Source organism: Dermochelys coriacea, chromosome 12, assembly GCF_009764565.3.
Source record: "Dermochelys coriacea isolate rDerCor1 chromosome 12, rDerCor1.pri.v4, whole genome shotgun sequence".
NCBI classification, from domain to species: Eukaryota; Metazoa; Chordata; order Testudines; family Dermochelyidae; genus Dermochelys; species Dermochelys coriacea.
The window spans coordinates 41,933-105,718 of NC_050079.1; the positions used below are offsets into that span (position 1 = coordinate 41,933).

At 51.2% G+C, this 63,786-nt stretch overlaps 1 long non-coding RNA gene and 5 other non-coding genes across 8 annotated transcripts; 5 read left to right on the forward strand and 1 right to left on the reverse strand.

Annotated features, from left to right (window-relative positions):
* Positions 1 to 4,176: 4,176 nt before the first annotated feature.
* TRNAL-CAA lies at positions 4,177 to 4,258 on the forward strand. The gene has a single exon. It is a non-coding gene; the product is annotated as a tRNA-Leu (tRNA).
* Positions 4,259 to 5,297: 1,039 nt separating this feature from the next.
* Positions 5,298 to 5,369, reverse strand: TRNAQ-CUG. Its single transcript has one exon. It is a non-coding gene; the product is annotated as a tRNA-Gln (tRNA).
* Positions 5,370 to 16,281: 10,912 nt separating this feature from the next.
* TRNAS-CGA lies at positions 16,282 to 16,363 on the forward strand. The gene has a single exon. It is a non-coding gene; the product is annotated as a tRNA-Ser (tRNA).
* Positions 16,364 to 33,105: 16,742 nt separating this feature from the next.
* On the forward strand, positions 33,106 to 33,178 carry TRNAR-CCU. Its single transcript has one exon. It is a non-coding gene; the product is annotated as a tRNA-Arg (tRNA).
* A 10,402-nt stretch (positions 33,179 to 43,580) lies between these two features.
* On the forward strand, positions 43,581 to 43,653 carry TRNAF-GAA. The gene has a single exon. It is a non-coding gene; the product is annotated as a tRNA-Phe (tRNA).
* A 1,699-nt stretch (positions 43,654 to 45,352) lies between these two features.
* On the forward strand, positions 45,353 to 50,418 carry LOC122456364. 3 transcript variants are annotated; one of them, XR_006275256.1, is made up of 5 exons: positions 45,353 to 45,691; positions 45,763 to 45,822; positions 46,017 to 46,179; positions 46,420 to 46,555; positions 50,303 to 50,418. It is a non-coding gene; the product is annotated as an uncharacterized LOC122456364 (long non-coding RNA). The 3 variants fall into 3 exon arrangements; XR_006275255.1 differs by having other exon boundaries at positions 45,356 to 45,822; XR_006275257.1 differs by lacking the exon at positions 45,763 to 45,822 and having other exon boundaries at positions 45,357 to 45,691.
* Positions 50,419 to 63,786: the final 13,368 nt, after the last annotated feature.

The following is a 63,786-nucleotide window of genomic DNA, read 5'->3' on the forward strand; positions in this document are numbered from 1 at the left end:
GGGGGGAATTTGGGCAGGAGGGGGCTCTGGGCTGAGGCCAAGTGTTGGGATGTAGGGGGGTGAGGAGTGTAGGTTCTCGGGGGGAAAATTGGGTTCAGGAGGGGTTCCAGGATGAGGCTGAGTGTTGGGGTGCGGGAGGGGTTACAGGGTCTGGGAGGGAGCTCTGGGCTGGGGGTTGGGGTGCTGGCTCTGGCTGGGAGGGGTTTACCACAGACGGCTCCCAGTCAGCAGGTGGCTTCTGGCACGTCTGTGCGTGCGGCCCCTGGGAGGGAAGGGGCAGCAGGTCTCCATGCGCTGCCTGCACCTGCAAGCACCACCCCTACAGCTCCCATTGGCCAGTTGCAAGCCAATGGGAGTTGCAGGGACAGTTCTGGGTTCGGGGGCAGCACATGGAGATGCCTTACACCTCCTTTCTCCATGGATCGCAGAGATGTGCCAGCAGCCAGCTGGACTTTTAGTGGCTCAGAGATAGGGATCGACTGGCCGAGGCTCCAGGATCGACCAGTCGATTGCAATTGATGGGTGGTGACCACTGTTATAAGGAGTAAATTGAAATGGCCACGCGATGGTGTCAGAGGCTAAGAAATGAAAAGCCCCAAGATCCCTCACTCCTCATTGACTCTGAACAGGGATTTATTTTAAATTCCTTTAGCTCTGTGGCTGGTAAAATATAAGGACCAAGCGATTTCAAGAGTGGTGACACTGGGGTTGTGGCTGTGTAACCGTATCTCAGACTGAATAATGGTTTTAGATCTGATTCCAGGCAGCTTCCCAGAAGCAAACCCAATTGGTTCTTCCCTACAATTGGTGATCCTGGGCAGCAGGGGATCCCCTTCATCTGCTGGGGAACCTCTAAGTCCCACCGTCAGTTCTCCTTGATTTTCCAGCACTTCAGGTGCTCTGACTCCTTCGGGAGGTTTTCCTTGCAAGGTCTGTGTGTGAATCTTTGTGTGTAGGAAGCAAAGAGTGTGGGGCTGTCACTAAGCTGAAGGATGGAAATGGTTGATTGAGAGAGATGGGGCAGAATAAAATACTCCCAGAAGCAGAAATGCTGGAACAGGCGATGGAGGGAGTGAGGCCTGGCCCCCAACTTTTAAAGGTTGGGGAGTGTGGTGCAGGAGGGAGGGGGAAGTGTTGACCTGGGAATGTGACAGGGGAGTTTCACTGGGGATGGGAGACCTGAGAGCCTGTAACCTGAGCCAGGACGGGGAGGGGGAGGTAACACCTCTGCCCTGGGAAGGTGGACAAAGGCTGCAGGAGGGAGCCTGCTGGGGGGGGGTTAGTTTCAGTTTGGTGCTGGGTGGTTGAAAGCAGGGAACCCCAGGTAGGGTCTAAGCTCCCTGCTCCCCCAAGAAGGACTTGACTGAGGGGTCCTGGTTGTACCCACAATCTCTGTTTTAGACTGTGTTCCTATTGTCCAATATACCTTCCATTTTAGTGGCTGGCTGAAAGTCACAGTGAATCCCAGGAAGAGGGGTGCAGGCCCCGGACTCCCCCACATCCGTGACAGGGAGACTATTCCCTCCAACTCTTTCCCAGCCCTAAGGGCAAGGGACTGCAGGAGAGGGTGGAGAGGAGCAACCGGGGGGCAGGATCTTGGGGAGATGGGGCGATGTGGGGTTGGGAACTTGGGGGGAAGGTGGGGGCTCAGGGAGAAGGGGTGGAGACACAGTTTGGGAGCCTGTGGCACCCACACTTTTAGGGGGCTTCCGCAGCTCCTGCCCACAAGAATGACAAAATATTAGCAGGCTATTGTTTTAACTGCTTGACCACTTTGTGAGTTGGGCTTGTTGTGACTTAACTGTTTCTAAGGTCTCTGCTGTCTGTAACCTTTTCCCTGTTCATTGGCTGACTGAGGATGGTGCGGGGATGGTTTGGCTTTTGAAAAATCTTTCTCTGTGGTATTATAAAGGAGTAAGTGACAGGAAGAACCCCGCCCCCACCCCCACATCATTCTTGGTGCAGGGAGCCGGGTTTTCTGCTCAAATTCTGAATTTCACCAATGTCCAGGTCTGGGAATGTCCAACGCGGGCAATTCTAATGGGAAGATGGATGTAGGCACTTAACCTGTACAGACGTCCTATGGCAGTGGGGTGGGCATTAAGAATATTTTGAGGCTCTTTGGGGAATAGAGACTTTACTGACAAGGTTTGTCTCTGTTCCTATTTCACCTTGTGGTGTTTGGTCAAGAAATTACTGTTTATTTTTCTATTATATTAATTAAACTCTAACCATTATTTAATCAGTCGTAAACATTACTGTCACTTGAATGTCCCCTCTGCTAACAAGAAGGAACTGAAGTTTATGACTTTCTGGGAAGGGCAGAGATAGTAAATTGGGGGATTTCAATGACTGCATTGGTGGGTGGGTGTTTTACGCTCCCATCTCAGTGCACAGAGTGAAATACTCAGGCAATGAATATACTACACTATTATGTCACTGGAACTGACACAGTTATTACATTGCTTGGGTGTGTCAGCAACACGCATCCTCGGTCATCTGCTGCAAGATCCAGCTAGGTCGGGGCTGTCCTGGCCACTGTCGTGGGAGGGCTCAACTGGGAGAAGGGGCAGACTAGGGGAGTTTGTCTCTGATATATAAGGGCTTTGTCAGCAGGAAGCTGTAGGTCACATGCTGGGGTTGACAGTGGGGTTTGAGCTGGGGCAGCAGCTAGAGAGGAGCAATGTGTGTGTGCGTGTGTGTTTGGGCGGGGGGTTCACTTGATAAAAATGAACCTGCCAAGCCTCTCCCGCTGCTGGAGGAAAAGCCTCTCATTTATCTCCTCAATTCCCCTCATGAAAATTTCCACCTCTCCCTCAGTGCTCAGGGACGCCCTCACTCCCATGGAGATTTTTAATTGTTCTAACTTGTCCTTGGCCTTGTCCAAACAGTTTTTCCAGACAAATTATCATGGACATTTCAAATGAGAAAAACAAACCAAACCAAATGCAAACTATAGAAACCCCCACCACACACAGTTTGGGTCTGAATTTTTCGACTGAAATTTGGAGACAATAAAATTCATCCCTCTGTTGGCCAGAACCCAAAGCTAGACCTCCCCCGGTCTCTGTGACTTCTGCTACCAAACCACCAATGCGCTAACGCCTCTTGTGAGACATTTTCCTGCACAATACTGCTGCTATTCCAGTTATTGACTCCAGGAAACATTTTCCTTAGCCTGGTTCTGTGTGTCACTGGTTTCTCTAGCACAGCTCAGTCCCTAAGCACAGACAGCCTCACTCACATCATGCTTCAAGCTGAGAATCATTTCCCATTCCTGCTCTGTGGAGGGGAGACTTTTAAAAGCCCTCCCTGTGCGACTGCACATGGCCAAGCAAAGAGAACAAACCCCAAATCCCCTCTGTGATTTCGGAGCCAGGTTTGCTGTGGGGAAATTCTGTATTTCACTTCAATCTCTTATTACAGACCTAAAAGTGGCAATTCTTCAACAAAAAAACTTCAAAAACAGTCTCCAAAGGGAGACTGCTGAATTGGAGTTAATTTCCTATCTGGATACAACTAACTTAGGCTTGAATATAGACTGGGAGGGGATGTGTCATTAGAAAAAAGTAGGTTTCATAGTAGCAGCCGTGTTAGTCTGTGTTCGCAAAAAGAAAAGGAGTACTTGTGGCACCTTAGAGACTAACAAATTTATTAGAGCATAAGCTTTCATGAGCTACAGCTTCACTCCGATGAAGTGAGCTGTAGCTCACGAAAGCTTATGCTCTAATAAATTTGTTAGTCTCTAAGGTGCCACAAGTACTCCTTTTCTTTTGACAAAAAAGTAAAACTACTTCCCCTTGTTTATTTTCCCTCCTATTGTTCTTGAAAAGTGCTGGAAATGGTCCACCTTGATTATCACTACAAAAGTTTCCCCTCCCCCCGCCACTGCCCCCCGCCCCCGCTCTCCCACTGGTAAAAGCTCATCTTTCCTGATCACTCTCCTTACAGTGTCTATGGTATCACCCATTCTTTCATTTTCTCTGTGTATATAAATCTCCCCATTATAGTTTCCACTTTTTGCATCCGATAAAGTAAGCTGTAGCTCACAAAAGCTTATGTTCTAATAAATTTGTTAGTCTCTAAGGTGCCACAAGTCCTCCTTTTCTTTTTAAGACTGGGCACTGTGATTATTTACCAGTTTCTAAGTGGCATTGAAGCACTAGGGTGCCCACAGCTGTGATGGCCGAGTGGTTAAGGTGCTGGAGTCAAAATCCAATAGGGTTCCCCTGCGCAGGTTTGAATCTTGCTCACAGCGAGGCCTGTGTTTTAGCCAGTCTCTAAGCCGGGCAATACTCTCTACAACCCCTGAGACACTCTCAATTCTCTCTCCACACCAAGTAAATCCTGTTCTGCTCCTTTCATAGAGATCCCTGGGACACCACCTCACTCTGTGCCCCTGAGGTGTCAGGCAAACTCTCAGCACCTGAAGCCTCTGCCACTCACCTAACGCTCCCTGCCCCATAGATCAGCCATAACCCTGGGTCTGTTCCTCCCTCTAGAGTGTGAAAGGAGCCGTCAGTGCAGCCAGAGGTGCCGACTCCATGGGTGCTAGAGGGCTGCAGCACCAACGGAAACAAAACAGTAGCTGCTCAGCACCCACTGGCAGCCAGCTCCCCCCAGCACCTCCCACCTGCTATCAGGCCTGTCCCACAAGCTCCTCCTCTTCAGCACCTCCCGCCTGCCACTGATCCAGTGTGCAGGAGGAAGAAATAGGACAGGGTTGGGTTTGGGGCAGAGGTCAAGCAAGCCCCAGGAAGTCTCAAAGTCAGCACCTCTGAGTACAGAAGCCTTCCCTGAGTCTCAGCTACCAGGATCCCTGCCACAGAGCAGGGTGCACAAGTCTCAGCCTCCCTTTCCCACACATGGCTCTGGACACCACCAGGAATGATTTGGCTCCTGGCACACAAGAGCTGAGTACCTGGGCAGGGGCTTGAACCCTGGTTCAGCACATTAAGAGCCTGATGAACTATGGACTGAGCTGGCCAGGCTTGCTGAGAGCCCCTCCCCGTCCTCCTTTTCTCCACGGCCTCTGCCAATTCCTTCTTCTCTTCCTCCCTCCTGCACCTCACGGTCAATAAATCTCTGCACCTAGAGAGCCGGCCACCCGCTGCACCCCAATCCCCCATGTCTAAGCTGCCCTGCACCTGGCTCCATCCAGTTCTAGAGCCCCAACCACGGCAGCCATCCCATGCAAAACTGGACTCCAGTGGGCAGGAGTCAGCCAGTAGGAGGTAAACAAGTCGCTCTTGTGTAGCCGGAGACAGGAGCACTTTGAGCTCCAAGGATTTACCACAACGTCCCACTGAGATTTGAACTCAGATTGCAGGATTCAGAGTCCTGAGTGCTGACCATTACACCATGGGACCAGCTTCTGCTGCCTTCATTGGCCATCAGTGACCCTCACAGGGCTGGCTTGTGTAAGGGGACTGTTGGTCCTTTACTAAAATTTTGTGGGCCCACACAGGTATAAAGAAAAACCACACACACAGGCAGTGTTTGAGTGTCATAGACAAGAGGGTATTCACAAAGGTGGTTTCAGAAGCAAAGATTGAGGGGGGTCAGGGGGTGAAGAATCACAGAATGTGCCATGCTCTGGGCTCTGCTTGACCCCTCTTGACACAGGTGGCGGGTGGATAGCAGAGGATTGGTGGATTTCGATGTGTGAAATCTGCCCTGCACTCGGTAAAGTGAGGGACCTCGGTGTCTTCTGAGCTGGAATTGTATTTTCCACAGGGCAAAATGATTGTCAGAAGCCATTTGCTTTAAAAATAAGCAGTGCTCCAGGTAAGTTTGAATTCACAACCTCAGCATTATTCCACACAGGACTGCTCTATAAGTACTATGGGCTAACTAACCCATTGCACCAGTGGAACCCCTAGTTAGGGACTTGACTCCTTGTTCCATGGATGTATGTATGGATGAGGGGGTTGCATTAGCTAAAACAAATCCACATTAAATGCTGCAGGACGGCAGCAACAGAGCTGGGGAGCCTCCTTCTACATGATCGAGCTGGTTCCCACCTTCCACTGCTGAGGGGATGGTTGGTGCTTTGAGGCCACAGGGGCTGGAACTTCTCCTGGGTGAGGTTAACGAGACTCTGAAGAAGTGAAGGGAAGTCTTTTCTATTTGTAGGCTCACTGGTCCCCTGTTGGGGCGATGCAGAGGCAAGCCCCCATATGGGTGTCACCGAGAGGTGGGTCCCATGGAGTGTGTGTGGGAGAGGGGTAGGGTAGGGTAGGGTTGGGCTCCAGGGGAAAAGGTTGGGTGTGACAGTGTGTGGGGGAGGGTGTGTTTCTTAGGATATAAATGAAGGCAAACACAGGGGTAGTGACAGTGAAACCCCCAGTCTGAGTCTTATGACCCTGTGTGGTGCTGCCGTCCACCTTCCTCTCCTGTGGTCTCAGCTTTCATTGAATCCAGCATTTCTTCACCTGTCATCATCCCAGAGGTGTTGCACATGCCTCAAATACAGAGTGTCCCTCTTGGAGAGCGGAGGACTGGAGCGGATTTCAGCTGCTGGACAGCTCTGCTGGGTTTTCTACATTCACATAGGGAAATGCTGAGTGTTTACATTCATTTCAAGCATCCCCCATTCAGCAAACTCCTGAACACACTGGAGATGGGTCTGGAAATCGATTTTCATTTGAAAAAGTTTTTAAAGGGAAGCACTTGGATTTGAACTAGAAACCCATTGCCCTGCTAGCAAATAGTCAACCAGTGAGCTACACTCTCAACAAAGGATTCCCAGAGCAGGAACAGTTTTTAACCTGGGGGTTAAGTGAACTTTATCTCTCTACAAATACCACAGCTTACAAAATCCCCACACCCGCTCTGTGTCGCCAGAGCACAACAACTTTCCTTGGAGCACACACTGCTCCCCAGCTCTGTGCCCTTTGATCTCTCCAGCATTGCTCCAATCCCTTAAAGCAGGGTCTCAAACTCAGTTTACCTTAGAGGCAGTGTCAATCCTCAAATTCTCCCAGTGGGCCAATAATGTCCCTCATGCTGCCCAGAACCCGCTCCCCAAAACTCCACCCCCAAAAAACTATGCCCCCCCACCTGCCAAAGGCTCTGGGAGGGAGTTTGGGTGGGAGAAGAGGTCTGGGGTAGGTGAATGGGTGCAGGCTCTGGAAGGGAGTTTGGGTGCAGAAAGGGTGAGAGGTTGGGCTCTGGGAGGGAGTTTGGTTCGGGTAGGGGGTCTGGGATGCAGGCGCTGGGATGGAGTTTGGGTCCTGGGTGGAGGCTCTGGACTGGGGCGGGGGTGGAGATGCAGGAGGAGGGGGAGGGGGTGCAGGCTCTGGGAGGGAATTGGTGGCTGGGTGGTGTGGAGGAAGGCGGTGCAGGATCTGGGAGGGAGTTTGGGGGCTGGGGGGATGTGGTGCAGGCTCTGGGAGATAGTTGGGGTGAGAGGGGGGTATGTGGGGTGGGAATGCAGATTTGGGGGGTGGTCAGAGGTGTGGTGCTTACCTGGGGCTCCAAGGCAGGGGGGGCCTCCGCCCCCTGTTGCCCCCAGGCACCACCCCCACAGCATTCCATTGGCCACAGGGGCACTCAGGGAGGGCCGCAAATGGCCTGGAGGCTGGGAGTTTGAGACCCTGGATATAAATGCTTCAGCGTCGTAGTTCACCAAGTCCAAAAGTAAGCATCTCTTCAAATCCAAGGGAGTGGAGTTCAGTCAAAAAATGATCCCGGTCAAAAAATGATCTCCCGCCTTCAGTTCAGAGACAGCCTGAATTGTTCCTTACCCCGCCAGCGCTGGTTTGAGTAAATAAAGTTTAGGAGATGGTTATTAAGCTTGCAAAAATATGCCAAAGATCCCTCTGCATAACACTGGAAGGTGAAATAGGAACAGAGACAAACCTTGTCAGCAAAGGCTAATTTCACAAACGATCCTCAAAAATGTTTCTAATTCCCATCTGTCCTCCACAAGAGCTCTGTGCAGTTTAACTGTTCTGCAGCCAGCTGCCCATTAGAAATGCTTCTGTGGGACATTCCCAGACCTGGACATTAATGAAGGACAGAATTTGAACAGCAAACCTGGCTCCCCGCACCAGGTGGGATTGGAGTGTTTTGTACCTGATACTTGGTTTTTTTCAGTAGTACAGACCCTCCCGTGCCCAGCCAGCCAATGAACTTGCGGAAAAGGTTGCAGAAAACAGAGAGCGTAAAAACAAGGAAATAAGAGGCCATTCATCAGGCAAGGTGGCCTAGTAGTTAAAGCAATAGTCTACTCAACTGTTGCCATTCTTGAGCTGTCTGATATAAAATACTGGTTCTCCCCTTCAGTTCCAATGGATCTGCTAGAAACCCCCCCAGGTCCCTGCTCACCCCAGTAGGAGCAAGATGAGAAACCCCCAGTGGGCGCTGAGCTTAGCCCCAGGCTGCTGTCTCAGAGGTGGGGGATTGATGGTTTGCTGCTGAGGAGGGAGACAGGACAGCCCTCTGGGCTCTGCTACAAGCATCTGCCCAGCCCAGGCTGTCCGCTGGCCTCAGCTGCTGCCCCTCTGTGCTCTGGAGCAGGGTTTCCATCACCATTTTTTTGGTGGCCTCAGAGTGCAGCCACCAACTTTTGCTGGTGGCAACTGTGGAAATTTTTCCAAGCCGGAGCCCCACTGCCCCGGGGTCGAAGCCTGAAGCCATAACCCATGGGCTGAAGACCAGAGCCCTCTGCTGAAGCCCTGTGGTTGGAGCTGGGGAGGGCTGGAGGTGGGTAGGTTAAAGCCCAGAGCCCTGGGGCTGATACGAGGGAGAGATGGAGGGGCCCTGAAACCCCAAGCCCACTTCTGGAGCCCTGGCAAGCTGGAGCCCAAAGTCTTCCCCCAGAGCCTCTCAGCCCCCTGGTAGGTGAGTTGGGAACTCACCAGCTGCCTGCAGAATTGAAGCTTCCTACCCCATCAAGAACACCCCCAGCCCCACATGCCTGCAGATGCACTGCCCGGAGCCCCAAGGGGCTGGGCAGTACATGACGCTGATCCCCTGCTGGTAACGCCAGCAAACACCAAGGCAGTGCATCCAGGAGCAACAGCTGGACGCTGCAGGGAGGGGCTGCTGCTTTCCCCGCACCTACATCTCTACCCAGGAGGCTGTCCTGGATGTAGAAAAATCCACAAATTTGAGCTATGCTGCTCTAGATTCAAAATGCCACGGCCTCAGTGGAGCAGAGGCTGGGGCAGGGCAGAGGCCTCGGTTGGGCTGGGAAGATGCTGGAAGTTCTGGTGTCCAGAGAACTGGCCTGACTCACTTCTCAGCAGCAAACAAGTCAATTCCACGTCCCCTCCCCAGAAAAATCAGCCTGGAGCTAAGGGCAGTACTGGCGGGGGTGGGCTGGGGGGTTCCCTTTAGTTCCCAGTGAGGGATGAGGGAACCCAGGGCGTCTCTAGAAGAACTTTTGGAGCTGACCTTGGGAAAACGCCTTTAAGAACAGCCAGCTCAAGTTGAAACTGACTTTTTTAAAAACTTTTTTATAACACTAACTAACCCTTGAACCCTAGTGTTACCCCCCATAAAATGGCTTCAGCCTTGTATTTTACCCAGGGTAAAACTAAACATCCCTTCAAACACAAAGGAGAGGAGATCAATCCCTTTTCAGAGTTAATGCACATGAAAGAACCATGTTATGTTTCATCCCTTATGCCCTGGTCCCATCGCCTTTCCCTCCTCTCCATTACAAGTTGTGGTATTTTGCACAGAAACTTTATTTCCTCAGTTAGACCTGGGAACAAGGGCTGCCTGCTCCACGGTACCAGATAAACACCTTTAATAGGAGACAGCGTCCCTGACACAAATCATCTCCCACCTTCAGTTCAGTGACACCTGAATGTTCCTTATCCCGGCAGAGCCCATGGATTGAAAGCAGCAAAATCAAACTCCTCTGTACGGAGCAGGAACGCTCGGCTCTTTCTTCCTGCAGCTGCTGTTAGTCCGTGAAACAATAATGCTGGAACGCAAGGCTGAGTTCACGCACCAGCCCCCTGAGACATTTCAGTGCCCCAGAGAAAACTTGACCCCTCTTATTGGGTCTGAGTGGCTGGAGATTTGAATGGGAAAGGGACTGTGTGAATTGTCAAAGTTGGAAATGAACAGTCTACAGCAATGTCATTAACACAAACACACTCTCATCGTGCTCTAGCCAGACGGGAAATGGGCAGGAATTCTCGCTGTTCAGACTTGACACAGGTGCACAACGACAAAGCAGTGAGTGTGCTGGGGGAGCCGGTCTGGGCAAAAAACGGGACGTGAGAACTCACAGAGCACAGAACTATAACGTCGTGAGAAAACCTGAAAAGTCAGTTAAGGCGATGGACTGGAAATCCATTGGGGACCCCCTGTGCAGGTTCGAATCCTGCCGACTACGGAAGCGTTAGCGTGATCTCATTGTTGCAGTGTCAGTGTCTGAGCACCCACAGGGCCAACAGGAGCCAGATCTGGTCTCACTCTTAGGGCTTGTCTCTACATAACGGTGGGTCGATTCAGTAGGTCTAGTGAAGACCTTTTAAATCAACCCCCGATTGCTCTCCCATCGACCTCGGTACTCCACCGGAACGAGAAGCATAGGGTAAGTCATAAGAGAAACTCTCCCGTCCACCCAGCACAGAACAGACACCACAATAAGCCGATCTAAGCTACATCAACTCCAGCTATGTTATTCATGTAGCTGGAGTTGCGTAACTTAGGTTGACTGAGCCCCGTAGTGTCGTCCTGCCCGTAGGCTGTCTGCACCTTAAACACGGCTGGAGCACGTTGGAGTAGACAGTTACTACAGTGATCGGAGGCATTTTCCCATTGCTGTAGTAGCCAGGTTGAGAGAAGAATTCTTCCCTCCACCTAGCGCTATCCACGCCAGGACTCGGTCAGCTGAACTACATCTCCCCTTCCCTTCCTGTCACCCGCTTGTCTCCTCCGTTGCCCCTTCCCCTCCCTTTGCCTGCCTGTCTCCTGGGATGCCCCTTCCTCTGCCATCACCTGCCTGTCTCCTGCAGCCTCTGCACAGCCACGTAGTGGGGGAACCTCGCGACAAGTGCAGACTGGGCAGCCTCTTCCATTGCAACACCATGGGCGTGGCATGAACCGCCATCTGGGGGAGACTAACCTCCAGCCCCGCCTCTGCCATCCGAGGCCCCGTCCCTTCCGCAAACCCTGCTAGAGTCCAGAGACCCCCCGCCCAGTGCAGCAGCCAGCTCCCACCAGAGGTTTGTGCCCCCAGGCTTCCTCCCAGCCCCAGAGTGGGCTGTGCGGCCCCAGCCTCCCCAGCCCCAGAACATAGGAAAGGAATGTCAAGGGGAGCAGGGAAAGAGGAAGCAGGTCAGGCTTGCAGTGGGAGAATAGTCCCAGCTGGTTGGGGAGCATGTCCAAAGTAGAAAGGAAACAAGCATGGGGAGAGGTGGTGGTGACCAGGCAGTAGACTAGCCCGTAGATGGGAGCAGAGGGAGAAAGGCTGATGTTTCAGATTCCCAAGGGCTAAGTCCTCACTTTGGGGAAATGGTGTTTGCAAGGGGCTTGCTCCAATGGCAGGATGGGCGCTGGGGAGGGGATTTGTCAGAACTGACCAGACATCTGCTGGCTTTGGATCGTGGAGCTGAGAGGGGGACCACACACAGTGACTGGTGACATGGGGTGGCACTGGAGACGTGGCTATAGAAGGTCTGAATGAGGAAGGAGATAAATCTGTGAGGGGCTTCCCTGATCACTAGGAAAGTTCTGCTCACTGTGGACATTGATAAACCCACATGGTTAGAGCTCAATGAGAAGAAGTGGGGGCTGAGGGAGCTGTGTATGGCAATACAGATAATCATGTAGAGGTGTGTGATCAAAATGAAAAATATCTCTGAGATTCTGTACCGGGTACACTAAGGCACCAATGGCCCTGCCACACCAGGCCCATGCTCGGAGCCCACAATGACGACATGGGGGCCCATAAATATGCTTGGTGCTGGAGCCCACAAAAGGTTAATCTGTCCTGAAATTCAGATGCTGGGGGCTGGGGGCCCTGGTTGAAGACCCAGCAGAGTGGCGCAGCGGCAGTGTGCTGGGCCCATAACCCAGAGGTCGATGGATCGAAACCATCCTCTGCTAGGGATGTGTTTGTTTCCTTTTGCTCTGGGCCTTCAAGTGAGGCGGTGACCAGCAGACCCCCAAGAGCCTCGGCCATGAGGCCAGAGGTGGCTGAGGCGGGGGCCTGCCAGGTCCCCGGCCCCTCTGGCTGCCTGGGCTGAAGGCAAGACTGCGTGTGGGCTCCTGTCCCGGCTTGAGGCAGCCGTGCTTCCTCGTCCCCTTCTCCCACCCGCACCGGCAGGCGGCTGCTGCAGGAGAACACGATTGTGGCTCTCGGGATGCTGGGCAGCTCTGGGCAGCCCTGTGTGGCTGTCGGGGGAAAGAGCCAAAGCTCCCAACTCGACCTGCCATTGACTTGCAGGGTCTGCACTCTGTAGGCCGGGGCAGGCCAGGCTGCGGCCGGGACTCAGGCGGGGGCAGCATGGCCGCGCTTCCCTGACGGGCATGAGATACTCCAAGAGCTTTGTGCAGCCAACAAGGAAGTGAGAGGGAGGCGTCTTCAGCCGGCGCATCTCGTCCGTTTCTCCCTTTCCGCTTGGGGGAGGCAGGAAGGGAGCAAAATGTTCCTGGCTGAAGGGTTTGTGCTCAACCTTGAGGATTAAGCCCGAGCACCTGGAATGGCTGTTGGGAGATGGGTTTCTGACTCGCATCCAGTGCACTCTTCGGGCAACCAGCTGAACCTCCTGAGGCCAAGAGGAACAGTTTTGAGGTGGCAAAAAGGCCTCAAAAAGGAGCTTTTGAGGCTCCCAGGATGTCTTGAGGAGGAAGGAAGTAGGCCAGGCGTAGCGCCCTTCCTGGGTGGGCTTCACCCACCAGCCTTTCGGTTAATATCGGAATGCACTGACCCCTTGCACAGAGAGACACCTAGACACTGGTGTGCTGTTACCAAAGCTGCTGCCTAGCAGCCTGCTCGTGTGGGGCAGAGTGCTGGGGTGCGGGAGGGAGTGCGGGGTGCAGGCTCTGGGAGGGAGCTTGGTGCAGGAGGTGGCTCCAGGCTGGGGGAGAGTGTCAGGGTGTAGGAGGGGCTTTTCGGTGTTGGCTCGGGGGGGCGGAATTTGGGTGCAGGAGGAGTTCCGGGCTGGGGCAGAGTGTTTGGGTGCAGGGTCTGGAGGGAGCTATGGGCTGGGGTTTGGGGTGCAGGCTCCGGCTGGGAGGTGCTTACCACAGGCGGCTCCCACTCAGCAGCTGGCTTCTGGCAAATCTGTTCATGCGGCCCCTGGGAGGGAGGGGGCAGCAGGTCTCCATGTGCTGCCTGCACCTGCAAGCGCCACCACTACAGCTCCCATTGGCTGCTTCCAAGGCAATGGGAGCTGCGGGGACAGTTCTGGGGGTGGGGGCAGCGCATGGAGCTGCCTAACCCCCCCTTTCCCCACGGGCCACAGACATGTGCCAGCAGCCAGCCGGCTCTGGGAGGGGCCCGGGGCCAGGGCAGGCAGCCTCTGAGCCCCGCTGTGATGCCGGACTTTTAGCGGCCCAGAGATCACGATCGACTGACCGAGGCTCCAGGATTGACCAGTCGATCGCAATTGACGGGTGGTGACCACTGTTATAGGGAGTAAACTGAAATGGCCACGCGATGGTGCCAGAGGCTAAGAAATGAAAAGCCCCAAGATTCCTCACTCCTCATTGACTCTGAACAGGGGTTTATTTCAAATCCCTTTAGTTCTGCGACTGGTAAAATATAAGGACCAAGCGAATTCAAGAGTTGTGACACTGGGGTTGTGGATGCTGTAACCGTATCTCAGACTGAATAATGATTTTAGATCTGGTTCTTGGCAGCTTCCCAAAAGCAAACCCAATTGGTTCTTCCCTACAATTGGTGATCCTGGGCAGCAGGGGATCCCCTTCATCTGCTGGGGAACCTCTCTGGGTCCCACTGTCAGTTCTCCTCGATTTTCCAGCATTTCAGGTGCTTCTGACCCCTTGAGGAGGTTTTCCTTGCAAGGTCTGTGTGTGAATCTTTGTGTGTAGGAAGCAAAGAGTATGGGACCGTCACTGAGCTGAAGGATGGAAATGGTTGGTTGAGAGAGATGGGGGAGAATAAAATAGTCCCAGAAGCAGAGGTGCTGGAACGGGCGGGGGAGGGAGTGGGGCCTGGCCCCCAACTTTTAAATGTGGGGGGGACTATGCCCTCCAAGTCTTTACCAGCCCTAAGGACAAGGGACTGCAGGGGATGGTGGAGAGGAGCAAGCGGAGGGCAGGGTCTTAGGGAGATGGGGCGATGTGGGGTTGGGATCTTGGGGGGAGGGTGGTGGCTCAGGGGGAAGGGGTGGGCCACAGTTTTTGTGCCTGTGCCCCCACACTTCTAGGGGGCTTCCGCAGCTTCTGCCCACAAAAATGACAAAACATTAGCAGGCTATTGTTTTAACTACTCAATGACTTTGTGAGTTGGGCTTGTTGTGACTTAACTGTTTTTAAGGTCTCTTCTGTCTGTAACCTTTTCCCTGTTCATTGGCTGTCTGAGGATGGTGCGGGGATGGTTTGGCTTTTGAAAAATCTTTCTCTGTGGTATTATAAAGGAATAAGTGACAGGAAGAACATCCCCCCCCCTTCTTGGTGCAGGGAGCCGGGTTTCCTGCTCAAATTCTGTATTTCACCAGTTTCAGAGTAGCAGCCGTGTTAGTCTGTATTCGCAAAAAGAAAAGGAGTACTTGTGGCACCTTAGAGACTAACAAATTTATTAGAGCATAAGCTTTCGTGAGTGAGCTGTAGCTCACGAAAGCTTATGCTCTAATAAATTTGTTAGTCTCTAAGGTGCCACAAGTACTCCTTTTCTTTTTGTATTTCACCAATGTCCAGGTCTGGGAATGTCCAACACGGGCAATTCTAATGGGTAGATGGATGTAGGGCACTTAACCTGTACAGACGTCCTATGACGGTGTGGGGGGGAATTAAAATATTTTGAGGATCTTTGGGGAAAAGAGACTTTACTGACAAGGTTTGTCTCTGTTCCTGTTTCACGTTGTGGTGTTTTGTCGAGAATTTACTGTTAATTTTTATATTAATAAAACTCTAAACATTATTTAATCAATCGTAAACATTGAATGAACTGAAGTTTATGACATTCTGGGAAGGGCAGAGATAGCAAATTGGGGGAATTCAATGGTGGGTGGGTGGTTTACGCTCCCATCTCAGTGCAGGGAGTGAAATACTCAGGCAATGTCTGTACTACACAATTATGTCAATGGAACTGACACAGTTATTACATTGCTTGGGTGTGTGCAAACTTGGCTCCTTGTGTCAGCAACGCGCATACTCGGTCATGTGCCACGAGATCCAGCTAGGTCAGGACTGTCCTGGGCTCTGTGCGGGGAGGGCTCAGCTGGGAGAAGGGGCAGACTAGGGGAGTTTGTCTCTGATATATAAGGGCTTTGTCAGTAGGAAGCTGTAGGTCACATGCTTGGTTCACAGTGGGGTTTGAGCTGGGGAGCAGCATCAGGGGAGCAATGTGTGTGTGTGTTTGTGTGTGTGTTGGGGAGGGGGGTTCACTTGGTAAAAATGAACCTGCCAAACCTCTCCCACTGCTGGAACAAAAGCCTCTCATTTATCTCCACCCCTCCCACGGCACTGAGAGACCCCCTCACTCCCATGGAGATTTTTAATTGTTCTAACCTGTCCTTGGCCTTGTCCAAACAGTTTTCCCAGGCAAATTATCAAGGACATTTCAAATGAGAAAAACAAACCAAACCAAATGCAAAGCACAGAAACCCCCCCCCCACACACACACAATTTGGGTCTGAATTTTTCGACTGAAATTTGGAGACAATAAAACTCATCCCTCTGTTGGCCAGAACCCAAAGCTAGACCTCCCCCGGTCTCTGTGACTTCTGCTACCAAAACACCAATGTGCTAACGCCTCTTGTGAGACATTTTCCTGCACAATATTGCTGCTATTCCAGTTATTAACTCCAGGAAACATTTTCCTGAGCCTGGTTCTTTGTGTCACTGGTTTCTCTAGCACAGCTCAGTCCCTAAGCACAGACAGCCTCATTCACATCATGCTTCAAGTTGAGAATCATTTGCCATTCCTGCTCTGTGGGAGGGGAGACTTTTAAAAGCCCTCCCTGTGCGACTGCACATGGCCAAGCAAAGAGAACAAACCCCAAATGCCCTCTGTGCTTTCGGAGCCAGGTTTGCTGTGGGAATTCTGTATTTCAGATGACGTCAAGCCTGGGCATTGCGATTATTTACCAGTTTCTGTGGCATTGAAGCACTAGGGTGCTCGCAGCTGTGATGGCCGAGTGGTTAAGGCATTGGAGTCGAAATCCAGTGGGGTTCCCCTGCACAGGTTCGAATCCTGCTCGCAGCGAGGCCTGTGTTTTAGCCAGTCTCTAAGCCGGGCAATACTCTCTACACCCCCTGAGAGGCTCTCAATTCTCTCCCCACCCCAAGTAAATCCTGTTCTGCTCCTTTCATAGAGATCCCTGGGACACCACCTCACTCTATGCCCCTGAGGTGTCAGGCAAACTCTCAGCACCTGAAGCTCTGCCACTCACCTAACGCTCCCTGCCCCATAGATCAGCCATAACCCTGGGTCTGTTCCTCCCTCTAGAGTGTGAAAGGAGCCGTCAGTGCAGCCAGAGGTGCCGACTCCCTGGGTGCTACAGGGCTGCAGCACCAACAGAAACAAAAAAGCAGGTGCTCAGCACCCACTGGCAGCCAGCTGCCCACCCCAGCACCTCCCACCTGCTAGCAGACCTGGCCCACAAGCTCCTCCTCTTCTCCTTCAGCTTCTCCCTCCTGCCAGTGATCAGATGTGCGGGAGCAGTGGGGAGAGGAAGAAATAGGGCGGCATGGCAAGAGACTTGGCAGGGGTCAAGCAACCCCCAGGAAATCTCAAAGTCAGCACCTCTGAGTACAGAAGCCTTCCTTGAGTCTGAGCTACCAGGATCCCTGCCACAGATCAGGGTGCACAAGTCTCAGCCTCCCTTTCCCACACGTGGCTCTGGACACCACCAGGAATGATTTGGCTCCTGGCACACAAGAGCTGAGTGCCTTGACAGGGGCTTGAACCTGGACCCTTCCCTTAAGAGCCTGATGCTTAATGGACTGAGCTGGCCAGGCTTCCTGAGATCCTCTCCCTGTCCTCCCTTTCTCCATGGCCACTGCCTATTCCTCCTCCTCTTCCTGCCTCCTGCACCTCAGGGTCAATAAATCTCTGCACCTAGACAGCCGGTCCGTCCCCTGCACCCCAATCCCCCATCCCTAAGCCTCCCTGCCAAAGTCCTGCACCTGGATCCATAGAATTAAGACTCATGTCTCACTGGGGACTCCACTTCTTGTGCCCAGAGAGTCTCTGCCCGCCCCTCAGTAGCTGAGCCCACAAACACAGTGTTCACCTTTTCCAAGGAAGTGCTTGGAAAGGCTTTTCTCATGTGGTCTAATGGATAAGGCGTCTGACTTCCAATCAGGCAGTTGAGGGCTCAAGTCCCTTTGCAGTTGGACTTGTGCAGTTTTCCCTTTGTGCTGAAAGTCCTGCTTTCTTCAGGACTGAAACCTCTTCTTGGCCACTCAGGCCAATGCTCTGCCTTCAGCTAGAGCCCTGGGAAGGTGTTGGGGGTTGGGCATCACAAATGCGAGGGCGTGAGCCCAGGTGCGTCCAGTCTAGCTGTCAGCTGTTCCTTTCCCACTCTGAACTCAAGGGTACAGACCTGGGGACCCTCATGAAAGACCCCCTACGCTTATTCTTATCAGCTTAGGATAAAAACTTCCCCAAGATACAAACTTTGCCTTGTTTTTGAATGGTATTCTGCCACCACCAAGCGTTTTAAACAAAGAACAGGGAAAGAGCCCACTTGGAGACATCTTCCCCCAAAATATCCCCCCAAGCCCTATATACCCCCTTTCCTGGGGAGGTTTGAGAACAATATCCTAACCAGTTGGTTACAAAATGTCGCTGTTAGCAGGCTGGCTTGCAGCACAACTGAGACAGTTGCTGGTAAAAGCATTTTATTTCTGATTATACAGTCATATATATACGATAGTTGTTTATCCTTTTACAATTCATGATCCAATGTTCTAATCTTAGTGTTTCATTATTCTGCTGTGCTGGAAACTAGAAGTCGCTTCTCATGCTATTAGCTTTGTAGTGTAGCCAAATTCCCAACGTTTATAATCTTGTTTACTTCGTTACTCATGACCCGTGGGGTAGCTTTATGCTCTGCCAAATTCTGATATCTTCCATTGACAAATTCTTCCTTAGAACATTTGATAGTCTCCATCTCCCACACCTCCCCCTTTTTGTTTTTTTTAAAGGCAGCAGAAACCATGCGAGATATAGCCCAACGCATACATTGGATTATACAAGGACCACATAAGCAAAAAATACAAATACAAAATCCCATTATTATTATAATATGCAACAACGAAGTTAGCCAGCCGGGTCATCCAAATTTAGACAACTAATCCCATAAGGGATTGGATTCCTTTGTTAATTTATGAAGATTTTGTTCTAACCGTGCTAGTAATTCATGGATGGAATGAGAATGGTCAGACAAATTAAAACAGCACATACCTTCAAAATCCTCACATCCATGCCCATGGGCTAACAGCAAAAAATTAATTGCAGCACGATTTTGTAATACCGCATGACGAATACTATCTACATCCATTAGTAAAGCAGTTAATATTTCTGAAGTTAAATTAAATTTCTTTATACTCCAACAAGCCAATTTCTCTAAATCAACTAAACTCTTTACACTAACGACACCAGGGGCAAGAAATGCCGCAAATATTTTTGAAGGAGTATCCCAAAAGGTTATTGTATCCTTACAATCAGGAGTAAAGTCCTCCAAAGCTCGCTTAGGGCAATTGTTTTGGTGTTTAATCCTATTACGGTTAGGTGCATACAGTGTCAAGCGGCCTAAATAACATGGCCCTCCCATGGGAAAACTAGGGATACCCTGCCATGCGCGATTTCCGCAAATAAGAAAGGTCCCTGGTGGTAATGCCTTTGCTGATCCATTATTCCATATACTCTTTTGTGGCAATTGTAAGCCTAGGTTGGCCCCTCCTTGCTGACAATAATTTCCCGCCACAAAGGAGGCAATTGGCGTAATATTTTGCATATTAGAAAACATAGAAGCATTCATTTTCCACCCATATTGAGAATACAATACATGGAATTGTCCACCTAATTCAATGCACCCCATTGAATGATTATGAGTATCGTTTATTGTTGCGGGTAAGGATCCTAATAATGTGAGTTCTTGGGGTGGGTTAAGCAGTGATTGATTTAATAAATTTATTAGCGTTCTTTGCAATAAACTCCAAGCAACCCCCGAGCACTGTTGCCCTGGTGTCCCATTATATAATCGATAACAAGTATTATTAATATTAGTATCATTAAAATCACTTGAGCAAAGGACACTATCATTGCTAACGTACCCTCGATATCCATTTAAATCTATACTCGGATAACGTATAAGGCACGTACTAAAAGGGTCCGTGGGTGTTGCCATAGATAAACAAAATGAAGATTGCCCTGTCTGATTCGCCCAGGTGACCCATACGTTCTGACGGGGATCAATGCGTGTAAGCAGAGAAGAGACTAGCCATAGCGGCCATAGGATTATCCATAGAAGCAGTAGTTTCATCCTTCGTTGATTCTGTAATACAGGGCCGGACCCACTTTGCAGGTATCCACCGAGGACCTGCGTCAAGGGAGACACAAGCATAACCCCGACCCCAGGTTAATAACGGTACCGGTCCTTTCCACTGTTGAGAGGCATAATCAAACCACTTTACCTTTAGTTTTTCTTGCTCCTTTTCCATCCCTGTTCCCCCTGAATGCTTTTGTATTGGAACATTATTACTGTTATCAACAGCGTTAATAGGTTGGAGCCAGTTCAATACATATATAGCCTTCGCTAGTCGCCCAGCGGGAGTCTGCAGTATAGCATCCTCCCCACATCGTGATTGCTTATCTAACATTCCTTTTAAAGTAGCATGAGTGCGCTCAACAATGGCCTGGCCTGTAGAGTTCCCCGGCTCCCCTGTTTTATGGTTTACTCCCCACAATTGCAAAAAGGCTTGCATACGCCTAGCAATATACCCAGCTCCATTGTTTGTTTTTATTGTTTTTGGCACACCTAGCGCTGCAAAACATGCCTGCCAATGTTTGATTACATCCTTACTACTGGTGGAAGCATGGGGCGTGGCCCAAATAGCCCCAGAGAAAGTATCTATAGATACATGAACATATTTCTGTTTTCCAAACGGATTATATTGAGTAACATCTGATTGCCATAATATTAATGCTTCTAAGCCTCGGGGATTGACCCCAATAGGAAAAGCAGGGGCTAGTTTATTGCATTCTGAGCATGAGGCCACAATACTCCGGGTCTGAGATATGGGTAGGGAAAATTGTCGAGTAAGAGCTCTTGCCGACTGATGGAAGAACTCATGAGATAGATGGGCTTGCTCAAATTGATTCGGTACCACCACGGATCCTACTAGAGTGTCTGCTTCCTCATTCCCTATACTTAAGTATCCCGGTAGGCCCGTGTGGCTTTTTAAATGCCCCACAAAATATCTGTCCCTTCTCCCATCAAGTCGATGCCAAAGACGCAATAGTATTTGTTGTAATCTAGGGTTGTGAATTCTTCCAAGCATCGCTCTCTCCAACTTATTCACCAAGCCCACAGCATACTTGGAATCACTTATAACATTGAGTGGTTCTTTGCTCCAATTTTCAAAGGCCATAAGTATGGCCAAAAGTTCTAATATCTGCACTGATCCTTCACTAATAATCTTTTTATGGGCCCAAACACATCCATCCCACCATACCATCCCCGCGGTTCCCGTGCGTCCCGCCGCATCAGTGAACACCGTTATTCCTTTTACCGGTCTTTCCTGCTTCATAAGGTGTCTTTCTAGTTGCAGAGGGGAGGAAAAGAGACGGTGGGGCGGGTGGTGACAGCTCAGTTGGCCTTGATAATCAGCTAAGGCAATGGCGAACATAGTATCATGCATCAACAACTGTGTAATAACCATTTTGGAAAAGGGTAACAAAATCTGGTGCGGATCAGTCCCTGTCATGGTAGTTACTCTTTTTCGTGCTTGCATTATTAACATAGCTATAGCTTCAACTCTGGAAGTCACTGTCCGTATATTTTTACAGGGTGGAAATATCCATTCTAACCCTATTAACGAATCTCTATCCTTTTCATCCCATTGAAATAACAATGCTTCCAATACTGAATCCAAACTAAAAACTGCTACCACAAAGGGCAGATTTTCTTTGTATCTGCCCGAATAACCATTTCCAACCTTTTGACCAATTTGTTGTAATGCCTCCCGCTGTTGTACTGATAATTGTCGTTTATCCCCGGGACTTCTCCCCCCTTGTAAAAGAGGAAGGAGAGGGGATATATCATGATTTGTGATACCACAAAGTGGGCGGAGCCACTGAAGTTCACCCAGTAATTTCTGAGCATCATATAGTGTCTGGACATGAGGTGAAAATGTTAAATGTTGAGGACGTACCATACAATCAGTAACCCGAAGGCCCAAATATAAAAAGGGAGGTTGGGTTTGAACCTTTTCCGGGGCCACTATAAGACCTGCTTGTGCTAATTGGGAAGTAATCAATGCAATAACAGAGGGTTCAAAGGCTGTAGGAGCCGCAAACAAAAGATCATCCATATAATGATATATTTTCCAGTGGGGATACCTTGTTCAAATAGGGTGAATAGCCCATGCAACAAAAAGTTGACAGATTGTGGGTGAATTTTTCATTCCTTGAGGCAAAACCTTCCATTGGTATCGAAGGGCAGGAGCCTCATGGTTTAGTGTCGGGACAGAGAAGGCAAAGCGTTCTCTGTCTTTTGGGTGCAAAGGAATAGTAAAATAACAATCCTTTAAGTCAATAATAAGTAATGGCCATTCAGATGGGAGCATAGACGGGGCAGGTAGGCCAGGTTGTAAGGAGCCCATATAGACTATGATGGCGTTAATGGCACGTAAGTCCTGCAATAAATGCCATTTCCCTGATTTTTTAAGAATAGTGAATACAGGCGTATTCCATGGACTAACGGAGGGTTCCAGATGGCCGAGATTTACTTGTTCAGCCACCAACTCCATTAACGTGGCAAGCTTAATTGTTGGCAGTGGCCACTGAGCAACCCAGATCGGCTCATCAGAACGCCAGGATAATGCAAGGCTTGGCCGCTCCTCAGTGGCCGCTACTAGAAAGGCGGAGAGCTAATCGTGACTCCCCACTGACTTAAACAATCTCTCCCCAATAACCAAATAGTTGTATCAACAAGATAAGGGCGAACCGACCCCATCAATGTATGGTCAGTGACATCAGTAATGTTAATAAAGAATTCACTCAACATAGGATTACGTTGCCCACCGATACCCTGAAGGGGTGTGGTTACTGGCTGCAGTGGCCATGCCGATGGCCATGCATGCAGGGGCAACACCGTAACATCCGCTCCTGTATCAATAAGAACTTGGTGCTCAAAGGAAAAGCCATCTTGGCCTCTGAATTGAACTACACGCGTAGGACGGTCCCTTCCGATTGATAGAACAAATGCCGTCGTCAGTGGCGTAGAGTCTGAGGACCCAAACCCACTGGTCCCTCTCACCTGAGGGAATGCAGAGGGAACAGTCGCACAGAAAGGTATTAGCTGTGCAATTTTCGTTCCGGCCATAATTGTAATGGGCGGGCAAAGTGCCCGTACCATAATCCCTATGTTCCCTGTGTAATCAGCATCAATCAGCCCAGGAAGCACAAAGAGCCCCCTAAGGGAAGAAGATGATGTGCCAATCAATAACGCACTTAGCCCATGCCCCAGCGGTCCAGAGGCCACAGAAGGGACAAGTTTTACCTCATCATTCTCTAATGTAAAGTCGGTGGCGGTGGCCAAATCAACTCCGGACTGCTGGCGGTTGCCCCGCGGAGGCCATCCAAGCAGCCGGAGTATTGTTTGTCCTCACGCCCTACCGGTTGGCGCTCCGCGAGGCGTTTCCCGCCCCCTGCAATGGGGTTCCATCCTTCTTAAACCGAGAGCGCCATTCCGTGGCCCTGTGGCCGAATTTTTCACATCGATTACAGGTCCCAGGAAAAGGGGCAGGGGGTGAGCCGCTTCGCGTTTGTGCCCTTTTCTTTGGGCAGTTTCGTTTTAAATGACCCATCATACCACATTGATAACACGCCCCCTCCCTTCCCTTTCGCCAATTCGGCTTGGAGGTGTTCAAGGCTACCGCCAAGGCGCGTGCATGAATCTTTGCCTTATCCTCCTCCTCCACCAAGGGGGCATGAGTGCAGGCTTCAATCATATCGACTAGGGAGGCTGATTTTGGCAAAGTCACCAAAATCTTCTTACACGTGGGATTAGCATTTTGAAGAGCTAAATCTAATCCTAGCGCCGATCGGGCTTCTGGTGTTAAATTAGGGGCCCTATCCAATGCCGTTCTTAGACGATCCAAGAAGAGGGCAAAGGATTCGCCCATACCCTGCGTGATTTTTAAATATGGGGGTGAAGGGGTGCCCAAATCAGGGAGCTCCTTAAATGCCTCCAATGCTAGAAGTTGAGACTGTTGTAATATTTGGGGTACCAATCGCGCCTGTACCTGAGGATCTTCAAATCGCCCCTCTCCCAACAGCATGTCTAACGTTGCTGCCTGGAGAGGGTCGCCCTGGGGGTTTTCTAAATTAGTCACTACCGCATGCTCAGCCTTCTTTTTCCACGAATCTTTCCATAACAATTTCTGTGTGGGTGTTAATAGCATGTCAGCAAATTTTTGTGCATCAAAAGGACACATAGCCTGCCCCGAAAACATTTGCTCCAATAATGCTTGTACATAAGGATTTTTTAGCCCATATGCCATAATAGCCTTTTGGGCTTCCCTTATTAGTTTCCAATCTAACGGTACCCATGTTCTAGCCCTGGTCTGTGATACTAAAACTGGGAACGTAGCTGGCATAGCATCCAAGAATTCCCCTTCAATAATAGCATCCTTTATCAACCCATGCCACCTCTTAATCGGATCAGGGGATCCTTCTCTCCTTTCTCCCTCTGTTCTCCAAATCACCCCTCTCCCTCTGTCCCCTTGTTCTCGTTTGACCGGAGAGTACTCAGGCGGCGGAGGCTTTGCCTTTGGTCGGACAGGTCGCGTAATAGGATTCAAAAGTTTACGGTAGTCTTCCTCTGCTGTTGTAGTCAAGGCTCCTTCCGATGTGAGATGTTCCGTACAGTCATAATATCCGCATAATTTGCAAACATGAGGCCACTGCGAAGGATCTGGTATGCCTTGATCCCGTAGCTGTTTCAATAACTGTGACTGTGATGATCCCGCTGGTCTACCCTCCTTTCGATCCAGTTCATCCATTATCTGCTGAGCCTTACTGCCCTCCTTGTACAAACGGCAAATTATTTGTTCCTGCGTCAGGTCACCAAATTCTCCCCCTTCAGGCAAATCAGTAATCCGAACCGGTGCAACAGGGGCCGACGGTAAAACCGAAGGATGCTCCACCGAAGAATATAGCCTGGATTTCTCAGGCACAGAAACAACCTTGCCCTGGGGAGATTGTCCCTCTGAAACCGATTGATCCACTGCCATTGGTCCTTCATTACCGGAGCAATCGGCATCTCCAGGTAGTGGCACTTCACCAGCCTCTGGGGGTGCCAAGGGGATCGTGGGTGTTGTTTTCCCAAAAAAGTCTCGCACCCCGGCCGGGAACACCCCTTTACAGGGCGACCCAAGCGCCTCACGTAGTGCGATACGGGCTCCAGTCTGAGCCTCCGCACTTCTAACGGCTCGATGAACTATTCGCCAGGTAGGGCTTAACGCAATAGCCTCTTTATTCCCAACACCCACTGAATCCCATATGTCCTCCCCCAACGCCTTCCATACCGTAAAATCAAATACATTCTTTGCAGTAACCAAAAAACCCCGTCGCCTTCCCCACCGAAGCAGTTTTTGAAGAGCTTCCGGGGAAAATTTTTCTTCCTGGTTACTGAGCAGATTGCTTAAGACCTTGAATACGGCCTGCTCATCTGCAGATGCTGCGACTCCCATTATGAGAGATGTCCCCCGCCGCTCACCTTTAATAGTGGGGAGCTCCCTCGCCTCAATTGGGCGTCCCGGTTCCTCCATTAAATTGAGGATACTGGCAGCGGCGGTCCCTGCTGTTTCTTACTCCGGACGTGGTGCCGAACTCACGGAATTCCTATCACGTCGGGGTCACCATTTGTCGCTGTTAGCAGGCTGGCTTGCAGCACAACTGAGACAGTTGCTGGTAAAAGCATTTTATTTCTGATTATACAGTCATATATATATGATAGTTGTTTATCCTTTTACAATTCATTATCCAATGTTCTTATCTTAGTGTTTCATTATTCTGCTGTGCTGGAAACTAGAAGTCGCTTCTCATGCTATTAGCTTTGTAGTGTAGCAAAATTCCCAACGTTTATAATCTTGTTTACTTCATTACTCATGACCCGTGGGGTAGCTTTATGCTCTGCCAAATTCTGATATCTTCCATTGACAAATTCTTCCTTAGAACATTTGATAGTCTCCATCTCCCACAACAAAATCATCAAAGACCCAAACCCCTGGATCTTGGAGCAATGGAATAATCAGTCAGGTCCTTAAAAAAAGGATTTTATTAAAAAAAGAAAGGTAAAAATCATCTCTGTAAAATCAGGATAGAAAATACTTTACAGGATATTCAGATTCAAAACACAGAGGATCCTCATCTGGGGCAAAACCTTAAAGTTACAAAAAACAGGAATAAACCTCCCTCTTAACACAGGGAAAATTCACATAAAACAAAAGATAAACCAATCCCCCTTGCCTGGTTTACCTATACAGGTTGTAATATTGGAGACCTGGATTAGGATGGGTTGGAGAAGATGCATTTCTGTCTGGCCTCTCTCAGTCCCATGAGAGAACAACTCGTAAACAAACAGCACAAAACAAAAGTGTGCACAAAGGTGGTTTGGGGAGCAAAGATTGAGGAGGAGTCATGGGGTGAAGAATCACAGGATGGGCAGAGCTCTGGGCTCCGCTTTACCCCTCCTGACACAGGCGGCTGGTGGAGAGCGGAGCCTTGTAGATGTTTGGAATCTGCCTTGCACTGGTAAAGGAAGGGACCTTGGTGTCTGCTGGGTTGGGATTGTATTTTCCGCAGGGCAAAATGATTAGCAGAAGCCACTCACTTAAAGAAATCTGTTGCTCCGCTTGAGGTTTGAACTCAACCTAAACATCACGCTACACAGCGCTGCTCTCTAGGTACTGTGGGCTAACCCATTGCACCGCTGGAGCCCACAGTTAGTCCCCGCTCTCATTCTTCCATGGATGGATTGGGGGCGAGGGGGTTGCATTACCTAAAACAAATCCATATGAAAGGCTGCAGGACAGCAGCAGCAGAGGTGGGGAGCCTCCTTCTATGTGATCGAGCTGGTTCCCACCTTCCACTGCTGAGGGGACGGTTGGTGCTTTGAGCCCACCTGGGGCTGGAACTTCTCCTGGGTGAGGTTAACGAGACTCTGAAGAAGCGAAGGGAAATCTTTTCTATTCCGGCCGATCTCCATCTGTCTCAGTGGCCCTTCAGGCTCTCTGCTCCCCTGTTGGGGCGATGCAGAGGCAAGTCCTGACCTGGGTGACTCAGAGAGAGGCTGTGTCTCATGTCGTGTGTGTGGGAGAGGGGTAGGGTAGGGTTGGGCTCCAGGGGAAAAGGTTGGGTGTGACAGTGTGTGGGGGAGGGTGTGTTTCTTAGGATATAAATGAAGGCAAACACAGGGGTAGTGACAGTGAAGCCCCGGGTCTGAGTGTTATGACCCTGTGTGGTGCTGCCGTTCACCTTCCCCTCCTGTGGTCTCAGCTGTCATTGAATCCAGCATTTTTTCACCATTTTCTCATCGTGCCAGAGGTGTTGCACATGCCTCAAATACAGAGTGTCCCTCTTGGAGACGTGAGGACTGGAGCGGATTTCTGCTACTGGACAGCTCTGCTAGGTTTTCTACATTCGCCTAGGGAAATGCTCAGTGCTTAAATTCATTTCAAGAATCCTCATTCAGCAGACTCCTTAACACACTGGAGATGGGTCTGGAAATCGATTTTCGTTTCAAAAAGGGAGCACTTGGATTTGAACCTGGAACCCATTGCCCTGCTGGCAAATATTCACCTACTGAACTATACTCTCAGCAAAGACGGCCCTGTATACCCAGAGCAGGAACAGCTTTGAACCTGTGGGTTAGTAAACTTCACCTGTATACAAACCCCATGGCTTACAAAACCCCCACACCCGCTCTGTGTCACCAGAGCACAACAACTTTCCTTGGAGCACACACTGCTCCCCAGCTCCGTGCCCTTCAATCTCCCCAGCATTGCTCCAATCCCTTAAAGGAACAGGACACAGGTAACTCCAACTCCTTCATCCCAATAGATTTAATGCCCAAAATAATTCTGTGTAGACCAGAAATGCAGGGCTCCTCTGAGTGTCACCCCTATCCCGGTATAGGTCCCCAGCAGTGAGTGTGGTCTACAATGCAGAGGTCACTTGTTCATAGTTTGAACATTTGTGGTTCTCTGGTAGAATTATTGTCTCTCATATGGCAGATCTGGTTTTCATTCACGGCCAGTGAAGAACTGAGTATTATTGTCCAATGTAGAAGTTACAGAATTTAAACTAGGAAGAACGGTCAATTTTCCCATCATTTCACACCTTTACATCCAAACACAATGACTTTCTGAAGACCCATCCTTGTTCAGCCATAAGATGTTGAGGGTGGGATGTAGGAGTCACTGGGGAAAACGCAGAGGAACAATTTCCTTTGCACAGATCCATGAACAGAAAAACCTCCCTATGTGTCTTGTGTGAGCCAGGGCATTCAACTCCAGTGAACCCTTCTCTCCTGCAATGGCAATGGTCAGACAGAGGGGACGTGGCTACCTGCATCCCTGACAGGGAGATATTGGCTCGGCTCTTTCTTTATGCTGCTCTTGTTAGTCCATGAAACATCAAGGAAGGAATGCAAGGCTGAGTTGATGCACCAACCTCCTGAAAAATGTCCATGCCCCAGAGATATCCTGACCCCTGCTATTGGAATGATGTGCTGGAGATTTGAATAGGGAAGGGACTGTCTGAATTGTCAATGTGGGGAATGAACAATGATCTACAGCAATGTCATTAACACAAACACACTCTCATCATGCTCCAGCCAGAAGGGAAATAGGCAGGAATTCTCGCTGTTCAGCCATGGACACACTTACACTAATGCACAGCCGTGAGTGTGCTGGGGAAGTGGATCTGAGCAATTTGAAGTGACAATTCTGTGAGAACTGAATCCTAGTGTAATGAAATAGCCATAGATCAAGTAGTTGTGGGCAAGTAGTTAAGGCGATGGACTTGAAACCCCACGCAGGTTCAAATCCTGCCAACGATGGAAGCAAAAGACTGTTATGATTACTGCAATCTTAGTGCCGCAGCATGCGAACTGGAGCCAGATCTGGTCTCACTCTTGGGTTGTCTACACTTCCGATGAAGTGAGCTGTAGCTCACGAAAGTTTATGCTCTAATAAATTTGTTAGTCTCTAAGGTGCCACAAGTACTCCTTTTCTTTTTGCTGTGACACTGCGATAGCACTTTGGAGTAGACAGTTGCTACCGTGAGTGGAGGGGTTTTCCCATCACTGTAATAGTTACATTGAGGTAACAATTCTTCCTTCTATTTAGTTCTATCTAACCAGGACTTAGGTCAGCTTAACTATATTGGTTTGGGTGTGTGGATTTTTCACACCCTGAGAGACGTAGCTCTGCCAGTTAAGTGCCCAGGATGCACCAGCCCTTAGATCCCTTCTAGGATTTCCATGCGAGCGCTGAACTGTGAGAGGAAAACATCAGCTCTCAAACACAGAGACTGAATTCCCCACAGTTAATCTCTCTGTACTTTCCAGAACGTCACAAAATTCAGTTCATTCCTGCTAGGACACAGAAAAAATAAGTGACACAAAGTTTTTGCCTTGATTAAATAAAGTTAAGGGTTTAATTACTACAGTAAAAATATGTACCGATTCCTCTAAATAACACGATAACGTGAGATAAGAACACAGACAAATCTTGTCAGTCATGACTAATTTCGGAAATGGTCTTCCCTTTATTAATTTCCACTGTGCCCCCACTTCAGGTCTGGGCACCTCCAGTGTAACTGCTCTGCATTGGCCTTCCCGTTAGAATTGGTTTTGCACAATCCCAACTTTGGAAAATTGTGTAATTCAGAATTTGAATAGTGACCCCAGCTTCCTTCCTGCACCTGCTCTACATTGCTACACAGCACCTTCTCCACCTGCAGAGTCACCCCCAGGGTTCAGCAGGGACCCCGGCAAGGACTTTGGGTTTAGCTAACAGCCCGGTGTGCCTGGCAGTGAGACAGGGGCAGCCTGAGGCTGGAAGCTCTGAGTCAGCTGTAAAGAAGCAACGCCCCCACAAACAAGTATTGAATTCCCCAACTTTCGCATCATGACACCCTGTAGAAAGCCATATGTGTTCGTTGTTTTTTCACAGGGAGATGCAAAAATCAGGGGACACCAATTTTGAAGTTTGAGTAAATAAAGCTTAGCAGATAGTTATTAAGCTCACAAAAATATGCCAAAGATCCCTCTGCATAACACCTGAAGGTGAAATAGGAACAGAGACAAACCTTGTCAGCAAAGGCTAATTTCCCAAACGATCCTTGTTAGAATAGAGATATTCAGGTCTGCCTGTAAAACCTATACTTTAAGAGTACAGGCTTTTTTTTAATCACAGTGTATTTTTACTGTGTATTTTCATCACTTATCTAGTTTAAGGGATATAAAACAAAGAATCAAAATCACAGTCTGCCTGTGTACGGGCCTTCTCTCCCCAGGAGAGTCTGAAGCCGGGTTCTTAGGGTAAGGCCTTTGGCTAAGCCGCAGCAGCAGCCATAACCTGGGAAGTGAATGGTCACATCCTCACATCCCAAACCCGTCCCATTGAAATACGGTGGTATTGGATGGTTAGGAAGACGATCCTGTCCTGATAGTACCTATCACCACCAGATACAGAAACAGATCATAAGAGAGTCTCCTGTCTGGCAAGAAATCCCTTCTCAATGGTTGTGGTTGTGAAACCCTCATTTCAATATATTTTATCTTTAAACCCCCACTTTTCTATAGTCAATCTCTCTGGTTCTCTAATTGTTTCTGTCTGTTGTATAATTAATTTTGCAATGTGTAAGTTCATTAGTGTAGTGGGATACAATTGGTTAGAGAATTATGTTAAAATATATTAGGATTGATTAGTTACATTTCAGTAAAATGATTGGTTAAGGTATAGCTGAGAATATTACCATATAAACTGGAGTCAAACAGGAAGTGGAAGTGGAAATTGGAATCATGTTTGCGAAGTGGGGGAACGGGAACAGGGAACAGAGACACAGGCAAGGCTCCGCAGCGTCAGAGCCGGGAAGGGGGACGCGGGTAAATGCTCTGCGGCGTTGGAGCTGGGAAGGGAACCCTGGGGAACAGACTCTATCGGTGTATAGAGATAAGCCCGAGTGGTGTGAAGGGCTTCAGAACATGCTGGCTTAGAAACTAACCCCAGGAAACATCACATTGTCTGCACTTCAGCCTTCTGGTCTTTTGCTGCTTGCATGACAAGAACTGGGGAAGAGGGCAGGGGAAGAGAAAGCCCTCTAACAATGACTACCTTGCTCCTCTCCCTCCCCAGGCGTCAAGGATCCGCAGGACTCAAGGCTCTGCTTGAGGGATCCTGGCACAGGGGCTGGTGGGGGAGAAAGGATTGTAGACTCTGACCTGCACTCTGGAGAGGAGGGAATAATTGAAGGGGGCATTTTTGAGTCCTTCCCTGTCCTCAGTGTCCCATGGGCTGGAATTCTACACTCCACAGAGCCAAACAAACAAGTGGGTGAAGCCATTTGGTTAATGAAACCCAGTGTTGTAGGTGAGGCTTGAACTCACAACCTCAGCATAGCTCCTCTCAGCACTGCCGTATAAGTACTGTGCACTAACCAATTGCAGCACTGGAGAACCTGTTCATTGCTGTTCTCCCAGGCCCCTAGATTGAGAAAGGCAAGGAGTGACCCCCCAGAATTCTCAGTGGTGTTGAGAGCGGGAGGAGACAAGTGTTGGTCCTTGGTGGGTGGGTTCTTCTGAAGGGTTCCAGGCACCATTTGACCCTCTTGCTCTTCTCTGTGTGATACCAGAGCTGACTGAGACTCAATGGAGAGTCTTGTTGCAGATCAAAATATCTGAAATCCCCGAGAACCAGGTCTAAGTGTTAGTCCTGCTTTGGAACAGTGTCTTTCAGAGAGGAAACTGCCGAGTCTGTGCGAGCAGTGAGGCTCCCTCGCTAACAGCTGAGATCAGTAAGAGCTGTATGCCTTATCACTTTGTAATGACCATAAGGGTGAGTGAAGGTGGGGAGAGGATAGAGAGCAGTGATCAGGAGACGGGGTCTTGGGGGGAAGAGTCAGCGCAGGAGTGGGGCCTTGGGGAGAAGGGGTGATGCAGGGGCATGGCCTCAAGGGGAAGGGATGGGGCTACTGTTCGAGCTCTGGAGGCTGCTACTTTTAGGGAGCCTGCACCACTCTCGGTGAGACTGCAAGACATCCCAGAGGAGAGAGGGTGGCCAGCAGAGCAGTGACAGGGTGGAACGGCAAGTGACTGGTGATGTGGGGAGACAGCGGATTAAGAAAGGGGCTTTCCCTCCAGGAGGTGAGAGGTGATCTCTGGGTTTTCATTGACCCAGGATAGCAGCTGGGAGTGAGGTGCAGTGACGGGAGGGACACCTCCAAAGAGCTCTTGGTGTCTGGATTTCAGAGTCCGAGGCAAAAGGACACTGCCCAGTGTACTGTGGGCGGGTGTTTTGCTCATAGTGTTGTGTTATGAATCCTGATTGTGGTGTTTTCCAAAGTTAATACAAGGTGATTTTCCTCCTTTTTATTAAAGTTTCTTTTCTCCACTCAGTGCTGGTGAGTGAGGACAGTATTGCCTCTTAGAGGCACTTAGTGGCCCTGGTTAGTTGCCCAGATTACTGGATGGGGGCTTAAGCGGATTGTGTGTTGTGCCGTTGAAGAGGAGCCCCAAGCACCCGAACAGGGAATTGTAACTTCAGCCTTCAGATGAAGAGCCAGATGTGCAGCCAGCTGAACTAGCCAGGCCGCCTAAATGTATTCACCCGTCCAGCACAAGAGCAAGCCCTGGGTGCTTCTCAGCAGCTGGGGAAAAGCCTCTTGGGGAAATATCTCCTGCGCCATCGCAAAAGGAACCCTTGAGTGGGAACAGTCAGAGGCCTCACTGGGGGGCTGGCCGTCCTTTCTTAACACCTTTTGATGCTGGCCGCAGAGCGAATGCTGGTCTGTGGGTGGTCTTCAGTGGGAGTTCGGCACTCCAGGAAGCAGGGTCCAGGGAGCAGGCTGTCTGTCTGTCTCTGTGGCTGTTTGCTGGCCACACATAGGCATGTTCCTCCTCTCCTCTTGCCCCACCCATGGTTGCTCTGTGACTTTTAAGCCTTCCCTTGGAGCTGTCAGCACCAGCCGCCTCTGCTCTAGGTGCCCAGAGGAGGAGAGGTGCACTGGGCCCAGCCTGGGACTCTTCCTCCCTCCTGCCTAGCCCTGACTATCAAGCCTGGCCCTGGCACTCCTTTCTTCAAGCGTCATGTGGGAAGAGGAAGAGGTTGGAAACTGCAGATACAAGGACCAAATTTGTGAACATTAGGTGAAGCAGCGAGAAACACAGCGTTCAGGTGTCTCTAGCCAGACTGTTAAGTTCCAGCGCCCCATCCTATTGCAGCCAGACCATTGAACCAGCTGGACCAAAGAACTATCTCCAGTGGGCATCAGTCGTCCAGGAAGAGGGAAAAAATTCACTCTGCTTCACCCAGAGACACGGAAACCAAGCACACTGAGCTCTTAGGCTTTGCAGCAAACCAACATAGCCCCAGGAGGATGCAGACAGTTATGTAAAGTGCATAAAGGGAGTATTTGGTTCCAAGGGAATGTGAGGAATGTGCAATTATGAGAAGGAATTTCCATCCCTCCTGTACTTATGCAGCAGGGCCCCAGTGGCCTAATGGATAAGGCATTGGCTTCCTAAGCCAGAGATTGTGGGTTCAAGTCCCATCGGGGGTGAAAAACTACTTTCTTCTTCTATATTGCAAGGAAACCTTGGTCTTATTTTCACCAAGGAAGCTGGGAGATGTTGGAACACAAAGTCCTGGATCTTGGGAACAATCCCCCACAAATGTCATCTTCCACTCGACAAACGCTTTCTAAACCCATCAGTAGCAAACAGTTAATACTAGTGTTTGTCTGAGAACAGAGTGAAGGGGAGTGTTTACACCAACGTGTCAATGAACGAAACAGATGGAAAGAGCAAGGCCGTTCTGAAGAGACTGGATCTGTCTGGAGACAAAGCAGAGCCTGAGAATGAGCAATGGTGTGAAAAGAAGAGGTTCAAATGTGTGTTAGATGTTAGTTAGGTTGCTCTGACACATTTAAAGAAAATACCAATGCCCTTAGCATGGTGAGGACACTGGTTGTTTCTGACCTTTTACTGAGAGTTCATTGAGAAATATTTTCCTTAATTATGTTATGGAATAAAGGGTGTCTTGCCCTTTGAGACAACATGGCTACATGGCATGGGGCCAATGTGCACCTTCCAGTCAACTGCTAGAGAAGACAACAGCAACACAGGCAGGAATGGCAGCAGGGCAGACTGCAGCTCCAGGAAGATGGTGGTACCAGGTCTCATCCATGGGGAGGTGGCCACCCCAGCATGCACATGGCTAAGACAGCAAGTGTGGTGTGCGCTGCAGCGTGCTGCTACTCACTTTTGCAACCGTGTTGCCCTGAGGACACTCCTATATCTGAGTAGTATGAGATCTCTGGATGGCCTCACAGAGCAGCTCAGCCTCGCTTGGCAGAGATTGGCCAGACCCCAGGAAGAGGAGGGCGTGCACTCAGGCCCTGTAATGGGGTTCACTCACCAGGGTGGCACCTCCCGCTGTTTGTCTCAGGGATTAGCTCATTCAGCTGGTGTTCCCTCTCCTGGTGGTGCCTTGTCCGTCGTTGTCACCGCTTGCAGACCCACCTCAGTCCAAGTACAGCAGAATCCTCTTTATGACTCGGCCATCCGGCCATGCCATGATCTGTGCTCCTTCTTTCCAGGTGATGGGGAAGGGGATGGGTATCTCCAAATCCAGCCATTTCCCCGGTGGTGAATGGCAGGGAACCAGGCCCACAGTACTCTGGAGTCCAGCCCAAGGATCCTGTAGAAACAGCTTCTGCTTCCTCTCCTTAACTGCCTCCATCAGTGCTGCTTCAATTCCCGGGGCTGCTCTCCCGCAGCCCCAGCACGTTGTTCGCCCTCTTCTCAGGGTCTCAGGCCTGCACGTCCCAGCAACCAGCCAGGAGCTCTCTGTAGCTTCCCCTGCTCCCTGCTAGAAGCTGCCCTGCCAGAGGTGGTGTGACCCTATGCCCCATAGTCTTCAGAGAGATATTGTTATGATATGGATATGGCATTACAAACGTGTTTTGTGCAAGATGGGTCATGTGAGATATCACAGGGAAAGGTTAGACTGTTCTTGAACTCAAGATTTAGGCGCACTAAGTCCAGAGTCAACATGGCTGTCCTTGGGTTCAGGATTGCGAGGTCTAATGGCTTGAGTCAATATGGCACCATGAAGTACAGGGAAGAGTGACCTAATGGCCAGAGTCAATATGGCCAGCCTTTGGTTCAGGGTTGCAAGGCCTAATTGCCAGATCCAGGGGCCACTTTGGAAGGGCCCACCTAACTCCACCGGGTCCCAGCCCAAGGCCCTCTTGAGTTAAGTGCATTTGCCACCCAGCCAGCCGAGAGCCTACCGCAACATGCTGACCTTACACGGGTATGTGATACCACTCACTTCGCCACCCTGGGCCACTTCCTACCTTGTTTCCTGAAGCTGTCATCCAAATATCGTCGGGATCTTTGGGTTCCCTGGCACTGGTAGCTCTGTGAAACTCTGTACATTGAACGAACAATTTTGTAGTGTAGACAAGGCCTCAGTGTGCCTCGTTTTTTTAATCATTTCTCAGAGATCAGGTTTTTTTAAACCTTGTATCATTTTCCTTGCCTTGCTATGTGTAATAGGAGACTCGCTCCAAATCTGGGCTTTTCAATCTTTTCCAAGACATCTTTATTAATGATGAATTACACTGATTCTGCAATAAGTGATTCCCTTACAATTATTATATGTCACAGTACTGAGCATATAATACTCAATGGATTGACTCAGTTCCAGGGGGAGGGGAGGACCTGTAGCTCTGGATCTCTGCAAGAGGATCTGGACTGGACTCTGATGCTATTTTTAATCACAGTTATTACAGTGGTGCCTAGAGATCAACCCAGCATGTAGTGCCATTGTGCCAGGGGCTGTACAAACACTGTAGCACACAGTCTCTGCCCCAAAGAGCTGTCAGTCTCCATAGAGAAGCCTGCCCCAGGGTCTATAATAGACATCTCCAGTAGAACACAGACAATAGCCAGGGCCCCAGCTCACAATTTGAGTGCCCCCCGGACCCTCTGGCAAGGGGCGTGCAGAGTGCAAGTGCACACTGGGTGTCAAGGGGAAATGGTGGAAGATACAAGACAGCGGAGGGGATTCACATCTGCAGACCTAGCTGGCAGACCCAGCCAGCACTTCACCGTTCCCCATCCCAACCAGGGAACAATTCCTCTGCGTGGAAAACCTCACTGCCCCTACGGCGGCAGCTAGCAAAATGATTCACGGCATGATTTGAATTCAGTGGATGTTGGCAGCAGAACCAATGCTCATTAACACTCTCTGTGAACTTGTATCTCTAAAGCTTTACAAAATCACCTGGACTTTCTAGAAAATATTGTCCTTTTCCTTTGTGATGAGCATGTCACTGGCAGAGGACAGTCTGGAGATCTTCTGAAATCTAACCCGTTAGAAGAGCTGGCGTGCTCAGTACTCACCCCAAGCATTCACGCATGTGCAGTGGGACACCGGCCCATGCTATGGCAAGTGCACTAGTCATTACTGCTCCGGGTGCCCCTGTTTACAATTTCTGTAGGTTCCAACGTCCAGACAATGCTCTGTTCTAACAACGTCTCATGCCTGTTTAAAGAACAGAAATGTTCTAAACTGAGAGTCCCTGGCAAAACTAGTCTGTCCTCATGAACACTGACTCCTTCTGTGAAACGACCCACACACCCACTGCACTCGGGCAATGGCCCAGGTAGAGTGTCTCTGAACATGCGAGTGACTGCAAACGCTGCACCTCTGGCACACCTAAGGCTGCCTGCAGCCTGCTCACTGGAGTTAACAGGTATCAAATGGCATTTTCTCTTATAGCTGCTAAGTACACTCAAACACAAGACTGCTATGCTTAAAGTGTTGATGAGCTAGGCTGAGATTTTCAAAGGCAATTTGGTTTAATGGATCCAAAGTCCCACTGGATGTGGACAGTGAACTCCTGGAGGATCCTGCAGTTTTCCTTACACCAGCACTCATTCACTTTTGTTCTAGTTACATCTCCCATTCCCATGTGTTCCTGGGAGCCCCCGACAACCAGAATGGGACATCAATGCATGGTTCGATTTCTAAAACAGTTGTGATACCAACTCTCTAATACAGGGGCTACTCCAAAGTGGGCCAGTGAGATTCCCCTGGCTATCCCTTGGCTTGCACAGAGCAGGTCAGCCATGCTGGACTGTTTGGGGTTCCCTGCATACATTAAAGGAGGAAAGCAGGCATTCTGTGCCACACGGGATCAATCACAGCTTTTATACCTGTCTCCTGTAGAAGCCAAATTCCATGGTAATTAGAGATATGCCAGGTGGTGGCAAAGATTTTTCTCATGCTTTACAACACCTGGCAACATGAAATATTTTGAATAATTTCCATCAGCTCTTGTTTCACATGTAGCCAGCGACAGGGGTTGGCCTAAGGCCCAGAGGCAAAGGGGGAGTTTATTTCCCTGGGTTGGGGTGGAATGAAACGACTAGACACAGTCACTGTCACCAGGGCTGAAGAGAGCAGTTCTGAGCAGGGGGCAGCGCAGCAAGTGACACCGCGGCCGACTGATTCCACGGCAGAATTTGGCAAACCACCCCCGAGTGCGGAAGCAGCAACAGAGCCAACAGACTCAACAAGATGGAGGTTCGGGTCACCAAAAGCTCCCCTCTCTGCTGGGAGCTTTGGGTCCTGCCATCAGCTGGGGCATCGAGTCCCAGGGCCTCTGGCTCTTCACCAGAACTGAACTTGGAGGGTCACCCGCGGGGGTGAAAGGGACATTCGGTCCTTGGCCTGACACTGCTAAAACGTGTCCATCCGTGTAGGCACCTGTCTTCTTTTAAACGTGCATAAAACAGATTGAAAGTGGGGCTGGCGCCTTGTACACCCGCTCTCAGCTCAGGCTGAGTAGAAGCTGTTCAGGCAGGCTGTAATGAGCATCTATGGATGGCACCTTCCAGGAACCATATGCGTTAGTTGCACGGTCACACACTTTCCACGGGATCCCGGCCTCATCCAGTGCACAGAAGGATAGTGCTGGGGACAAATCAAGCTGTGGCCTGAAGGAGGCTGCAGTCTGTTGGACCCCAGCCTCACATGCTGCAGAAGTTGGAAAGTGCGCAGTGAAGGAGGCAGAGAATTTCAGGAGGAGAAAGGCTGGTCCCATGGTTTAGACAGATGAATGCTGCCCTGCTAAACTGGATTTTCTCCCTGCCTCTGCCCCAGAGTTCTTGTGTTACGTTTGGCAAGTCATGTAAACCAAAATTTTCACAAGTGGCCACTGTGTTCATTTTCTGGATCCCCAATTTCCTCCATTAGAAGGAGTTATGCAGATGGAGGGAAAGCAGGACAAAGTGTAGCAGCTAGATGGGCATCTATATGGGTAGAAATATTGGGGGGGGGAAAGAATTAAATGTTTGATCATGTAACATTATTGTATTAATATTTAGTTACCTCAGAACTAAAGTGTCTGGCGAAGTATTCACAATTTCCAAGCTGAAGTGGGGAAGGCTTCACAGCCTTCAAATGGCATCCCCCTAGTTATAAAAATGAAAGAAAGACATTAAAGCTGTAACTTAAAACACATGGAGCATGAAAGAAATGGTGCGTCTGGACCCCAGAGATCAGCATATGAGAATTAGATGTGAATAAACCAAAACTCACTCACTCAGATATCTATCTATCTATCTATCTATCTATCTATCTATCTATCTATCTATCTATCTATCTAATCTGATCATTTTATGGCCATGTGCATTTATTTGTCTGTTTTAGGGTTGGTCTACACTTAAAATTCAGATTGACCTAGTTATGTCGGGGGGGGGCGTGGAATTCACCCCCCCCCAAGAGCTGTAGCTAAGCCTACCTAGCCCCTGGTGTAGACATGGTGAGGGGTGACAGCAGAATTCTTCTATCAACCTAGCTACCGCCACTTGGAGAAGTGGATTCCCACCATCGCAGTAACCCCCATCTCTCAATGCAGGAAGTCTCTACACTCTAGCACTACAGCTGCAGCGATATGTCGCTGTGTTGTTGTCGCACCCATAGCATAGCCAGGCCCTTATGATGTTGGTCTCTTTGAATAAATGATACCCCAAGAGGAGCTCCTGTCGCTTTCGAGTCACTGTTACTTTCCCGAGAGCAGGTTCTGTCAGTAATGTGACCCCCCCCAGCTAGGCACTGCCAACAGAAAGGCTTTTGAGAACAACAGACGATCCCAGCTTTTTGAAATCTTCAAAGCCCACTGGGACAATCCTCTTCACTTCACCAGTCATGATGCTGGGAGCCCCGGGGACCTGCTTGTCCATCCACTTGCTGCACGTGTGCAAAGAGGTCAGAAACTAAAAAAACCCGGCTAAGGAACCTTTCTGCCTGGTGTAGAGCTAGACTTCCAGGCTTGGGAATTCTGCTTTGATTCCTTCATTTCAAACACCAGATGCAGATTTGGTCATGCCGGGGGGAGCTTGCAACATACCATGTATGGAAAGAGTCTTTTCTGAGTCCTACAAGGACAACAGCACGGCTCTTAGCCCCTTTTGCTGAGAGTCCCCGAAGTTACGCCGTGTGCTGCTGCAGCCCATTCTAGTCACCCCAGGGGACTGTTCAGTTTTACAGACAACCATGTGCAACCATGAGCTGCCTGAACTCTCCAGCAGCCTGGGAGGCCTGTGCTACCTGCCCAGACCTGGCAGAATTGGCAGCAGAGAGGAATTGTTGTGCCCAGGCTCGGAGAAGATGGTTTGTTTCCAACACGAGCACTGCACCGCAGGGACTGACAGCAGCATGCTGCGCCTGCAAGGGGGTGTGGGGCGAGTGCTCTGAAGTTGGCTCATTATATATCCAGTTGCACACGCTCAATAAATTCTATCCAGTGCAGCTCAAGGAGCAGACCCTACCTAGGAGGCTGGCCAAAGTGTGCCGGGCAATACGCGGCTGGAGAATTTTTCTCTCCTAGAGACTCTGCCTCTCTTGACTAACAAATTTATTTGAGAATAAGCTGTAGCTCACGAAATCTTATGCTCAGATAAATTTGTTAGTCTCTAAGGTGCCACAAGTACTCCTTTTCTTTTTGCGAATACAGACTAACACGGCTGCTACTCTGAAATCTGCCTCTCTTGTTACCTTCCTGCTCCAGGGCAACAGCACTTTTTATTTTGCACCAAGGCAGCTCCACGCCATGGGCGGGAACAGGCCCAGAGCCACCCCCTGCCCACTTTGCATTGCTCTAATGAGAGGGGATTCCAACCTGGGGCCCAAGCAGCCAGTCCCCTTTGTGCGGAGCCTGAAACGAGGTCACTTTGGAGCGACTGCTCTTGCTGGGCCACTTCTTCCCCTGCCGTGTGAAGCGAGTCCGACAGGGGCGTGTTTCCAGGGCAAACGGTGGCTTTTGGTTGTCACACTGAACATTTTCATTGCAAACCCAAAAGGTTTTGGGTGGAAAGTTTTCAATTTGGGGTTTTCCATTTTTTTCTGTAAAAAACGAAAGTTTGTGTGGACAGCATTTAACGCAAATGAAATTTTCCATCAAAAATAGCTTCTACAGAAAAATGTTGATGGCTCCTATTGACGTGAGCTAAATCCACTTCCACTGCCCCAGTCGATGGTGCCGCATGCGCACTGCCAGGCCTGTCCCTCCAGCAGAGTTCATATGGGGAGGGGGAGGAACTGGGTGCCCCACCCCATCTCTGCCACAGCTGTATCTCTGGATGAGGCCTCTGGGGATCCCGGCTTGTCGGGCTTCCAGCTGAACCCAAATAGGGAGCTGCCAGGCTGCTAGGCAGGCTCCCATTCTCGGCTCACCTCTTACTGCTCTAAGGCCTGGAAAGCTGGAAGCAGGGGCTGCCCTGTGGGCTGCTGGCGGGTTTGGACCTGTGAGGGAGACACAGTGTATGTGTCGGCTTCACTTGCATCGCCAGCGTCAGCCATCGTCCCCATTTCCCAGCCTGGAGCCAAAGCCGGTTTCACCAGGAAACCCCTGTTCTGAGCTGCAACGCTCCTTTGGGGAGCCTGGCCAGGCCGTCTCTCCCTGGACTCCATCGGTTAGTTCTCTTGGGCCCATGTGTGCGCGGTGCCCCCAGTGCACATAGGGTAACCTTACATCGGTTGGGACACCCTTTGTCCCAATATCGGTACCTTCCGGACCGCAGCCATGGCGCCATCGCTCACTGCTTCCCGGGGCAGCTCTCGGTGCCCGCCCGCCGGCAGGAGCGCCGCGTGCTGCAGGGGTGGGGCGTGCAGGCATCGGGAGTGGGCAGAGAGCCGTCCGCCCCCCAACCTGACCTGACCCATGACCCTTGGTGCCAAAGGGACCAGCCTGCCATATGATTCCCAGGATGGGAGCCGCCCCATGTAAGCACCGCCAGGACTCCCCACCTCACCCCCTGGCAGGTGGCTCTGGTTCTTAGGGTCAGGGTGGGGGGCAAAGGGGTCTCTGTGCGCTGCCGGCACCTGCAAGCCCCGCTCTGCAGCTCTGATGGCTCCCATTGGCCCTTTTCCCAGCCAATCGGAGCCACGGAGCTCGTGTTTGTGGTAGGGGCAGCACGTGGAGAGTCTGGAGACCCCCCTCGCCGCTCTGACCCTAGGGCCAGAGACCGCTCAGCAGGGCTGGTGAGTGCAGTCGGGGAAGGGGGCAGGGTGTGAAGGTGAGTGTCTGGGAGGCGTGTGGGGGGTGCTGGGCTGTGAGGGTTGGAGGGCACTGGGCAATGGGGGAGGTTTGTGTGTTTTGGGGTGATAGGCAGCAGGGGCCTGTTGGGGGGTGCTGGGCAGTGGGGGAGATCTGTGTGTGTCAGGGCACTGGGCAGTGGGATCTGTGTGGGGCATTGTGTAGTTGTGGTGGTGGGGCTGTGGGGAAGGGCACTGGGAGGGAGGAGAATTTGTGTTTATTGGGAAACGAGCGAGTCGGGGGTTCTGTGTGGGGTGCTGGGCCACTGTGGTGGGGCCGTAGGCATGGGGGCGCTGGGCGTGTGTGTGTGCAGAGCACTGTGCATTTGTGGTGGAAGGGTTGTAGGGGGGCTCTGGGCACAGTGGATCCAGGGGCTCTGGGCAGGGGAGCTGCATGACGCAGCATGGGCCCACCCCCAACAGGAAGGGGCACGCTGGGAGCACAGGACCCGGCGGACCAGTGTGCTCTGGCACCGGTCGGGGCTGTGCACCTGTGTCTGTCTCTCTGCCCCCCCGCCCGGTCACCCAATGTGACCTGATATTTCACTCTTGTGAGCTGGTCATCCTAAGAGCGCTTGCTGCATGTCTGCCGGGAGAGCTCAGGAGCGAAAGCTGGGGCTGCCGAGAGCTGGGAGCCCCCATCCTGTGGAGAGGCTGGATGGACGTGGCTGGGGGAGGCCAGAGGGATCCTCGCTGTGCTGCTACCAGGACAGTCAGATGGACCTTTTCCCTCTCTCTTCGGGGGGCAGAATGGATCCCTCTTCTCCAGCCAGCTGGGCTGCTGCCTTCCCCTCTGCCATACGTTCATCAGGGAAACCAAAGACTTCTGCGTGACGACCAGCGCTTGCAGCATAGATGTCAGATGTGACAGCTGGATCCCACCCCGGGCCAGGATGTGTGTGTTAAAAGGCCCCATCCTTGCAGTGGGCACCATGCCAAGGGTATGAGTTGGCTCAGTCTGGTTAACTAATGGATCCGGCCACAGCACCCCCCATCCCAAGGGCAGTCCCATCAGAGAGCCTGAGAACCAGGATTCCTGGAGAGATATTCCCCTCCTGCAACAACAGGGGGTGGGGCAGGGGGGAATCGGGTCGTGGCCAGGGGCAGAGGGGGGTCGAGCACCCACTGGCGCCAGCAGAAGTCGGTGCCTATGCCATCGTCAGGTGGGTTGGAATCATCAGCCTTTCAGCTACCAGCCAAAGTTGATAACCGCAGACTCGGGTAACTGCCCACTTCCCAGGTTTGTTTCGGCAGCACCTACGGGGGGGCAACTGGCGAGTGCAGGGGGGATGCACTGCTGGGGTTGTGAGTCCAGGCCTCGCCCACAGCATCAGTGTTCATCAGCCATGTCGCTCCCCCCACTGACTTTCTCTCATTCACCTAGAAAGTGCCATACGAGGGTGATGGCAGTAAATTCTCAACTCTGAACTGCAGAGGTTGGCCCCTAGATTGGGATCAGGATGGGTCTCAATAGAAAAAGCTCCAAGAGTATAAAAGCAGCCAGTCTCCAGGGGCAGGTATGGTACAACTCCTTCACAGGGAGCCATTGGTGGGAGGGGGTTTCCCTTCCCCTGTCAACGTCCTGAGAGGTATTTTAAGATGAAGGTAACGCCCTGGTTAGCAGCTGACTGGCACGTCCTGGGTTAAAGAAGAAAGGGCCCTAGGGTTCATAGTCTGAAGTGTTTGTGTCACCAGCCCTGTCACTGTCTGAGCCCGCTTCCGTTGGAGCAGATTTGTGCGTTGCTGTGTGGAGCACAGACCCATGGCGAGCGAGCAGTGGCAGCTGTTTCCATGGCAGAGAGCCTGGCCCGTAGGAGACGGGAATTGCTGCCTGGAGCCGAGGGGGAGGCGGCAGCTGCTGTTCCCGCTCCTCGGGGCAGGCCTGTCAGCCCCCAGACACTTCTCACTCAGCCACAGCTAAGGGTGTCGGGTTCCTCCGGTGGGAGTGTGGAGCAGCCGTTCGTTTTCCTGTTCGCTCTCCTCTGCGGTGTGAAAATCGGGGAGGGGAGGCAGAAGCCCCACTTCCCTCCCTAAATGACGTCCAGTAGGGGAAGCCAGGACAACAGGGTGGGGTGGCAAGTGGTGGCCAGACTCTCGCCACCAGGGTCTAGTCTAGCTCAGTGTCCAGCTCAACTTCCTCCCTGCGCCACTGGCCCCCAGTCTGCTTCGGCCACCAGGTCAACCTAGGAACTAAGGCAGGAACAGGGTGAGGCAGCAAGTCAAGCTGAGCAAGGCAGGCAAAAGCGAGTCTTGCCATCATGGGCCTCTCACAACAACGTCCTTTTTGTGTGCCAAGGCTGACAAAACATCCCGGACAGAGCAGCAGCAGGCCAAAGAAGCCCTACGCAGCTGCCGAAGTAGCTCAGTTGGGAGAGCGTTAGACTGAAGATCTAAAGGTCCCTGGTTCAATCCCGGGCTTTGGCAGGCCCTTTCCTCCCTCTTTGTGCAGAGGTGGCTTGTTTTCTGGAGCACAGCAGCACCTTTACCTGCTACAGTGTCCAGTCCAATATATCAGCCCCGTGGTGCAAAAATGCTATCTTAGGATGTAAACAGGAGGCTTCCAGCCCTGGGACACCTGACAGAGACCTCAGTGGGCCGGGGGTGGTGTAACAGCTGCTGACTCTGAGTTTCTTTGGCTAAATCCACTTGCAGGTGGAAGTGTTTCGATTTATTTCATTGACAATGAGTAAGGTGATGATTTAATCATGTGTATTTTTCATAAAAGTCATGGGCAGGTCATGGGCAAGAAACAAAAATTCCCCGTGACCTGTCCGTGACTTATACCATAAATACCCAGGGAGGGGATCCCAAGGGGTCTGCAGCACCAGCTGCAGGGGAAGAGAGTCCAGGGGGGGGGCCCATAGCACCAGCTACCAGGGGAGAAGCCCCAGGGTCTGGCTGCCACTCCAGCTGCCACCGCAGGGGGAGCCCCAGGGGCTGAGCCGCTGCTCCCGCCGCCCCCAGGACCGCTGCTCAAATGGTCCCCAGAGCCAGCCGCTTTGGCCGCTGCTCCATTGGTCCCTGGGGCCAGCTGCTTGGGCGGCCCTGGAGTCAGCCACACTGGCCGCTGCAGAAGTCACGGAGGTCACAGGAAGTCACAGAATCCGTCACTTCCACAACCTCCCTGACGGACACGGATCCTTAATAATGAGACAGGGAACTGTGTGTTTCATTGTAAATCCGCATCTGCCCCCAGCCCCTGCTCTCCCAGCCCTGGGCTCCCCACTCGCCGCTCTGCCGGGGCCCCTCACTCCCAACCCACAGCTCCTGCTCTCCCAGCCCTGGGCTCCCCACTCGCCGCTCTGCCGGGGCCCCTCACTCCCGACCCACAGCCCCTGCTCTCCCAGCCCTGGGCTCCCCCCACACCTCTGCAGTCTGTATATTTTATGGAAATATGCTTATAAGTGTGAAGATGACGTAACTGGATTATGCCTTATGCCAAAGAGTCTCTGGTCAGGTCTCATTACAAGGCTTATAATCTCTGAGTGTGGTCATCCTATCTGTGTCATTCTTGTCCACGTATCATTCTCGTGTCTGAAGCTAGAAATATGAACTATTACTCTGAAGTCCTGTTGTCATTATGCAAAGTGTGGCCTTGATGATGGTTCGGGAGCTTGATGGCTCCCACTGACGGGACAATTGGTTGTAAATGGCTCTGTTCACTTGGTGCGGGCTAGCCCGGGAAGAATGGAGACAAGGGGCTCACAGGCCATGCGACGTGTCCGGAAGTTGCGGACACAGGAAGTCAGTGCTGCTCTCAGGACGCCATTAGGAGAAGGTCAGAGGCCCCGTGGTGGGCGGAGGGTGACGTGGAAGGAGCGTGTCCCTCCCCCGTCCTCAGCCACGTGTCGCCCGCGCGCCACAAGCAGCCCGGCCCCGCCCCAGCCCTGATCTGAGTCTGCGCCCCCGACCCCTCCCCCACCCGTGCGTTCCCTCAGCCCCCCTCCCCAACACCTCCCACTGCAAATCCCCGCTGCCCGCTTTGCTCTTGCCCCGGCCTCTTCCCTCCTCTACCCTGAATCCCCTATTCCCTTCCCTTGGGTCCTCCTGGACACCCCAACCCCACAGTCCACCCCCCACATATATCCTGGTCACTCATTCACACACTGATCTAGTCCTTCAGGGGCCACCACAGCCCACCAAACTTCTCCATCCATGAGCCCCGTGGACCTGTGGCCAAGAAGATGGGGGCAAGCTCCCAATTTGGCTGGGCTGGGTGTGGGTGTGAATCTTTTCCTGTCTGGTGTGTGCTGGGCTGACAAAGACTCTTTGCTCCCTCGGGGTGGGGTGTGGTTTTTGGCCGAAGGTGACACGGTTTGGGAGCCCTGCGGATGCGATGGGGTGTCTGCAATGGGGAGTGGGAAGGAGAAGAGCAATATGAAGATGGCGTCTAAGACGAGGCCAGGTGACTTCTGTGGAGGGAGACATGCTGGACAATGCCAAGGATTGGGGAGACAACCAGGTGTGAGCCCAGGGCGCAGAGAGCTGGGGAGGGTGTCTGTGTCTGTAACACTTCCCTGTCCTCTCTCACAGATGGAGTCCAAGAGGGATAGGAAGGAGAGGACGAGAGCCCCAGTACTCAAGAATAATAAGGTGCATCCTAGCTGGGCCCGGGGTGACAGTGGGGGAGGTGGGGTGACTGGCCACGCAGCCCGTTGGCTCTGTCTCTTTTCAGCGCGTGGGGCTGCTCTAGAGCATGTGGGAGACAGAGGGAGGCCGAGCTCCCGTGCACCAGTCGAGCTGTGGGCAGGGCTGCCTCGCTCCTCGGTTATTTCCTGAGCTTGCAGATGAATCTCCCAGGAGCCCCAGGCAGAGGAGAAGCTGGAAGAAGTGGAGCTGAGCAGCCTGGACATCCCGGTAAGCAGAGACGAACAGTCCTGAACCTTCTGCCTTTCCCAGCACTGGGTGTGAGTCGGCGGTGACGGCACTCTCTTCCTCAGCTCTTCCCAGGTTAGTTTTCTTCAGAGGCCGTGAGCGTGGCGTGGTATTAAGGGCAGGGGAAGAGTCAATCGTCTCCTGTGCAGAGTGACGCCTTTGGGTGCAGGTGCAGAGGGGGGGTTTCTAATTGTGGCTGTGATGGCATAACGGGAGGAGGGTTGAAGCCAGAGCCCTGGGGTGCAGGAGGAGCGAGAAGAGGAACCTCACCACCATTGCTTTTTCTTTCCCTCTTGTGTCGTGTTTAATACCAAGGGGAAAGTAGTCGTGAGGACGGAGTCCAGCCCCGAGGTGAGATGGAAAGTGAGCGAGAGCAGTGACAGCGTGAATCCTGTTGATGCCAGGCAAGGTCTGTCCAGCTGGGAGCGAAGCAGCTGTCGCTGTCAGTGAGGTAAGTGTCTGGTTTGGTGAGGGCTCTGGTCACAGCCCCCTGGCTCCAGGCAGGGACTTCCCATTAGCTGGGTGTGGGTTTCCTGACTAGCTGTGGCTTCAAGGGAGATGATGTCGCCATTTGCGGGGGCTGATCATCTCTCTGGCCAGGAGTGGGGTGGGCTCCCTAGCAGAAGGTTGAATCCATGAGGGTGAGTCCCTGTTCGGAGTTTCTTTCCATCCTCCTAGGTTTCTCTCTCTCTCTGTCTTCTCTACTGTGTTGGCCAACTCACACTCAAACTCTCTCTCTCCTTCCATGGACACCTGTTATGTTCACTTGCCTGCATCCTCTTCCTCTGCTCCCCCTCCCCCAGTCTCCCCTGGGCTAGGCTGGGTCTATCTGTCTCTGGCCATGGTCTCTGCCCTACTGGGCTAAGGGGGTTGCCCCTCCCACCCCCTATCTTCCTAGAGAGTTTGGGGAGACTTCATTGCTGTAACTGGGTCACAGCGTGAGTGGCCAGTCATGTCTTTGGGGCTGTGGGGTCTGAGACAGAGAGGGGTGGATTCGTGGTCATGGCTTTGGGCACAGGAGAAGTGGGGCTGGGATTAGAGATGCCTAGAACCCCCCTTATCATCCCTGGCTCCATTAATGTATCACCCAAAAGCCTCACTCAGTGTCCACGCCCAGAACTGGATTTCTGACGTTGCCACTGGCACCGTGGCGCTGGGCCCACACTCGGAAGGGGTCCCGGCCCGGCCCCCTCCACTTGCCATGTGCCCCGAGGCCCCGCTACCCACTAGCTCCTCTTCTCCCTCCCCCTTGCCCACTGCTCGCTCCTCTTGGCCAGCCAGGCCCGGGGCTCCTCTCTGCCCCCTGACCCTTCCCACTGCCACTGCTGGCTCCTCTCTGCCGTGGGAGGTGGAAGCACTATGGCGGTGAAGCTCTTTTATCGGGCACTAGCTCTCTCAGCTCAGGACATGGGGCTCCCACTGGTGTCTCTAGTCTTCGTCCTCTGCCCCGTCTCTCCGAACTCCCCATGTCTTGTGGAAACGAGCCTGATCCTCTCGCAGGTGGCTGACAAAGGAGGCTCCCGCCTGGTGAGGTTCTGGTGTTGTGCACAGCATGGTGCAGCAGGGAGTTAAAACTAGGGCCATAGTTCTTCCTTCCCAGAAACAGGACATATGTGCTGGAAAATGGGGCAGCTCACTCCCTGCTGAGCCCAACCACCTTCACCTGGACCCCTCTGCAGAGTCCCACTGCCCCTGGAACCCCGCAACAAGCCCCTGTGCATCCAGATCCTGCAGTGAGCCACCTGGATCCCCCCACTCTGAGCCCCTCCACACTTGGATACTGCCAGACTGAGCCTGCCTGCCTGCACCTGGCGCAGAGGGGCAATGCCCAAGGGTATTTCTGGGGCAGGTGTATCCCTTACACTGTGTCAGAGTCGGGTGCAGCCTCACGGCCGAGTCCCTGTCCGAGGAGGGGAGGGGGAAGGCTGCAGGGGGGTGGTATGGCAGAGCACGCTGGCAGCGCAGGGCTGGGTGGGCCAGTATTTGTCTGGTCGCTGCGGGTTTGCAAACAGTGGCCCTGTGTGGGGCCCTGTGTGCAGACCGGAGCTGTGTCTCCCTCCCCCCACCCCCTGTGCCTTACCCCTGGTCGGTCCCCTCGCTCTGGTGATCAACCCAGCCTCATGCCATGCCCCATTCCTCCATGGGGAGCCACAAATATGTTTGGCGCCAGGCCCACAGAAGGTTAATCCGTCCCTGTGCACACCTCCTTGTGCTGGGCACTGCACGCACACCCAGAGGGCCGGCGGGATGCAGTGGAGATAGATGAGTGTGTGAGGCAGATGGGTGAAGGGCTGTATGTGGCATGCAGTGGGGGCGGATGGGGGGCTTTAGGATTGGATGGACAGCAGGACAGATGGAGAGCTGCAGGGACGGGTGGTGACATCACAGGCCAGAGGTGTGATGGGTTCAGCTCCTGGCCGCTGGCCCTGTCATCTCCTGCCCCGTCTGCCCCGGACTCTGCCCCGTCTCTCGCAGGCAGCACTCGGCAGAGTCAGGCCCTGCAGCGTTACACTGGTGCCTCCATCCCGTGCGTACACCTGTGCACAGTGTGCTGCTGGAGAGCTCAGGCCTGGACAAGCAGGCGGGCTCATGGCTGCTGAACCAGCTCCTCCAAAGACTGTCCCAGATCTCCCCCTCCTGGGGCAGCAAGACCCTGGCGGGGGGCGGGGGGATCCTTGTCCCTCCTTGTACCCAATGCAGCCTGCTCGGCATCAAGACTGAGGTCACCTGCCTCCACCCAGCCTCTAGCTGGAGCTGCTCCAGCCCCGAATTGCTGGTATCCCAGCCTGGCTGGAGTTGGTGCGATGTCCTTGCGGAGTCAGTTCTTTCTCCCCGGTGGATTATGATTTTCCCCACTGCAGTTAGTTGGTCTTTCTCTGCTTCCCCAGAGCCCCTCCCCAGGGTCTGTCATTGCTTCACCTAAAAGCTGCTTCCCCTTCGGGTCTCTGTGTTCTGGGGTCTCTGCTGTCATCGGGGACACTGCTCTGGCTATGGGCAGGTGCTCGGCAAGGTGAGGGTTGTAACTCAGAGCTTTCTTCATCAGACATTGAAGTAAAATTAGCCTTTGCCTCATTCCTTAAAGTGCAGAGTAACACAGAGGCACACGCCGGCTCACCGGGGGTACGTGTGGGTCGGTGTCAGGGTGCAGGGCCCCCTGGTGACCGGGTGGAGCAGAGCCTGGTGAATATCGCTCTTGTTGGGGCACTGACAACGGCTGCCCAGGTGGGATAGTGCCCTGTGTGCATCTCCCCGCAGTACTGGGATAGTGACCCCTGCTGGCCAGGCACCACTGGTAGCCAGAAGAGTCATTGCCCTTGTTGTGTTCTTCACCTCCCCCAAGGTGGCAGGTGCTGGGGTGGCCGTGTCAGGCAGTACCCTGGGTATCCTCCAACCCCCTTGAGGCAGTGAGCCCTGTTCCTGGGGCACATCACTCCCCCCTAGGGATATGCACTGGTGGCCAAGTGGGGCAATTCCCTGTGTGTACCCCCCACCCCTTCTGTGGCCAGCTATGGCAGGCACTAATGCCTGGCGTCCACATGGGACAATACCCTCTGTAGATCCCCCAATTGGGGCAGTGCCCTGTGTGTGTGTGTGTTTGTCTCCCCTATTTGGGGAGTGACGGCTGGTGGCTAAGTGAGGCAGTGGCCGTCTCCTCTTCTCTCCCCGCACTCCCCCATCTGAGCTAGTGCCCCCTGTTGGCCAGTTGAGGCACTACCTGATGTGTGTATCTACTAATTGGAGCAGCGACCTCCCCGTGGTGCTGGTGTGGCAGTGCCCTATTGGTATCTCCCTCCCGCAACAGACAGACATACACCGTTGTGGTAGTGGCCACTTCAGGCCGTGGCCTGTTTATCATTCCCCCACCACCACCATTGCAGCAGTGACTCCTGGTGCCCAGTTGGAGAACAGGTTTTGTGTACCTCACGTGTAGCCTGCGTGTACCTCACGTCTTCGGGCAGTAAAGTGTGGTAGCCAGCTAAGACAGGGCACAGTCTGGCATCTGGTGGCCACGTAGGGCAGTGGCCTGTGTGTACCGTCTCCACTGGAGCCGTGACCCCTGGTGTCTTGGTGCTAACATGCAGCCACCTCTGGGTTACACAGTGGGGCTGTTTATAGGCCAATGGGGATAGGGCCCCACTGTTCCAGGAAGTAGACAAGGTCTAAGATACCAGAGCAACTGCTGCTGCTATTTCAACAGGAAAAGAAGGAGGAGGCTGCAGGATGGTGAAGGAGAGAAAATCAACACTGCAGCAGGAGAAGGTAAAGACCAGGAGAATCCAGAAGCCAAGTCCCCAGAGAGGCACAGGGGACCTCAGGAATCCCTGTTGAGGTTACAGGGACAAACCATCCCGATGAGTCGAAAGAATAGTAAATATGGCAGGCGACCAGCTTGGCTTAATGGTGAAATCCTAGCGGGTCTTAAACATAAAAAAGAAGCTTACAAGAAGTGGAAGGTTGGACATATGACCAGGGAAGAGTATAAAAATATTGCTCGGGCATGTAGGAAAGATATCAGGAGGGCCAAATCGCACCTGGAGCTGCAGCTAGCAAGAGATGTCAAGAGTAACAAGAAGGGTTTCTTCAGGTATGTTGGCAACAAGAAGAAAGCCAAGGAAAGTGTGGGCCCCTTACTGAATGAGGGAGGCAAGCTAGTGACAGAGGATGTGGAAAAAGCTAATGTACTCAATGCTTTTTTTGCCTCTGTTTTCACTAACAAGGTCAGCTCCCAGACTGCTGTGCTGGGCAACACAAAACGGGGAAGAGATGGCCAGCCCTCTGTAGAGATAGAGGTGGTTAGGGACTATTTAGAAAAGCTGGACGTGCACAAGTCCATGGGGCCGGACGAATTGCATCCGAGAGTGCTGAGGGAATTGGCGGCTGTGATTGCAGAGCCCTTGGCCATTATCTTTGAAAACTCGTGGCGAACGGGGGAAGTCCCGGATGACTGGAAAAAGGCTAATGTAGTGCCCATCTTTAAAAAAGGGAAGAAGGAGGATCCTGGGAACTACAGGCCGGTCAGCCTCACCTCAGTCCCTGGAAAAATCATGGAGCAGGTCCTCAAAGAATCAATCCTGAAGCACTTAGAGGAGAGGAAAGTGATCAGGAACAGTCAGCATGGATTCACCAAGGGAAGGTCATGCCTGACTAATCTAATCGCCTTTTATGATGAGATTACTGGTTCTGTGGATGAAGGGAAAGCAGTGGATGTATTGTTTGCTTGACTTTAGCAAAGCTTTTGACACGGTCTCCCACAGCATTCTTGTCAGCAAGTTAAGGAAGTATGGGCTGGATGAATGCACTATAAGGTGGGTAGAAAGCTGGCTAGATTGTCGGGCTCAACGGGTAGTGATCAATGGCTCCATGTCTAGTTGGCAGCCGGTGTCAAGTGGAGTGCCCCAGGGGTCGGTCCTGGGGCCCGTTTTGTTCAATATCTTCATAAATGATCTGGAGGATGGTGTGGATTGCACTCTCAGCAAATTTGCGGATGATACTAAACTGGGAGGAGTGGTAGATACGCTGGAGGGGAGGGATAGGATACAGAAGGACCTAGACAAATTGGAGGATTGGGCCAAAAGAAATCTAATGAGGTTCAATAAGGATAAATGCAGGGTCCTGCACTTAGGATGGAAGAATCCAATGCACCGCTACAGACTAGGGACCGAATGGCTCGGCAGCAGTTCTGCGGAAAAGGACCTAGGGGTGACAGTGGACGAGAAGCTGGATATGAGTCAGCAGTGTGCCCTTGTTGCCAAGAAGGCCAATGGCATTTTGGGATGTATAAGTAGGGGCATAGCGAGCAGATCGAGGGACGTGATCGTTCCCCTCTATTCGACACTGGTGAGGCCTCATCTGGAGTACTGTGTCCAGTTTTGGGCCCCACACTACAGGAAGGATGTGGATAAATTGGAAAGAGTACAGCGAAGGGCAACAAAAATGATTAGGGGTCTAGAGCACATGACTTATGAGGAGAGGCTGAGGGAGCTGGGATTGTTTAGTCTGCAGAAGAGAAGAATGAGGGGGGATTTGATAGCTGCTTTCAACTACCTGAAAGGGGGTTTCAAAGAGGATGGCTCTAGACTGTTCTCAATGGTAGCAGATGACAGAACGAGGAGTAATGGTCTCAAGTTGCAATGGGGGAGGTTTAGATTGGATATTAGGAAAAACTTTTTCACTAAGAGGGTGGTGAAACACTGGAATGCGTTACCTAGGGAGGTGGTAGAATCTCCTTCCTTAGAGGTTTTTAAGGTCAGGCTTGACAAAGCCCTGGCTGGGATGATTTAACTGGGACTTGGTCCTGCTTTGAGCAGGGGGTTGGACTAGATGACCTTCTGGGGTCCCTTCCAACCCTGATATTCTGTGATTCTATGATTCTATGATTCTATGACCTCTCTGCAACCTCCCCAACGCTCTCATTTGAAGAGGGGTGTGGACTGTGGAATATGTAGCTTTCTCCCATAACCTGTAAAGAAATAGCTTTGAGTTCTGATGAGCTATGTAAGGTCAGTTCTTTGACTGGGTAGTGAGGGGTTCGATGCCATTTAACTAATCCACATTCAAGTCACACCTTCTGCTGATCAAAATTCATTTTGCTGAGTGTCCCCCTCTCGGCAAGCCCTGAATTCTCTGCGCTGACCCGTCTCTTCAGCGCCCTGGGTTTGTGGTACAGGAAGGGCAGCAGGGCAGAGGCCGGGCAATGTCTGCAGCAGGTGGAGCAGGCACTTCTATGCCGTGGTGCTTTATCACTTTTCATAGTGGGGGAGCTGAAAGCCGGCTAGCTGGACCCATATGTGTTCACAAGCAGTGTGAAAAAGCACAATTCCCGCTCACACGACACAGGGGCAGCACAGCTGCGGGGTTCTCAAGCATCTCACAATAATGTCAGCTTCAGAGGCGTGCGCAGGGTTGGCCCAGGCACACCCGAATCAGGGCCACCCCAAACGCAAAAAAAAAAAAAAAAAAAAGGCTGCCGGACTCCCGGAGGGTGGGGTGAGGGAGTCTGGGGTAGGGGGGCCCCAGCCCGGCCTCTCTTCTCTGTCCCTGCTCTCCCCTGTGGGGGAGAAGCTTGGTGGGGCTGCACCCCGGGCTCGGTCCTGCTGCTCCGAGGCCGCCCGCAGCCAAGCTCCCCCCTCATGCCCCAGCTCGCTGCAGACTCCCCCCTCCTCTGCCCCCTGCCCCTGGTCCGCGGTGTGCCAGGCAGAGGGAGGGGGACGTGGAGAATGGGTGGGGGCAGGGCCTTGGGGAAGGGGATGGAATCGGCGTATACTCCCTCCAACCCCCTGCTGTGAACCGCTCAGGGGAGGGGGCTGGGAGCACCCCCACAGCTCCAGCTCACCTCCCCAGCCCTGACCCCTGCAGCCCCTCCCATACTCCCAGCCCTCTGCCCTGACTCCTGCACCACCCAGCCCTGACTCCTGCACCCCCCACAACCCCAGCCCTGACGCCTGCACCCCCTCACACACACCCAGTCCCAGTTCTGACTCCTGATCCCCCCACACATCCCCACCCCAACCCTGAGCACCAAACGGGAGCTCCTGCACCCTCCCCCCCATATATCAACCTGTACCCCTTGCACTGAATGGGAACTGCCCCAGGTAAGCGCTCCACACCCCCAACCTCCTGCCCCAACCCTGAGCTCCCTCCCTCATTCTACCTCCTGTTCAGACCCTGCACCCCAACCCCCAGCCTTCTCCTTCACACCCAGCCCTGTGCTCAGTGCACCCCCACCCTCAGCTCAGTGCAGAGCAAAACAGAGAGAATGGGCCAGAACTGGGGAGAAGGTAGGTACCCACCCGATGTGGGCAGGAGTGGGGGTGATCCTGTTTAACCCCTCCCCAGCCCTGCTGTGCTTGCAGTTTACCCCTGGCCCCTTTCTTGCTTCAAGGACCAACCCTAGCTCCTGCCCCACTGTGCTTTGGCCCTCAGCCCCTGACTTGCTCCAGTCAACAGGGACTAATTCTCCCCCCATGTCCCACAGTACTCATCTTGCCCCTGTCTCCTGCCTCACTCCAGCTGGGGACCAATCCTTCCCCCTGCCCCCCATGCCCAACTGTGAGGGTGGATAAACATCAATGACTTTTTTAAAAAAATCAAATAATCGGATTTCTTAAATTTAAATTGGATTTTTGAGGAAAAAATATCTAAAGATAGTTTGAATTAAGGTACATCAGAGATGCTTAGTTTTGCAGTTCTCAAACTGGATTTGTGACTCCAGAAGTAACATGCTTCTTAACAGCAAAAATGTTTTAAATAAATAAATAATATAGAGAGGTGAGAAATAACAGACCTCAACTCTATTGTCCCTCTGCAAATTTGTGGACACAGGGTCAACCCCTTACCTCTCTTTAAAAGTGAAAACGTTCAAAAAGTTCAATGAATAGAAGATTGCTGGGGGCGGAAGAGATCTGGACAAGGAAAAGAAGTCTGGAGATAAACGCAAGAAGTGAGGGGCATATGCTTTTGTTAAACTATTATCCAGTTTGCTGTTGAAGAAAAATATCCAGAATACTTCACATTGTTGTTTTAGTTAAATGAAACATTTTAAATATCTGTCTGGGGATGTTCTCTTCCTAATACAGCCTGGCAAGAAAATCCTCCAAATATTAATGATTAACCTGTTGAATTGGAGAGAGTTCATCTCCCAATAACTTCATAAATCTCTGCTTCAGTTACCTTTGGTAAATGAAATAACCAGACACTCATTCATTTTGTGACATAGCTGTAAAACTCATCTCAAAAGTTTTCAAAATAAATCACCGTTTAAAAATGTATATTGTTTCCCTTCTAAAAGTGAAATTACATCGATCTCTGCATTGTGAAGAATATGTATTAAGGTGATAACAACCAACCAAAATGCACTTTTATGTAGAAAACCATGATTAAATGGAGTCTTTCTGATGAGTGATTTAAATCAAATCCACCTGCCCGCTGTGCTCTTGCCCCGGCCTCTTCATTCCCAGGGGGGCCCACAAATATGTTTGGCACCAGGCCCACAAAAAGTCAATCTGGCCCTGTTCCTAGAATGAACCCTCATTGAGTGGGGTGATCCCCAGGGCGTAGCTCAAACCTCCAACGTGTCTGGCCAGTGGCAGGACATGAGCACGGCATGGGGGGGGTGGCAGTGACATCACACAGGACTTTTGCAGGAGTTCAGCCGATTGGTCAAAGGTGGTGGGGAGGTGGTGACCTCACAGAGAAATGCTGACATCAGCCAGGCAGGACGGAGAGGGGCCAGGGAAACCTCGGCGACCCCTGTGACTTCACTTCAGCGAGTCTCCTTCTCGAGGTCTCTCCGTGGGGACTGAGAGGGGATCAGGGGTCATGTCCGTGAGTGCCAAGGGGAGCCTCTGTAGAGTTTTCTCCTTTCCTTTCATTGATTCATTGATAGAAAACAGACGTCCCTGTTGAGAAGGTAAGAGCCTCCTCAGGTCTGAAACCTCTTCAGTCGGATCCATCTGGTGACAGTTGAATTCTAGGCGTGGAAAACAGAAGTTTAAGGAGGCAGAATTTTATTCCGCACCTAGAATTTTGTCCCTTAGAATCACTGGGGACATGAGCGTTTGTCCTTTTTATTTCACCTTTTTCTCCATCCCTCCCTCCCTTCCTTTCTCTTCTTCTCTTGCATCTTTTATCCTTTCTCCTCTTCCCCTCCCAACACCAGGAGGTGTGTGTGTGTTTGTGAATCCACTGATCGTCCTTCATGTGGGAACAGATGATACCGATAGATTCTCGTTGGAATGTATCAAGGAAGACTATGCCAGGCTGGGGAAGAAGCTTAAGGAAATCGAGGCTCAGGTGATCTTCAGTGGGTTTCTGCCGGTTCCTAGAGGTGGGCAACAAAGGTGTGACAAGATTATGACTATCAACAGATAGCTCAGGCAGTGGTGCTATAAGGCGGGCTTTGGGATGTAGGGCCACTGGGAGGTATTCATGGACAGAGGACTGTTCTCTCCGGATGGACTTCATCTGAGCAGGGAAGGAAATAGACTTCTAGGATGGAGGCTGGCACAACTGATTAAGAGAGCTTTAAATTAGGAATTTGGGGGGGATGGTTGGAAGATGTCCAGGTAATCTCCACACTGGATTTATATATTGAGAGGGAAGAAAACAAAGTAATGAAGGATACAGCTGTGAGTAGGAGAATGGACATAAGAAGGAAGGGCAATGTGGATTCCAGTCTAAGAGGTCATGCGGTAGAATGTCAGTGCCTAATCGGGTAAAGAATGTGATTGAGGCCAAACAGCAAAAATTAAGATGTTTGTACACCAATGCGAGGAGCCTAGATAACAAAATGCAGAAACTAGAGCTACTGGTGCAGGAAGTGAAACCAGATATTGGAGGGATAACAGAAACATGGTGGAATAGTAGTCATGAGTGGAGTTCAGGTATTGAAGGGGATGTGCTGTTTAGGAAAGACAGAAATAAAGGCAAAGGTGGTGGAGTAGCATTGTATATCAATGATGAGGTAGATTGTAAAGAAATAAGAAGCAATGAAATGGATAAGACAGAGTCTGTCTGGGAAAAATCACATTGGGGAAGAAAACTACTCAAACCTCCCCTGGGATAGTGTTTGGGGTGTGCTATAGACTGCTGGGATCTAATTTGGATATGGATAGAGACCTCTTTAATGTTTTTAATGAAGTAAATACTAATGGCAACTGTGTGATCATGGGAAATCTTAATGTCCCAGATATAGACTGGAGGATAAGTGCTAATAATAATAATAGGGCTCAGATTTTCCTAGATGCAATAGCTGATGGATTCCTTCATCAAGTAGTTGCTGAACCGACTAGAGGGGATGCCATTTTAGATTTGGTTTTGGTGAGTAGTGAGGACCTCATAGAAGAAATGATTGCCGGGGACAACCTTGGTTCGAGTGATCATGAGCTAATTCAGTTCAAACTGAATGGAAGGATAAACAAAAATAGATCTGTGACTAGGGTTTTTGATTTCAAAAGGGCTGACTTTCAAAAATTAAGGAAATTAGTTAGGGAAGTGGATTGGACTGAAGAATTTATGGATCTAAAGGTAGAGGAGGCCTGGGATTATTTTAAATCAAAGCTGCAGAAACTATCAGAAGCCTGCATCCCAAGAAAGGGGAAAAGATTAATAGGCAGGAGCTGTAGACCAAGCTGGATGAGCAAGCATCTCCAAGAGATGATGAAGAAAAAGCAGAAAGCATACAGGGAGTGGAAGATGGGAGGGATCAGAAAGGAAAGCTACCTTATTGAGGTCAGAACACGCAGGGATAAAGTGAGAAAGGCTAAAAGTCAAGAGATTTGCAAAAGGAATTAAAACCAATAGTAAAAAGTTCTATAGCCATATAAATAAGAAGAAAAGAAAGAAAGAAGAAGTGGGACCGCTAAACACTGAGGATGGAGTGGAGGTCAAGGATAATCTAGGCATGGCCCAATACCTAAACAAATACTTTGCCTCAGTCTTTAATGAGGCTAATCAGGAGCTTAGGGATAATGGTAGCATGAGAAATGGGAATGAGGCTATGGAGATAGATATTACCGTATCCGAGGTAGAAGCCAAAAACTCGAACAGCTTAATGGGACTAAATTGGGGGCCCAGCTAATCTTCCTCCAAGAATATTAAAGGAACTGGCACATGAAATTGCAAGCCCATTAGCAAGAATTTTTAATGAATCGGTAAACTCAGGGGTTGTACCATATGACTAGAGAATTGCTAACACAGTTCCTAGTTTTAAGAAAGGGAAAAAAAGTGATCCGGGTAACTACAGGCCTGTTAGTTTGATATCTGTAGTATGCAAGGACTTGGAAAAAATTTTGAAGGAGAAAGGAGAAAGTTAAGGACCTTGAGGTCAATGGTGAATGGGACAAAATACAACATGGTTTTACAAAAGGTAGATCATGCCAAACCAACCTGATCTCCCTCTTTGAGACAGAAACAGATTTTTTAGACAAAGGAAATGCAGTGGGATCTAATTTACCTAGATTTCAGTAAGGCGTTTGATACGGTGTCACATGGGGAATTGTAGTTAAATTGGAAAAGATGGGGATCAATATGAAAATTGGGAGGTGGATAAGGAACTGGTTAAAGGGGAGATTACAGTGGATCATACTGAAAGGCGAACTGTCAGGTGGAAGAATAAAGTGGAGTTCCTCAGGGATCGGTTTTGGGACCAATCTTATTTAATCTTTTTATTACTGACCTTGGCACAAAAAGTGGAAGTGTACTAATAAAGTTTGCGGACGACACAAAGCTGGGACGTATTGCCAATTCAGAGAAGGACCAGGATATCATACAGGAAGATCTGGATGACCTTGTAACCTGGAGCAATAGGAATAGGATGAAATTTAATAGTGAGAAGCGTAAGGTCATGCATTTAGAGATTAATAAGAAGAATTTTAGTTATAAGCTGGGGACACATCAATTGGAAGTAATGGAGGAGGAGAAGGACCTTGGAGTATTGGTTGACTGCAGGATGACTATGAACCGCCAATGTGATATGGCCGTGAAAAAAGCTAATGCGGTCTTGGGATGCATCAGGCAAGGTATTTCCAGTAGAGATAAGGGGGTGTTAGTACCGTTATAAAAGGCATTCTTCACCTGGAATACTGTGTGCAGTTCTGGTCTCCCATGTTTAAGAAGGGCTTCATGTTTATGAATTCAAACTGCAACAGGTACAGAGAAGGGCTACTAGGATGATCCGAGGAATGGACAACCTGTCTTATGAAAGGAGACTCAAGGAGCTTGGCTTGTTTAGCCTAACCAAAAGAAGGCTGAGGGGAGATATGATTACTCTCTATAAATATATCAGAGGATAAATACCATGGAGGGAGAGGGATTATTTAAGCTCAGTACCAATGTGGACACAGGAACAAATGGATATAAACTGGCCAGCAGGAAGTTTAGACTTGAAATTAGTCAAAGGTTTCGAACCATCATCAGAGGAGTGAAGTTCTGGAACAGCCTTCCAAGGGAAGCAATGTGGGCAAAAAACCTATCTGGCTTCAAGATTAAGCTCGATAAGTTTATGGAGGAGATGGTATGATGGGACAACGTGATTTTGGCAATTAATTGATCTTTGACTCTTTGTGGTAGATGGGGCCCAGTGGCCTTTGATGGGAAGTTGGATGAGATCGGATCTGAGTTACTACAGAGAATTCTTTCCTGGGTATCTGGCTGGTGAGTCTTGCCCACATGCTCAGAGTTCGTCATATTTGGGGTCAGGATGGAATTTTCCCCCAGAGCAGATTGGCAGAAGCCCTGGGGGGTTTTCACCTTCCTCTGCAGCATGGGGCATGGGTCATTTGCTGGAGGATTCTCAGCACCTTGAGGTCTTTAAACCATGATCTGAGGACTTCAATACCTCAGAGAAAGGTGAGAGGTTTATTGCAGGAGTGGGTGCGTGAGATTCTGTGGCCTGCATTGTGCTGGCCAGACTAGATGATCATAATGATCCCTTCTGACCTTAAAGTCTCTGAGTCTATGAATGTCATGGTTGGGTCAAGGACAGCCAGACCTACTGGTCAGAGCCAGAGTCCACACTCACAGGACAGGAGTTGTGAGTCAGCTGGGTCAGGATACTGGAAGATCAGAAGCAAAAAACAAACTTGCGATCACAACCACAAATCAGATGCCAGGAAATCAAGCCAGGGGAGTGGCAGCAGAAAGAGGCAGCACATGGTCCAGAACAGGGAGCAGCCCTGGTGTTCAGACAGCTTCCTCTTCCCGCTGCTGTCTTAAGCAGGGCCAGTGGGGCAATTAGCTGCTCTCCGACTCCTCCAATAGGACCTCAGGAGTGGAGCCTCAAAGTGGGGCTGAACGTCGTGGGTTCTAGGTAAGCAATTTTCAGCAGGCTTCCAGGTGGAGGGTTGGAGTGTGGCTGCTTCCGTGAACCCTGCAGACCCGCATTGAAGACCCGTGGGTCATGACCGTGAGTGATCTCTGCCCGCTCAAACTTCCTGCAGGAAACAGTTTCCAGGATCCTTGACGCATCCTCTGAGAATAACATGAGGATATCATGATGAGAAATAGGTCTCTGCACCAGGGCTGGGATCCAGGGACAGGGAAACCTCCCAACCAGGATATGTAGCAGGAGCCCCCTGTTTGTAGCAAGAGCCCCAAGTGGCAGGACGAGTGAACGGTTCTTACCTCCGGGAGATGTATGGGATCTTCCATCTGAGTCTCAATGGCATTCCTATTGCTTGGTTTCACAAGACGAGATAACCTCTCCCCACTGCTCCCTGAGTTGGGCTGGCTGCGGGATATATCTGTGTGAGAGGCTGGGACAGAGCCTGAAAGACAGATAAGACAATCAGGGTTCTGTCACCCCAGGGGGAGAACAGAGGGTCTGAACCCCAGAGAATAAGCAACTGAACCAACCAATTCCTGTTCTGGATCTTGGGGCAGCTTCAGTTTGCTGGCAGGAGACTGTACAGGAGACCTTGCAGCTGGGGGGGCGACCCAGGCACTAACCTGGGCATGGAAGTTTGAGGAACAGGGCAGAGGCCTGTGTGGGGCTAGGAGGGCAGGGATTGGAGAAACAAGAGCAGAGGACCAAACACATTCTTAAGGTGGGTCAGGATGATCCCCTTTTCAAAGACAGAGAAAGTGAGGCACCAGATGGGAGAGTGATGTGGCCAGGATCACGTTACCACTCAGTGGCAGGGCTGCACTACAACCTGTTCCCTGCTCTCATCACTGGACCCTGCTGCCCCTTCTGTATGACCACTCCAGCCATCCTCTCCCAGAGGCCATCCCCACCACTCTCCATTACCGGCTGTTTCCATAATGGATGCAGGCTTGTAACAAAGTTCACTCACCGATAGGTTCCCCTTCCTGGCAAGGCCTGGTGCCACAGCTTTCTTGCTGGGCTAGCGCCCCGGCCAAGAGTTGCTAGGGCACTCTGGCAGTTTTTTGCCTGGGAACTCAGCCCTTCAGCCAGGTGACCATCTTTTAGTCCACTCCTTCCTGGGTCGTGCTCATTCTAAACTAAAAGTCCAAAAATGTCTTTAACAGAAACAAGGTCCTCTGTGTCTTTGGGGGCTCTTCCTCAGCCTGACTTTGGTTAAGCCTGCCCTTGCTGGCCTTGGAAGCCCTTTCTCTGGCCTTCTACGTCCCCTTCCCTAGTGACCATGGGAGAATCAGTCCTACCCTGGATTCTCGGTTCTGCCCCAAGGACCTTTACCGAACAGCTAGGCCTGCCCCTGTACCTATGCTGAGGTTTTCCCTGGCTTTCCCCTCTGGTGGAGCTCACTCTCTAATCCATTTGGCCTAGCTCCAGGCTCCTTCTGTAATCAGCTTGGCTAGGCCGCAGGGTGTGCAGCCCAGGGGAAAGCTCCCTGTTACAGGCCTGCTCTGCCCACTCCTACTCTTACTGGCCTGGGGTCCTTGTCCCCCATTTCAGACCTGGTTTGCAGAGGGGCCGAGTACACACAAGCCCCACTGCCTGGAACTGGAGGTCCTTCATCATTTCAGAGGATGACAGGTGTGGTGAGGGGGTTGGAGAAACCCCCCTGCTGAGCGGAAGGAAGTCAAAGGAGATTCTGGGAGATGATGGGTTCGTTTGCCCTGCTGCAGGAAGTGGAGCTGGAGACCGGAGATGCCATGTGAACAGGATTATCTGATGCTCTCTTCATGCCCGAGAGTCTGGAGCCTCCTCCCAGAAACGCTCTCAGGAGTGCAGGTTCAAGGACTTCTCTGGGGAGTTCCTTCCTAGGAACAAAACCAGGGTGGTACGATGGTGGAGATGTTTGTCCCAGAGCTAGGGAGCCAGGGACGGCGGAAGCTCCCAGCCAGCTATGCATCAGGGATCCCATTTCTCCCCCAAGAGACCCACATGCCCCAAGGAGTAAATGGCTCTTACCTCCAAGAGGTCACTGTCCCCATCTTGGGATCAGGCTTTAAGTATTAGGCATAAGTGCACTGTCGCATGCCCTGATCTCCTGGGCTAACCTTCTCAGCTCAGCCCAAGTATGCTCTTTTTGTCAATGGGCAGAGCACGTCCTGCGCTGATTTCCCTTTGCAGGATCTCTGACAGGTGTTGCTGCTACTCCATGAAGATTGCCAGCTGAGTCTGTAGCTCTTCTGCACTTCCTACTGCTTCTCTTGGTTTTCTAGGAGCTTCTGGAGAAACCCCTAGACCTGCTTTGGCTGCTTAACCAGTTCCTGGAACTGAAGTGGAAAATCCAGTGACCAGCTTGGTCCCTCAATAGGCCCGCTTGGAAGGACTGACCTTCCTTCAGCAACCAAGACTTCCATCAGCCCTCACGGATCACAGGGGGAATTCAATCCTGCCGACTATGCAAATCATAAACAAATCTGTTCATAATTACATGCTCCCTGGTGACCAGGCACAGAATCACAGCCCTCTCGCTGGCCTAACATCCCCCACTGATGGTCCCTCGAGCACCATGGCAGTTTCTCAGCCTCTGGCCAGATCACCACCTATAGTCCACCTTTCCAGGGCCCAGCTTGTCTCACACTAAAAGTCCAAAGAGGTCTTTCCACAGAAAGAAGTCCTTGTGCCCTCGGTGGGGCTCTTGCTCAGCCTGCAGCTCCCTTGTGTTTGGTAACCCTTTCTGGGTGCGTGTATTCCCCCTTCTTTGACACTGGTAGCAGCCCATGGCCCTGTACCCAACAGCTGTTTTCTCTTTGTGAAGTTTTCTCAGGCTACTTCCTACCTTTCTTCTCAAGTTCCCCTCTGGACTTTTCTTGCTGCTCTGAGCTTCCTACCTTATTCTCATTCCAGTTCATAGTCCAGCTGGGTTTTATCACCGTTGAAGTCTGGCTCTATCGGGGGAGGTACATGGTCCCCCTCAGGTAGGGCTCATTCTGTAATCAGTTTGGCTGGGCCCCAGGCTCTGCAGCCCAGGGGAAAGCACCCTGTTACAAGCCTTCTCTGCCCAGTCCTGCTGTTACTGGGCTGGGGTCCTTGCTCCCCATTTCGGAGCTGGTTTCCAGAGGGGTTGAGTACACACAGACTCCACCAGCTACAGCTGGAGTTTTTCTTGTTCTGGGGACTGTGACATTCAGGCCCTTCATCTCTCAGAGGGTGACAGGTGTGATGAAGGGGCTGGAGAAACCCCTCTGCTGATCGAAAGGAAGTCAAAGAGTCCAGACTCTGGGAGCTAAAGGATTCATTTGTTCTGCTAGGAAAGTGGAGCTGGGGAGTGGTGATGCCACGGGAACAAGATGGCATGATGCTCTCTTCATGCCTGACGTGCTGGAGCCTCCTGCCAGAAACACTCTCAGGAGTCCAGGATCAAGGACATCTCTGGGGAGCCTCTTGCTAGGGAACAAACAAGTGTGGAACATTGATGGAAACGTCTCTGTCCTGAGGCTGGGATCAAGGGATGGGGGAAGCTATCAGCCAGACAATGGATCAAGGATCTCATTTCTCCCCCAAGAGATCCCCATGTCCCAAGGAGTCAGTGGCTCTTACCTCCAGGAAGGAGCAGGGTCTTCCATCTAAGCCGCTTTGAGAGCCGGCATTGCTTGCTTTGATGGGACGAGGTGACCTGTCCCCACTGCTCCCTGACATGGCTCAGCTCCAGGATGCGCCCGTCTGGGAGGCTGTGCTAGATCCTGGGCCTGGGAGAGAGCTGGAAAGGAGGCTCCTATTTATTTCACACCCAGAGACCCCATAGAAGGGCCAAGGGGAGAATAAAGGGCAGGAGGTGAAGCTAGCCCTGAGCCTCTGTCTAACCCTCA